We start from the raw sequence: 63,310 nt of genomic DNA, 5'->3' as shown, positions 1-63,310 counted from the left end.
CCATGTCTAACCTGTCCTAGACTGCCTTGATGATATTAGGAGATGGATTGCTATCAGTGGTACTGATTGTTGCTTTCTGCCTTGTATGAGAAAACAACGCTCACACATGTAGATGTGAAATTACTCTTAAATGTAACTGTTGAGAAAACAATAGAGGTAAAATACAGCTTTTCCATTTGCTAAAAATGAACCCTAACATGTCTTAAACCTGAAGATAATAATACATTTTAACAACCTTGTGCATTTATTGTTGTAATAGTATCGTTTGTAGAACTAAGCCCAGCTTTTATCACTCACAACTGGTGCACAATGCAGTTCATTCTGCTGTGGCACCACAAGGAACTTATCCCTCAAATTTTGACTCCCTTTTATTCGCCTCCAATTTGTTTCTGAATTTACATTTAAATTCCTTTGGTCTGCAGATCAGATGCAGCAAAGATGCACTGTTATGCAAGTTTTGCTGCTGCCGCTCCAATACTGTGGAATGCTCTGTCAGCACCTTTCTTTTCTTTTAGAAATCTTGCTAAAACACACACTTTTACTTACTGGCCCTTAACTCACTGTGAAACATTGAATATGACCTGTTTGTTCTTTCACCTGTGTTTGTCTTTTACAATTGGTTTTATGGTACTGCATTTTGGTCACCGTTGTCATTGTTTTTCAAGTGTTTATGTACGAAATAAAGTGATAGGGTATTACTGTTACCTAAACCTGCTTGATTGTACTATGTTGGGGATATTACAAAAGTTAGAAGATGAATGCACACAAATCGCTTTCCTTCCTCATGAGTGAGGACTTAGTAAGTCTTTTTGAAGCTAAAGACATATGAAATTCTGTTTCTTAATTCTAAATTACACCTAATCACAGAGCTTAATTTCACAACTATTTTTAAGATTCAAGCCAAATGTGTCATTTCAACAAAAGCATGTTAAATACAGTGCCTTGCAAAAAACAAACAAACAATAAAAAACAGCAAACTTGTTACATTTCAATTCAATTTGACTTTATTTAATTAGTAGAGCATCAAATCTGTGGAAGAAAACTAACACCTCACACCAATTCTTAGAAACCCACCAACTGTAAAATGTTGGGATGGCAGCAGTATGCTGTGGGAATGCTTCGCCTCAGCAAGGACAGCAAAAAAGGTGGAGGTTGATGGGAAGCTGGACGGAGCAAAATACAAGGCCATGTTGGAACTAAAGATTAAAAGCTCAATTCAGTTTGTGGCAAGACATATTTACCAGTGGCAGAGCCAGGATTTTTAATTTGGGGGCCAACATGGGGGCAAGGCCTGGATTTGTTAACTGTCAAAGATTATCAAACCAGATCCAATCAGGAAAACTACCAACTTCACCATCACCATCACAAGTACCCCTTTAAAACAAAGCACTTCATCAGCTAAAACAATTTCTCAACTGTACCCTTCTTTCCCTTTAGGAGGGCAAAAAGCAATAAAAATGCCCTTACCCCTTGACCATTAAGTCACATTTACTGCACAAAAAAGAGGAAAACTAAATTTAATTTTTTTGATAAATGGGCCTCTGCTTAAACTGAGGTGAGCCATCGTGCTCACAGTTCCACTCAGTCAGGTTTAGTACTCACAAGACCTTGAAGAGGGAAACAAAAAAAAAAGAAAAGAAATATTTCCGTCTTCAGTCCAAACTTCAACCATTATGTATTCCAAGTCAATAGGCCTACCTATTAATGCCTGTCCAAACTTATGCTGGTTTATGACAAGTTCTCAAACTTTCATTCTTTTTTTCAACCCTCTTCCCTGCTTCTGGGTGACTGATCTTATTGATCGTTTTAACTTGTTGAATTTCTATCGTCCTTTTCCTGACTTCACATTCCCCATATGGCACCAGAGTTACAGCATTTCCCTCTATCTTCACATTCTACAAATTTATGATCAGCACCACATTTGGGACACCTCTGGCTTCCATTTTAGGTGGCAGCTATGTGCTCATATCTTTGAAATCTTCAATTGTAGAAACACAGCATAATCGTTCTTCTTATTTGGATCACAAACTGCATTAGAGGTGTATATTGCCATATGGTTTTGTGTCTCAAGCAGATGTATGTATGTATGGAGGGAAATTTGTCTCTTTTATCATACAATGAAACAAAAAGTAATTTCAATCAAAATGTGTGATCAAAACAAAAATATATATATATTTGTAATCGAAATAGATAAAGAATTAAAACTATATTTTATCAAAATAGATATATGTGATTAAAACAATTGTCCCTCAATATATATGTATATACACATACTAGAAAAATCAGATTCTATTAATCCTTTTAATATTAATTTCTATGTTTGCTCTATAAGTTGACTTACAATGTGCCTATTATGTTAAATTTTAATCAATTATTTGCAAATTCTAGCCTTAATCATCTTTCCTGCTTATATTTCAGACATACCAATATAACAAGTTCTAATGTTTCACCCCCCATTCCCCCAGTGGTCAAAACTCCCTGTATTATACTTTTGTGTTTTAAAAAGTATAAATAAGTATAGTTATAATTACATCCAGTATCCTCAAATCTTTCCTCTGTTTCCTGCCTTTTTAAACTTATCAAACCATCTTCCCGTTTTTTCCACATCTGATCGTTTGTACAATTCTTTCTTCTGTTATTGATTGCTACTTTGTTTATTCTCTAATTTACTTTCGTGCACTGTAAAGCCCCCCCCCCCCCCCCCCCCCCCACACACACACACAGCAGATGTGCAAATCGGAGTGATGCATGCACCTAAAAAAAAGTTGCAGCTGCAGCACAAGGAATTCAATATAAGGGTATGTCTATGTTTATTTATATATATATATATATATATATATATATATATATATATATATTCTAGTATTGTGTTGTATTTATTAGGGAAAACTCGAATTTAACTCAGATAACATATCAACAGGGTGCACTGTAGTGAAATGCAGAGCGCAGGCTTGCACAATTTCAGATATGCAAAACATGCACTCCACCATAACAACGGAGCAGCACATTTTAGGATGCACGTCATCTTTCATACATGCGCTGTTTTATTATTATTATTATTCTAACCTCCCTCTGAGCGCGACCTCCGCTGGGTTTACTGCCATTAATTCTTTACGTGAACTCTGCGGTAAAATTTTTATTTTGAGGTGGAGGAGGGCAAGAGAGATGCGGGAAAGACCAAATTATTGCTATATTGGACCATCCACCGGTGCAGCTGGTCTATTTTTAGCCGGGGACTACATCAGCTATGACTGCAGACACTGAGTGGGGAAATCACCAGCCCTGCCGCTGTCTTCATCCAGCCGCTGACCCTTCACTGAGGCAAATCAAACAGCGCCAAGGGAGGCTCAGAAATATAATGCTGTAGAGGAGGCGAGGGTTATGGAAATGTGCCTTTTAAAATGATTTTTGTAAGGACGGGCGTTTTGCTGAGCTTTTTGGAGAGGCGTTTTGTTCATTAAGCCTGATTTGAGTCAACTCGGAGCGCAGGTGACCCCCATCTGAGGCACGGCAGGTGGTCTGCACGCGCCAAGAGTGAGAGAGAGAGAGAAGAAGAAGAGGGAAAGAGCGCGCGGCATAGTGGCTGGGCTGCACACCAATAACCATCAACCTGTAGATAGAGCGTGCACGGTGCGCCACTGCCATCCTCTCCTTCTCTGTCTCCAAGCCCGACATCCATCATCCATGACCCAGGAGAGGGTGCCAACTTCATCCTCCAGAGGAGGAGAGCAGCCGAAAAGTTGAGGGGTCGTGTGCCAAACCCCCTCCTCCTCCCTCCCACCTCAGCTTCATGAATGGCAGGACCATGGAGGAGATACCGTTCGAAAGAGTTAAGACGCGGCGGAGGAAGGGTCGCTGCCCTCCCGGTGCGCCGCTGGGAGCCATCGCCTGCGAGGACGAGTTCAACAGCCAGGAGCTTGAGGCTCTCTTCCAGAACTACAACCTGAAGCTGGAGCAGACCGCCACACTCAAGGCTCTGGCCGTGCTCATCGTGGCCGCGTCGTCGCTGTCTCTGGTGGAGCTGCTCTCCAGCCCGCGGCTCACCTTGTCCAAGGGCTCCAACCCGGTGCACTGCGTGGTGTTCCTGTCGCTCTTCATCGTCACCAACGTCAAGTACCTGCAGGTGACGCAGCTGCAGCAGATCGCCAAGCTCGCCCTGCTGTTCAGCTTCACCTTCGCGCTGCTCTGCTGCCCGTTCCCGCTGGCGCTCGGCACGCCGGAAACGGTGAGCGCCGCAGCCCCGGAGCAAGGTGTTTGGCAGCTCATGCTGGTCACCCTGGTGGCTTACGTGCTGCTGCCCGTGCGGACGCTGCTGGCCGTGCTGTTCGGGGCGATGCTGGCCGGGTCCCATTTCATTGTAATAGCCACATCGGTGACGGGGAGGAAGCAGAAACTGTGGAGACCGGTGAGTGCTTCACCTGTACCAAAATCTAACCAACACCCCGCAGTTTGGGGGGGAAATGTGAAAGTGATTGCACGCAGGATAGCATGAAGGCTCCGCATTCCAGTTGCCTCTGAGCTGTGGAAGGCGTTTGCTTTACTTCCCTCTGATAGTTGAGAGACAACATGTTTACGCATCGAACTTTCCCCGGAGAAGCGAAGGTTAATAAAACACTGTGCATCGATTTTAGCCGGAGGACCGTGAAGCTGCGTCTCCGCTGTTGTGCAGCAGCTGAAGCAGACGAGGAGCTCTCCGGCTCCGAGTGCTGAATCGGGATTCAGACACAACTGCTGAGTTTGATTTCAGACATCCAAAACACGTAGAGATACACATTAATGGGGTCCATGACTGTCCCACCATTTGCTTTTGTAATCCGTTTAAAGGACACAGCTACAACTGCAATCCCATGGTTAGAACATCATAGAAACCTTTCCCCCCAGTAATTCAATTAAGAAAGTTAAACTGGTATTATACTGTATAGATTCATTACACACATAGGGAGCGTTTGCTGCTTTTATTCTGGAAGATTATTGCTTACAACCATCCACTAATATCGACATTCTTTTAATCAGAACATTAGACCCATAAAATGTTTCTAATGCAACACATAGACAAAGTCTCCTTGTTTACTTTAAAGTATATGCACGCAACATTGTGTCAGGCCTTTATTTTGCATATTTAGCATCATTGCAGTGCAGCATGGAGAGGACCAGCCTGTGGCTCTTCTGAGGTGTTAAGGAAATCCAGGTTGCTTTTTTTTTTTAGTATTTTCAACTCCTCTGCGTTGTTGTGTCTCACCTCATCTGTCGTTCTCTCCATAAAATCCTAATGTTTCTCATGGGAATTTAGTTAGGCAAGTCAGTCAAGCTCAGCGATACCATAGTCATCAAAGAATAAAATAGAGTAGAATAGAATCTTTTTTTGTCATTGTTTCACGCAATGAAAAACAGTTCAGCAGCTGCAATTTGGCAGTGGGAGTGTTATGCGTGTGTTATGCACACACACACACACACACACACACACACACACACACACACACACACACACACACACACACACACACACACACACACACACACACACACACACACACATACATACATACATGCATACATATATACAAATAATACAATAGATAGTTCTCAACATAGCATGTATTGATTCTTTTGGCAGTCTGTGCCAAAAGGTATCTGTGCTTAGGTTCTGCATAAAAAAAAAAAAAATCAGCATCAGTATGAAGCTTATCAGTGGGAAGCAGGAGGTGCTCGAATTTTACTGGAAAATGGTTGCGCTGAATTGAGACTTTATGACATGGCTCCCCATATCATCAGTGACTGTGAAACTTCGCACTGGACCTCAACAAACTTGGATTATGCATCTCCACTCTACCTCCAGACTCTAGGAACTTGATTTCCAAATGGAATAGAATATTTATTTTCATCTGAGAAGATGACTAAATCATAGAGCAACAGCCCAGCCATGTTCCTTCTTACCATGAGTTGTTTAACACAAGGTATGTGGCAGTCGAAGCCAGTGTTCTGGACACATCTGTCTGTAGTGTCTCTTGAAGCACTGACTAAAACCACACCTTGTTAATATCCCCCAAATCGCTGAATAAGCCTAGCTTCACAATCCTCTCAAGACAATTATTATCACTGATCTGTGTCCACCTCGTTTTACTGTTCTTTATCCTTCTACTCAACTTTCTAGCCGTAAAGTTAGTTCTTCAAATTGCCTAGGCCATTACAAGGCTATTATGTCTTCATTAAAAACATTTTTTATTAGTCTTATGTCACATTCAAATTTTCTGAAAAAAATAGATTTATGGTTTTCATTAGATGGTTTTCATTCATTTAGCTGTAAGCCATACTCATAAAATTTTAATTAATGGAAATATGAGTGTTACTTTTTAAATGGATTTACAGAAATAAATTGACTATTCAATAACATGTTAATTTATTGTAATGCACCACTTCAACATAAAATATAAGGAAGGCACTAAAGTAATCCTAAACACCTGACTAAGGCTTTCTGTCAACAAACCAGAACGCTTTGTGGCAGAACTTTCTGGTTTGTGACACAGACTGAGCTAGAGAAGGGTTACATTTTTTCAGTTCCTATAACATTACCTTTGAGGTGCAAAAGTGCTTTTACAAGAAGTCACTGGCATTCAAACAATCTTCTTCAACTAAGGTGCTTCTGAATAAATGTATTTTACCAAGTTTCAATCAAGTATATTTGTATAGCCCTTTGCAATAGCCGAACGGTACCCAAAGTGCTTTACAATAGAGCCATAAAACAATACATAAGACATAGAGAAAATACAGATACAATAAAAAGGTGCTGTAGTGGTGCTGTGCTGCTGGACGTTAAAAGCCATTTAATATATATATATATATATATATATATATATATATATATATATATATATATATATATATATATCTATATATATATATATATATATATATATATATATATATATATATATATAGATATATATACACATAGATAGAAAGGAGCAGACAAAAGGAGGAACACCTAAGAGACCGTATTACCCCAGGTCAGAATAAAATGCAAATTTAAAAAATTGGGTCTTAAGCCGCAGTAGTGCTGCGGATGTCAGGGGGTAGTTGGTTCCACAGTCTGGGAGCAGTGACGGCAAAAGAACGATCGCCCCACTGTTTAAGTCTTGACCTAGGGACCACTAACAGAAGCTGACCCGAGGATGATTTTTAAATCATTCTCAGTTGTTTGTGTATTGAACCTTTGTTTATATAGTTTTCCCAAACAACTAATAGCTCTCAAGGAAATATAAAAAGGAACTATATCAAATCTAGGACAAAAAGTGATAGCTGTAAATGGTACCATAATATAATATGAATGAGAAATGAACATAATTTCAACAACAACAACGATAATAATAATAATAATAATAATAATAATAATAATAATAATAATAATAATAATAATAATAATGATGATGATGATAACTAAATAAATATCCCCTTAAGGAGCTTAACTTACCTAAACGTCTGCCATTAAATAAAACAATCCTCTGTGTGTTTAAATAGATATTTTAACTGTAACCTTTTTTTACATCTTCACTTCTTGTAATAATTTAACTTTCATATCAGCCAGAAACATCTGACTAATATCAAATGCATTTAATGATAGCTAATCATGTCTAATTAACCCCTACTGTTTTGGGTTGTGTAATTAGACCCAAGCAGCAAAAGTGCTGTGAAGGCCTATTGGAATTTATATTATTTCTTGTCCTACTACAAAATAAAATGGCTTTTGGGAGGCCCAAGTATCTATGACAAATCACCAAATTTGACACAAAATTGTCCCCCTAGTGAGAGTTTTGTATTTTAACTGAAATAAAAAGGGACATGACTAAACGGCTTTAGAGCGCCCCCTAAACTCAGCCAGTATAAAATGCCTGGTATACCTCTACCTGTATAACATTTGGTACACATAGAGAACCCACTGAAATGAATAAACAAATTAGCATGTCATAAAACCAACAGGAAGTCAGCCATTTTGGGTCAAATGTTCATTGTTGAGGGAACTTCGACTAACTCGGTTTAAGCTATTGGTAAAAATCTTGTCAAAAGCTTTTAGCTGCAACAAAGCATATGGATTTGGCCACGCCTCAAAATCCAATTTATTGTGATGAAAGACGAAAGTGTACAAACGTAGGTCTAGCTGTACCAAACTTTGCGTGAGTCATCGTAGACCAGCACTCAAGGCATTGCCATGGTCATTACTGACATCACTTTAGCCCTGCCCACTTAGAACAGGATGTAACATGTTTCACTGGCTGATGTTTTCAACTGGTGTGGGCGTGGCGAAGTGGCGCACCTCACCATTCGCACATGGCTAGCTCTAAATCACACAAGCAAGATCAGACTGACTCCAAACAGGAAGTGACTAATATTTCAAACAGAAAGATCCAATTATGGTCAAATTTTGAAGACTACTCACTGGAGCTGGGTTTAGGCTGACCGAACATCATATTGAGGCTTACTTATGGCACCGCCTAGTGGCGACTTGTGGAACTGAGCAGCAGGCTTGCTGAAGGTGTTAAGCTAGGTTTTTGACACATTGAATGGGGTGCCAAAAGAGACACCATCAGGCTGTCCCCGCCCCCGTGTGTGGGCCCCACATGCTGTCGCAGTGCGAGGTTCTTCATCTCTGAGTTTTTGTAACTTGGCACGTAAGCAGGTTTCATCCAAACCACGTGTGCATGTTTCATTCAAAATAGGGGAATTGAAAGGAGTCTTTGCCGAGCAAGTTTGCCTGTAATGACAGCAAACGGTACAGAAGTTTCAAGCAGCACAACTTTGTTAAATACAGGTTTTATTATCGTCAATTCCGTGATTGAAAACAGCATACACATATTATTGGCATACTTTCAGGGGTGGATTTATTAGCCAGGTTTGTGGGCACAAACAAGGACTTTGGCTTCTGTTTCCATCATTTGCAGTGTGAATCAAGTCTAAAACAACAGCCTACAGTATAAAAAGCAATCAGCTTTTATTCAGTAAAAACAATGTGTGTATTTTAAACCTTTTATTTCAAAAAGATCCCTGTGGGCATTACAGACAGGCTGTATTCCCCATCTTCACGTCTAAACATCTACAGAACTCCTATGGGCTTGCTCACAGTCCGCACAGCGTTGTGTGACACCCCAACTCAGCCTTTATGTGGCCATGCTGAATGATTGTGATTGCGATACAGTGTTTAGCAGTGCTGAGGTGCAAGGACCATACTAAATATCTCGCAGCTCTTGTTTTTAAATTTTGTGGCACTAGTGGTCCGGCAGGAAGGGGGCTAAACGAGAGGGGGGAGATATGCAGCAAAGGTCCACAGGCCCAAATCTAATCCAGGACAGCCATATCAAAGACTAAGGCCTCCGTATATGGGTTGTTTGTGTTACCCCCGGGCCACTGGCACACCCACTTCATGTAGCTTTAATCTTAATTGTAATGTCTGAGAAACCCAGCAGATAATTAAAGCATGATCTCAGAGTGATAAGAAAAAGGAGACCCCTCTACCTGGTGTAAAAAAACAGTACTTGGAAAGGTCTGATGATTATAGTACAAGTTGTTCTCGGCACCTCTTTGGTGAAACACAAATGTGCGTTTCTGTCACTGAGGTTAAAGCTTAACTCACCTCATGCAATACAGGATGTAATAATGAATGATGACAGAACTGTGTAAAAGTCTTAGGCCATCCCTTGTTTTTTTTGTTTATTGACGTTCCAAGCTTCCAGAGTTTCATCAAGCCTATTTAAGGTGGTCCTGTTCAACAATTTTAACGCTAATAAACCTCTTTCAGAGACTTTGACTGCTTTATTACTTATTTAGTGTTTACTGTAATACATAAATCACGTAACTCTGATCTGTGACTTTAATTCACAAAAAAGATCCAAAACACAACAAGCAAGCCAGTGTTGTGTCTGTAACAGCCATGTTAGCAAATAACCTACTTTAAAAAGCATCTTTAGACTCTGTGTTACAAATTTTCCCCAAATCTTTACACATAAACGAAAATTCCTGAAGATAGCACATTTTGACCAACGAAAAAGAACCATGGACATATTGCTGTTCACCAACAGAAGAATAATGCAATTTCTTAGCTTTTATTGCATTTTCTTTCTGCTGATTAAAGACATGACTTTCAGATAGGTTATATCTGCTCCAGGACTGCTCCTTATGTCCTCCACTTGTTCACATACATTCTTTTTTCACAGAAATTGGCCAATTAATTTTCTGAATTTTTTAGGGTCAATCCGTTGATTGATTTTAATTGATGATCGGGAGGTCAGTTACTAAAAAGTCTGAAATTCGTTCCCATTCATTAAACACTTAAAGCTAAGGACTTCTATCAGTATGGGGAAAGACTTTGATGCAGGAATTGGGATAATCTTGTGATTCTTTCTTTTATTAAATTAAATACTGCCACCTCTATCAATGAACTGCTGCACATTTCTGTGCTTTTTCATTTCCATTATAACAGGTCAAAGTCAGGATCAACATATTAGGCCTCAAAGAAAACCAGAAAAAGTCGGATTCCTGGTTTATGTGTTATTTTCTAGGCACACGCTGCATTAAAAGCTGTCATGCTCTGATTACAGAATGAACAGGAAATAAGTAAAGAAGCCAAGTCTCTTACAAGGACCCTGGAGAACTATTCAACAAGACTACTTTGACAGAATAACAGCAGTTTAAGCTGCTTGAAATAAATATGCTGTACTACCAATTAGAAAGAAATGGGACCCACATTTTTTTTAATTTGATTTAGAAAACTAATTGTCTTTATTTCACTCAGACTTGAACACTTTAATCATCCTGCTATTTTCTGGTATTACAGATACATCTCAAATAAATGGAATATCACTGAAAAAGTAATTATTTTAGTATTTCAATTTAAAGTGTGAAATTGGTTTGTTGTTTAACTTAATAAGCATCTATTTCTGATAACTTTGATGATAATGGCTTGCAGCTAATGAAAAATGAAATATCATGATTTAGAAACAAAACTGTGGACTCTCGAAGAATATTTGCTTATTTTACTATAGATTCTCTTTGGTTTTAGGTCAGACCAGTAACCTAAAACCACAAAACTAGTCAAGCAAATTGATGCCATGGCAGTTAAGCAGGTTTTGGTACTTTTGACAGTCCTGTTTGAATAAGAAAACCTTAAAGTCTGCCAACAGAGGGAAGCATGAAGTGCTCTAAAATGTCCTGGTTGATGACTGTGCTGGCTCTGGACTTGATATAACACCAACATTGGATCAGAACCAGCAGATGGCATGGCTAGACAAATCATGTTTCTGTGGAAACTTCGCACTGCAAACAAATTAGATTCTGTTCCTCTTCACCCTTCGTCCAGACTTTGGGACCATTATTTGTAAGTGAAAGCCAAAATTTATTTTCATCTGAAACGAGGACTTTGGAGCACTGAGCGACAGTCCTGGCTTTTTTTCTGCTTGGCCCAGAGAGCATGGTTCTGATGTTGCCTCTGGTTCAGGTGTGGCTTAACACAAGGAATGGAACCGTTGGAGCCCATGGATATATCTCTGTGCACTTCAAAGTGTTACCAAGGCTGCAGTTATATTCACTGTGTACTTTTTCCTTCCACTCAATTTTTCATTAAAGTGCTTGAAAATAAGCCTCAATGAACAGACAGCTTAATTAGCAATGACCTTTTGGGACTTAATTCCAATCTGTCTTTCCAATGAATGTCTACGTAGGTCACAGTATATAAAAAAATCTTCCTCTATATATATATTTTTTTTACAATATACACATTTTCTGATAAGCTAAATGTTGGCTTTTCATTAGCTATAAGCCATAATCATCAGAAATATGTTGCTCTATGAGTAGTTGTACTTTGTGAAATGACTGATATTCTGATTTATTGAGATGCACCTGTATGATTCTTAAATCGGTTTTGTATTAGTATGTTACTATCATCTCTCAGATCTATTTTGTTCAGATTGAAAGACACGAAGTATCACATTTGTTGATTAGTAATATTTTTTTGCCTTTCTGCCTTTCGTGTGTGTAGCATTTGGTCTTTCATGCCTATACCTGCTCTCAGTCCGTCTATACGGTTCTACCGAGGACTGTTGGCTCTATGCAGAAGCTCACATTTGCAGATGTGTGCAGCTTTGTTAGGCATGTCTGCTCTTGTTTGTGTGCAGCTGGTGGCCAACGCCGTGCTCTTCACCAGCGTCAACCTGTCGGGGGTGTTTGTGAGGATCCTCACCGAGCGCACCCAGAGGAAGGTCTTCCTGCAGGCTCGCAACTGCATCGAGGAGCGTTTGCGGCTGGAGGACGAAAATGAGAAGCAGGTGAGGAGTGAACTTCAAACTGCACAGCTTCTTCAGAAGTTCTTGAAAGCGTTCAGGTGCCAGCGTATTCCAACAACCTGCCCACAGGCATGCAGTAACTATGACAGCAGCTATTTAAGGAAAGAACAATTACTGAGGCACATGCTGCAGTGCCACATATTCCTCCCCCTCCATACGCACCTTCATGGAGGGATTTAACTAAGCAACGATCAGGCAACTTTAACCCGCAGAGATTCTCTATTCTGAGCCGCACCCGTCTTATCCGGCACTCACTGAGGAGAAAGTTAATTATTCAATGTTTTCAACACAAACAACAGACTCCATTTGTTTGACACAACGCTCACACACCTCACACCTGTTCTTTGTAGATTAGGAGAAGATATGCCGCGTTTTCCCCCAGCAGCATCGGACTCCCTTCTGACAGGCAATTATACAAGCAGATTGCTTCCATGGCCTCCCAACTCCAGGAAAGGTCATGGTTTATTTAGGAAAGAGAAACACACACACAGCTCTCTGATCACGATCTACCAGCAAACCTCTGCTGTGGTGATCATGACCACGGGTCTCAGAGATGATGATCCCCCATCAAACGGCTTGAAACACGGCCGTGTGTTTGATCCATAGGTCGTATTGATTCCCGAACAAGCAGGGGCTATATTCGGTACACCTTTGTGGGAAACCAGCTCTCCTGCTCAATTTTCTGAAACGGGAAGAAATCCAGAACTTCCTCTTCATTCATTAAATAAGGAAAAGGAGAAGATATGACTTTTATAACCTTTCCAAAAGAGGCAGTCTAACTCAAATGAGATTATCAACATCTCTGAGGCAGATTGATCAGGAATTGAAACTTGATCTGTTTCTTTTTGTCTCTGATTTTAAGAGAAGTTCATTAAGTCAACTGTGAATTGAATATTTAGGTAAATGCAGACTGGAGTTGAACTGCCTGGACTTCTCTGTTTGCTTTAATCAATTTATTCTGAATAACGAAGTGTGCAGACGTTTCTCAGAAGCAACTGAGGTGACATCGACTTGTTTACACGGCACCTTGCAAAGATATTCACACCCCTTGAAAATTTTGTCGCTTTACAATCACAAACTTTAATGTAATCTATTGGGATTTTATGTGACAGACCAAAGCTGTGCATAATTGTGAAGTGGGAGGAAAATTATATATGAGTTTTACAATTTCTTTACGATATACATCAGAAAAATTGGCATGCGTTTATATTCAACCCCCCGGTATAATAGTTTTAGAACCACATTTAACAGCTGCAAGGCTTTTGGGGTTGGTATCTGCCATCAACTCTGACCATGTTTCCCGGTCTCTTCTAAAATATACAACTCCACAGCATGATGGTACCACCACTATGTTTCACAGTGGGGATGGTGGGTTCAGAGCAGGTGCCTCATCACACATTGAGTTTTGCATACAAGCCAAAAGGTTCTTTTCTATTCAGTTGAATTGAATTTATATTTCAATTTTACTTTACTTTACTTTAACAATACTTTACTAAACCCAAATAAAGATTTTTCATCTTGTTGAAAGGGTGAGGACCAATGTTCCCCCTAATTTTTCATGTGTCTCAGCATTCACTGGACTCTGTGAGCAACATCACATGTGCTACACCAGTGTTACACCTGTCCAAAACCTGAGACTATAACAAGTTACATGGCTTACTAAAATGATAAAATTATAGCAATAATTTATTTTAGATCACGTAGTTTAGATACAACTGATTTAGCCCCTTACATGAAAAAGACTATTTGGGATTTTTTTTAATAAGCTGTAATATGTTTTATGCAGAGTATGTGTCCTGCTAAGGAAAAACTGAGAGACATGTACATCTTTCACAGTTAAAATTTTATTGCAATTAAATTATTTACATTTTGCACAATGAGACTTAACACAAGCATGTGGTACTGTGCAGCCTCCCTTCTATCTGTCTGCTCCAGGGAAGCTGTGGCTACTAACATAGCTCACTACCATCCGGGTGTGAATGTGTGCATGAATGGGTGAATGACTGACGGTAGTGTGAAGTGCTTTGGGGTCATCAGACTTGATTAAGCGTTATACAAGCACAAGCCAGTTGTATATACACTTGAAGTCCCTAACGGAAAAATAAAGTTACTTGAACTTGATATATTGCAATATTCCTCAGGCATGCACTCATAAAACAAGAAAAGAAGGCTGGTCAGAAACCAGCAGAAACCACGCATTGCAAAGGACTCCAACTGCAGCTCATAACCCCAGTGGAGCAACAGCGCTCCGGAAACAAACAGCAGGCGTAGCGCTCAAAAACCAACCAAATTGGTTGAAAAACGGCTCATAGGATCGTAGGTAAGCAGAACCCAAAATGACAGCCACACAAACAGCTGACATGGAGCAGGAGCTAACAAGACACACTGCCACCTGCTCAACTAGAAATGCATCTGTCCCACCAAACAGTGTGTTCCCATCAAAACTCTCCTTGAGTCCACTTGGTTTGACCCTGCTCCTAAGCAGGCCGGAGAAACCCAGGCTGGCCCTGGAAAAAAAACTGCTGCTGAAATGTTCGCAAGCGGACCAAGCCGAGAAGAGACAGCCAAACCAAGCCGGTGCAAAAGGAGCTAATGTAGGAGCTCTTGTAATCCCTCATTAATCATAGATGAATATCTATGGGTGGAATAATCTTCTGTAGTGCAAACTGTTCTGAGGAGGCGATGAAGTTAAGACTGTTGTGGAGTTATCGTGTCTGTGAGAAGGATGCTCAAGGTTGCCCATACTGATTTTTATTCTATTTCCTTCTTTCCATATTGAGCCCGGTAGATGCTCCAGACCAGTCTTCAGAACAAAACTGGGATTTTTTTAATAAGCATGTTTGACCTTTTGGAGTCAATTACTCTGATGCTGCTACTAGCGCCTTTCCTTTACATGTCTTGTTGTAAGCTAAAAAAAGATCACCTTCTATAGCTTTCTTTTGTACAACGACCTTTCTTGTTACCACTTTTCCATAAAGATCAGATTTGTAGAATGCATGGCTGCCAGTTGTCCCGCAAACAGATTCTCCTACCTGATCCGTAAGGAGGTGTCACAGGCCCCTGGAGTGCTGCTCTGTTAAATGCTCTCCTAGTCCAGGCTGTCAGTTTTCCATGCCCATGTCTTTGAAGGTTTGCAGCTGTGTCGTACTCTTTCCATTTTCAGATGATGGATTGTGAGATGTAGGATACAGTTTTACAAGCTTTGGTCTTTGTGATGCCACTAATGTTTACTGATGTTCTATAAATAACCTCTCATGGCATCACAGAACAACTGAGATATATATTGAGATTAAATTACACAGAGATTAACTCTATTTATTAATTAGATCTTTTGAAGAAGCTTGTATGCACTAGATTTAGCTTAAGGACACATGTTTAAAGGGTGCTGAAACCAAACGCACATGCATTTTTTTATTTTATCTATTAAAACTATATTGGCATATTTCTGATGAATATCACATCTAATTTTGTGTTGGTCTATCACATAAAATAGAAGTTATTTTATATTTTAATGTAATAAAATAACATTAAAATACATTGAAGTTTGTTGTTGCAGAATGGCAAAATGTGTAAAACTTCTAAGGGTATGAATACCTTTCCAAAGGCACTGTGAGTTGGAAACGACAAAAGAGCAGAGCAGAAAGAAGAAAAAGGTCAGCATGGTGTGAGTTGGGATTATTTTAACGAATGACTCTGTCCAAAGCAAGAAAAAAGTTTTCTAACCCCTTTGTGGCTAAGAGGTAATTGCAAGGCACTAATGGTTTATGAGAACATCCTCCAGAGCAAAGTATTTTTTAACATTCTCCTGGGAATAATCTAGGGCTCTGGGTTTGGTCACACTGCTGCTACAGCTCTCAGTTCAGACCAATCTAAAGACAGAACGAGGAAAAAAAGTAAAAATCTAATCTAGTTTTATTATTCGACTGACTGCAAATCAATTAGCATGACTGATTTGAGTTCTACATGAAAACAAACATGACCACTGTTCATTGGACTAGCCCGAGGACACTTGGCTGACATTTAAAAAAAGTTATTCATGCATGCAGACATTATTTACATTAGTTTCACCAAGCCACCCTGCAGAATAGAGCAAGTCAGACATTCCACTTCTGCCAGCCATTTTTAATTGCATGCTTACTATTGTGGTGTTTTTCCAACTTGCATTTTTGCCATTTTGTTTTAGTCTTCGGTCTTCATGTTTTCAGTTTTTGCTTCCTCAAAAATCGCAGCGACTCTCATAAGAGGTCTGTTGAGAATGTTCATCTAAACACTCCCGACGGCAAAGAGTGATGATTGTGTTTGTTTTGTCATTATCAAAGTTGTTAGAAAGAGCTACAATGATCCCCAGTGCTGGTCAGAAATGTACATACACTCATCATTGGGATAGGTGGCACATCAGTGTTGAGCTTTCTATTATTTATTCAAACCATTACTTTTAGAGGATGTAAAGGCAACGACTTCAGTGATTTTTATAAATCAAGGATTCTTTGTTAATTATTTTTATTTGCATGTCCATATGGCTGCATGTGTCACTTGAGCTTGCAGATGTCGACTCTGAACCAGGAGCTTCATTTTTGGCCAACCTTCTCTCAGCCAATGGAGTAAACTGTTTTCACAGCTAACAGCGACCCTGCCATTTGAGAAACTTCCGCTTTATGAGAAGATTCCTGGGTTGCTGTTGAACTTCCTAGTTTCCTTTGATCTGCAGCTGCAAATAGCTCAACTAGGACACAAACAGCTCAAAATTTGTTTTGAAATTTGTAATGCAGACTGACATTAGGTCTTGCAGAATATTGAATGGAAATGTTGAATTTCAACTCCAATAGCAATTTGCAGACTAAATTTAAAAGCTTGGATTGTTCAAGGAAACCAGCCGAAATCTGGCCAGGGAGTATGTAAGTATTTGAACCTGTAAATCTATTTTAAACAATAATACATTAGAGAAGGCCTACAACACAATCAACATTTGCTCTCAAAAATTATCTGGAGATGATCTATGCTATATCAGTTCATAACAAAAAAAAAAGATTATTGTTTGAAAGCATCACTAATAGATGTGCAAAAATAATATACTATTTATACCAAAGATGACTGCATGTACATTTCTGACTAGTATTGTAGATGGATTGATTCTATGCATTTCCCTTGGGATTTGTGTTTTTTTCCTTTAAAATTTCAAGACATTTGGCAAAAGCCAGCAAGTCCAAAGACTTGCAGTTCTATTAAAGCTCTTATAAATTGAGTTTACTCAGACTCAGACCCAGGGCTGATTTAGGTTTCTGAATATGTTCACTTTTTGTTTATACTTTTAAACAAAAATCATTAAGGGTGAAATTCTAAACACATACTATAAGACAGTATGGTCCATTACTAATTATCTTGTCACACACAGTCTCAGTGAAATAAAGCAGGAAAAGATGAGATGCATTTAAAATATTAATGCGCAATTATAAAAGTGTCAAGAAAAAAAGTGGAAGAAATTAATAAAACAGGTGACTTAATATTTTATACAAGTGGCCACAGCTCTACCCCTTAGGCTTTCACAATTTCCACACCTCAGCAAATAAATAAAATGCTTGTAATAAACTAAACTTGTTTTATCTTCAGTAGGTTTGACGGCTGCTGCCTTAATGTATTATTTTCTTTGTTCTCAAGTTTGTGAATGGAAATACAGCCCTGCCTCTCGACAGCTACTCAGCGCGGCCACTAGATGATTCATAGTGCGTTTACAATCATTTGACATCCTGTGAGAATTTGAAGTGTGCTTCATGCTGCTGCAACTGAGAGCCATTCAGATCCATGGGGATAGACTGCCTTCTAGGCTTTTTTTAATTTATTTTTTTTGCAGAATCAGCCAATGTTGTTTTTTAAGAGAATCATTTTATTTTGTAACTTCAGGAAAAACAGAAGAACCTAAATGTAAACTGCTGGCTCTAGAGGCAGCAGAGGTAATTGGACATGCTAAACAAGCATACAGGATTTTTCTTTTTCTCCCAATTAGACCTCAGAAGGTTTTCAGAGCAAATATTGTTCTCTCTTAAGCTGATAGAAAGAGTAGTGGCGGGTTTAATTCTTAAACAATTATTTTCCCCCTTATGCTGGAGGGTTTGATGTCGAAAAGAGTCAGTGACAAAGTGTAGCTGTAGACAATTACATAAAAACTGCTTCACTGTTGTTGTGGTTTCCAGCACAGAAAGCAAAAAGGCAAACCTACAGTGTAAACCAGTGCATCATTGCTCAAATCTACATAGATATGCTATGTAGATTATTATTGAAGTTTATTTCAGTAGCTCTGTTCACTAAGGGAAACACACTATATCAATTAATTACACACAGACTGATGTTTTCAAGCCTTTATTCCAGTTAATTATGATGATTTTCCGTTACAGTTGATGAATAAAAGACATTCCAGATTAGAATACCGCGTCAGACTAATACAAGACAAAACTTTATACATAATTTAAAAACATTTTCCTATTTAATACCTGCTCATATATATGTACAGACCTTTTACTAAAAAATTGAATATCATGGAAAATGTGTTTAATTTCCATAATTGCATTCAAAAAGCCAAACTCTCATAGATCATAGATTCATGGCCCACAATTGAAACTATTTAAAGTTTGTATGTGTTTATTTTTACATAAATAGGGCGTCGAGCTCATGAAAACCCACAAAAACAGGAATCCACAAAATAAGAATACTTTGAAGAAATCGGCCCAAATTTCGCAGAGCATTAATGTCTTAAACTGAGTGTCACAAACGAATCATCTACTAAACTCAAAGCACCTGTTCACTGAGTGAACAGTCAGCCTCCTTACCTCCAAGGTCCTCTTTTCTGATGAAAGTAAAGTGTGCCTTTCATTTGGGAATCAAGGTCCAAGGGTTTGGAGGAAGACGGTTGAGGAACAGAACCCACGCTGCTTGAGGTCCAGTGTGAAATATCCACAGTCAGTCATGATTTGGGGTGTAATGTTCAGTGCAGGTGTTGGTAAACTTTGCTTTCTTAAATCCAAGATCTCCGCAACAGTCAACCAGAATGTTTTAGAGGACTTCATGATTCCTTCTGCTGAGAATCTGTATGGAGATGCAGATTTCATCTTCCAGCAGGACCTGGTCCCTGCCCATACTGCCAGAAGCACCAAAACCTGGTTTGATGCCAATGCCATCACAGTGCTTGACTGGCCAGGCAACTCGCTGGACCAAAACCCCACTGAGAATCTATGGGGTATTCTCAAGAGGAAAATGAGGGGCAGACCCAACAACAAAGAACAGCTGACAGCAAGCATCAAGAAATCTGGGCTTCCATAACTCCCAGGCAATGCCACGTTGCATCGAGGCAGTGATTAAGGCAAAGGGATCCCCAATCAAGTATTGAAGATTGACAAATTGTTTTGAAACTACCATATTTTGACTTTTTTGTTTTTGTGGGTTTTATGAGCTGGGAGGAAATTATGTAAAAATAAACACAGAAAAACTTGAAATTATTTCAATTGTGGGTCTTGAATCTAAAATCTATAAATGTTTGACTTTTTTAATATAATTATGGAAATTAAACAACTCTACCATGATATTCTCTTTTTTGGAAAGGATCTATATATATATATATATATATATATATAGTTTTTCTCATTTTTTTTAACAGAGGATAATAAATATCTGGAAAAAACACAAAAGGTTTCTTAGTGGTAAATGGCCTGTACTTGAAATGCACTTTATCTAGTCCACCCCGAAACGCTGTACACTACTTTCAGTCATTCACCAATTCACACCCTGACGGTGGTGAGCTACATTGTAGCCACATCTGCCCTGGGGCAGACTGACAGGAGCGAGGCTGCCATACAACGGTGCCACCGGGCTCTCTGACCACTGGCAGCAGGCAATGCGGTTGAAGTGTCTTGTCCAGGGAGACAATGAATGAGACGGTCGGAGTGGGAGTTTGGACCGGCAACCTGCCTGCCTGTTACAGGTCAAACTCCCTATCTCCGGCCCTAATGTCAAGCACATTGGATTTTTCTTTTTTAAATCACAAACTATTCAATATTTTAAAGTGAATTTACTGCCATCAACGAAAATAAAAGAGTCACACAAGTGTTTACATTGCTAAACGTTAATGTGCTAAAATTATTCCCCAGGAGCTCAGCAGTTAACAGTTTTTTTCTTCTCCTTTCTAAAAATAAAACCCCATATCTTCAGCGAGAGAAGGAGCCAACTCTGGGTGACTTTGTTTAATGTAGTTAAAAGTCCTAACACTGCCTCCTTTTCTGCCTTCCCCCCCCACCCCTCCTCAGGAGCGTCTACTAATGAGCCTGCTGCCCAGAAATGTTGCCATGGAGATGAAGGAGGACTTCCTGAAGCCGCCGGAGAGAATTTTTCACAAGATCTACATTCAGCGGCATGACAATGTCAGGTATGGGGGTGTCATGACAACTCAGGAGGTGTGCACAGGGATTGTTTTCATTTCAGGTGTGATACTGCACTTTATTTACCTAAGAGGCAAATCAGGCTTATCATTTACATAGACTTACTCGTGTTGCCGCTATTAAGAAAAAATACCGCACACCCTGCATCTAAACTTTCTGACAGTTTCTTTTCATAAGTTTCTGCCTCACTGTGTTGGCTCCCAAATATCATGCCATAGCTGGATTTCAGTATGCATCTTGAACCAAGCAACCGCCAGCAGGCAGAAACAGTAAGAGACCAACTGGAAAGCACTTAGCAGCGATATAAGCAGATGTTTCTCCTGATGGGGCTGAACAGGTTCAGAACCAGAAAAAAAAGTTTTCAATTACCAAAAGAACATGAGCTGCAGAGAAAAAAAGGGCCAGTTTTCTCCCAAGTGAACCAAAGTTGGTCATTACGGATTTAATGATAGTAATTACACTATGGTGGTTTTCTCAAATATGCATAAACGTCATCATATTGGAGCATTAGTATGCACAGTTTGAGTCTTCAGAATTTGACATCCACTCATCTTGGGGATGAAAGTCGTGTTTATTCTGGGTTTTTAACAATTCAGTCGAGCTGTTCTTTATACTTTTTATTGGACGGAAAACTGGAATGTCTGAGAAAAAGGACAGGATATATCCAAAGTTCATCGAATTCATGCAACAAATTTCAGGCTTTGAATGTAAAACCAGCAAAAACAAAAAAAAGAGAACATGGATGGATGGGATTTTCTTATTTTAACTGTAAAGGGTTTTTTTGAAAAGGAAATCTTTAATAAAGCCATCACTCTGTTTTCACTGTCTGTGGATCTCAATACAGCAAATGATCAAAAAAAATATTTAAAAGAAACATTCACAGAGACAGACAATAAATGCTTGACTTCCCTTTTGTTTTTAATCAGATTTTTTCAGTGCTTCCTCTGCCTCACAGTTGGCGTAGAGCGTGAGAACCTGACCTGAGTCTGAGCTGATTACATTCCAGGAAGGCAGTAAAGAGAAGAGAATAGGTGTATTAGTGCTGCACAGTGTAGTAGTCGAGTGTTAGGTAGCATATCAACAGCACTTCTGTCAAGAGGGAGTCCTCCACTCTGTCTGTCTGCTTGTAGCATTTTAGCTCTGAGTGTACATCTCCTCCGCAATCACAAGGGAGCATCGCTGAGCGAGCGGCCTCGCCGCCACGCTGGCACCCGGCCAAATATCCTGTTATTTGTTCCAGTAAGCCAGCTCCAGCTCAACTCCAGGGTTCTGCTGGAAGCTGAGGGATCAAAACATGGCTTTTTTTTTTAAATATAAATATAAGAAAAAGAAAATATATGCTTTCTGTAGCTATGCGGGTGTTACACCCACGATCAAGCTTGCTTTTGATGTGGCCCCTAGAACGTTTGATCACATGTATTTAGCTGGGCCAACCCCTCGGCTCTCGCCTCACCCACAGCACGTCAGCAAGACCTGTGGCACAAAACCCATTCAATGAAAAATCTCACAACAAAGCTCTTCAGCTGAGTGGTGGTCGTGATCCCAGCTTTGAATACAGAAGGCTCCTGCAAGTAGCAAAAAGAGCCTGCCGACATAGTCACGATGCAGGAAAGGGAACAAAAAAAGGATCGTCCACATGAAAATGCAGCTGTAACCTTAATTCTCTGTGTAAGAATCAAAACAATTTGGCATCATTGGTCTGGATGGATATGAAGTCGTGGATAACTATGATTCAGATGTGTTTGGACAAGACAGTTTCTAAAAACCTTCCCCAAAACAAGTCTAGCAGTTATGAGGCTTCGGCAATGGATAGCTTAAAGCTTAATTGATTGTTTCCTTCTGAAAAATCCTTTCACTTTAAAATCAGGACATGGTAAGCTGACCTAACCCCACATTTACATGTGAATCATAACAACAGAACGTCATTATAGAAAGTATACAACATGTTTAGGAGCTCTGACTCCAGACTGCTTTAGACTAGCAAGATGCATCTTCTTTTTGATTTAAGCCTTTTTTTAAACACCAAATATCAGATGTCTTTGTTAAAACTGTTAGTTGTTTAATTGTATTTCGCTTAACAGTTCACATCCCAAGTTAAAATATCATTTTTTTAGTTACATAGAAATGAGCATATTAACACTTTCAAAGATTTGTTACTGTAAATTTGATATACATTCTGTACAATTCAACTAAAAAGCAAAGTTGGTGAAGAAAAACAAAGCACAGCAACTTTGGTGCATAGGTGAAAACAAGTTCAAACTAAGACTTTGTTGTAGTGACATAAAGCTATTTTCATGTTTATAGATTAGTCAGTCTAACAATATATCAAAAATCACACTGAATTACTCTTTTTTTTTTTTACTTTTCCAGGGCGTGATCTCTAATACATTAAAATTCAATTCAATTCAATTCAATTCAACAGGAGCAATTATTTTTGCAGGCAACAAGAACAAATGCAGAGGAAATACACAGAATAATAAAAAAAACAAAAAACAAAACACCCCCTAAAAAAAACAACAACAACAAAACATTCATGGTATGGTATTATGCCAGAAAAGGTTTTTTGACATATTTCTGGTTCTGAGTTCTAACTTCCATTTGGGAACGAGGTCATTTTCGAACTATTGAATTAGCATCAACATTAGGTAAAAAAGAGTGCTTAATTTTGGTCCCAACTGAACTGTTTCACTGCACAAGTCAAGAGTCAAGAGTCTTTTGTTGTCATTGCGTGTTACCGTTGCAAAATTTCTCTTTGGCACTCCGGTTCACATCACACATAATGAAGGCAAACTGACAAACAAACAGGCATTGAACAAGGGTTACAGTGATTTTTTTTTGTTTAGTTTTTTTGTGCTTGTTGTACAATGATGATTTGTTTACAGCAATGTGCATTTAGATATTCTGAGATGATGGTGTGTAAGTGGGTAATTACATTGAGGTGATTGTAAAGAATGACGGGCTAGTAGCAGTGGGGGTGATTTTAAAGCGTTGGACTGCAGTCTCCCATCAGGGGGCGATTGCCCTCACAGCTCTTGGGAAGAAGCTGTTTCTAAGCTTATTTGTTTTGGCTTTGAGGCTTCTGAAGCGTTTACTTGATGGGAGAGGGGCACACAGCGCATTGCCTAGGTGTGTGTGTGTGTGTGTGTGTGGGGGGGGGGGGATCAGTGGAGATGCGTCTGGCCCTTTTTTGGACTCTTTCTGCATAAATTGAGTCTAGATCCTGCAGACGGCATCCCACAATCCCCTGCGCTGTTCTCACGTTCCGTGCTAAGTCCTTCCTCTCCTGAACTGTGCAGCTCCCATACCGTACATAAAACACTCTCTATGGTAGCTCTATAGAATTTCTTTAGCCGTTTAGTGGGAAGTCCAGACCTTTTCAGTTTCTTGAGGAAGAAAAGCCGTTGTTGAGCCTTATTCACCAGATTGAAGGTGTTCGCAGTCCAGGAGAGGTCGGAGGAGATGTGAATGCCCAGGAAGCTAATGCTGTCCACACCCTCCACCACCTCCACCTGTATGTATAGAGGAGCTTGTTTAGTCCTCCTGGACCTACTGTAGTCTATCATTATCTCCTTGGTCTTACTGGTGTTAAGGTTCATGTTGTTCCGGGAGCATCACTGGGTGATATTGCTTACATCATCCCTGTAGTGGGAATTTTCACATTTTGTCAAAATTAGCTGGAGACAACTTCGGTACTGCACTTCATATAGATGTACAGACTGGCCCTCTGATCTTTTGGATATTTTTCAGAAAAGAAGTTAGCAAATTCATTGCATATCCTGGGTAGCAGGTCATTAAAACCAATTTAAAAATTTGATTTGCACTTAGGAAGCCAGTAAACATAGTTTGTACTGGGCTCTTTGCCTGGAGAGTCAAATATTGAAGAGCCAAATTCGCTCAGAAACATCTTTTTACATTTTAGTGAATCATTAAACAAAGTGGCCACTCCACCTTTCCTTTGCTGTCTGCTCTCACAAAGAAAATTGTAGTTTGAAGGTGTTGACTATCAGAATAGTTACCTCATTAAATTCATGTTACCATGTTTCTGTTAAAAACATATCAAGATTATTGTCAGTAGTCATTGAATCGTGAAGTCATTGATTAAAATGATTTCTAATAGAGTTATCACTTGGGCCCAGTGTGTATCACAGTGAAGTGATCTGAAGGTCACGAGTTCATCATCTTTGATATATGGAGGAAATAGATTAGGAGATTGTGTGGCTTTTGAAAAATGCCGGTTTATTACCAGTGTCTGGGCAGGAGGATGGTTGTGTGGAGAAGATGTAAGAATTACACAGGGTGTTAGTTGGATCCCAGTCTTAAAGACCTCTTTCATGTTGTTTGTGAAATCTAGGAAAGGGACATCTGGCCTAAGTGGGGAGAGAGAGGAGGTGGGTGCAGTCTGGGCTGGGATCTGGGGGGAGGGGGGTTTCTTTTCCCCCTGAAAATATAGAAGTTGTGACTGAAAGGTGACAGATCTTTTATTGCATATTTTTTGGTCAGTTGTTAAGCATCAGAGCTCTTGACAAAAATCTCATCTCCACAGTAAATGGGCATGATAGGTCCAGCCGAACCAAAATAAACATGGCAGCGCAGGAGGCTGCATGCTTGGCTGCTGCTATCCCATCTGTTTTGTCAAAATCCACAATTTCATCTTTGAAAGAAGAACAGCAAGAAGTGCCTTGACTTGCTTACCTTGTTGGGGTTCATCATGACGCCTGCTGCTTACATTTTAACCGGATACCGTGATTTACTGAAACCAGCCTTTGGAAGGTGGGCACTATGTGTCGCTTCCCCCAATCAGCTCGGAGAGCTCTGCTGAATGTCTCTCTTTGCAGGGGAGTTCATTCTCAAAAGACAGGCTCACATTCAAGTTTTACACATTAAATCAACTAATAATTCAGAGTAAAATGTGATATTTATTATTATTGGAGCAATAAGTGAAATTTCATTATTTTAGATAGAACTATAAGAACTAAATGTATCTTTTCAGATGGAGTATGGTATGACATCACACACCATCTCTCTCTGTTGTTCTCAAGTCTTGTTTACAAAGCCAAGCCGGCCACCCGTACATACATCCATGTAAATGTGAACAGCTGCCACTCAGGGCTTAGCCAACTCCCTGCCCATAAAATGCCACCGTCAGAGCAGTCTAGCGTATGAGTAAAATAGTAAAAAGCACGTCCAGCAGATCGAAACATTCTCTTGCTAACGGCATTAAAAAGTTATGAGTTACTTACTTCTTTACTAGCTGTGTTTCTCTGAAAGATAATGCTGTTTGGGTGTGTATTTAACCTTTGCAAATATGCACATACAAGGTGACAGGTAAGAAGCGCAGGGGAAAAGGGGCGTTGCAGCTTGAGTGGAGGCAGAGAGAGGCGTGGCTTGTCACACATCTTGTTTTGGTCTACAGACAGTGCTCAACAACCCACCTAGTGGGGAAAATCCACTTGATGCTCCTTTAAAGCTTTGTGGATGTATAAATAAAACAAAATTAGACTATTAACTTTAATATAAATTAAAATCTTTAATTTCTTTGGTTTTATGAGGAGGATTTCACACATGCTGGCAGCTATCATGTAAACATAGAGACGACAACAATGAGCAATGTTGTAAAAAAAATAAATAAAAATAAAAAAATAAGACTTACTAACACTGGGTTACATGATTATTTTGAATAAAGCTACAGACCCATTCAATAAATGTGTTCACTTTTAAAAAGTTAATTTATTACTCAAATCACTAAGCAAGACTGATGTTTCTGTCAATTATGACAATTCCACTTACAGTTAATGAAAACACATTTAAGAATAGATGTGGACTTAATTAAAAGTATGCTTAATACCTGCTTAAAGGTTGCTTTTTATAATGGACTGGCAAATAAGCTTAATCATGCGACATACTGGGATTTTTTTTATTTGAATTTATCCAACAAAGTGTTTCAAAAAGATCAAGAAAAAAATTGTCAAGTCTAAAATGTTTGTGTGCATTACAGTTTTAAAACAATGTTTGACTCAATTCTACTATTCGTTTTTATTTGTTGTCAGCAGTCACATCTGTACTTGGTAATATTTGCCCACTTTACCTTACAGCAGTATCAGATTGTGAGCACATGTCTTGTCCACAAGCCTCTTTAGGCAACCGCATGGATTTCCTGTCTGATTTAGGAATGCCAATATCAAAAGGTTAATTCTCTTTTGGTAAAGCCATTCTTTGTTGATTTTGGATTTATGCCCAAACTCAGTGCCATGCTAAACACAGAAACTCATCTTAATCTAAGTTTTTGGGTCAATGCCAACTGAGATTGGGCAGTGTGCATAATATCACCCCAGTTCTATCTGAAGAAATGTAACCCAACAGCACAGTGCTGCCACTACTCTCCATATTGTGGAAATTGTGTTCTTTTGTTTTTGCGAAAATCATTCCTTTTGTAATTGTGGCACAAAAATTCCAGTTCGGTTTGATCAGACATAACACACTCTTCAGCTAGGTTTGGGGAGATTCAAGCCAAATCTAGATGTTTTCTTTTGAAGCAAAAGCTCCTCAGTCTGGACGTGTGCATGTGGCAGTTTACTGTCTTTTCCACAACACAACCAGTACTTGTTTGAAATGATTTCTACAACGCACAAGACTAACATTGAACACTGTTTATTGTTTCTAATAAGTTACTTCATTAAAATGTACACAATAGCTTTCTGCAATTATCCTGTTAAAACCAGTGTTAGAAAAGGTTGTAAGGTCTCAAAATGGATCCATTAACTAAATTATGTCACACTGGTGATAAAAGAACACAAATGAAATATGAAATTAACCTACCACAGAGTCAAGTCAGCATGTGCACTTCATATGGATGACGTCAAGTACTTCTCTGTGTTTCTCTGGATCATGTGTCTCAGAACTTGAGAGTCAATTATCATGATTAAGCTAAATCCTGCTCAAGCTTTGATGCATGTTCCTCTGAGAGCAGTGAGTTTCCACCGAGTCAATAAGATCCATAACACCTTGTTTTGCTGCCATCTGGGCTGCCTCTGAGCAAATGAATGAGGAGCTAAGTGGTTTTCAACACCTTCCCCATGCACTACTTCAGTTAGCCAGCAGCAGGCAATTCAGTTCCGTAATTGATTTAGTAGCTGGCCTAAAAGACGCCTTCACTTATCAGGGATTGGATTATAGCACTTGCTGTTTGCTTCATTGCTGATCACTGTTAGCCAATTACTCTTCCCCTCCTTGGACTCAAACACACAATTATTTCTGAAGCAAAACACAGCACAGAAGCACATGGCTCTAACTGTATCTCTTTAGTATTTTTTTTAAATTAAAATAAGAGGCACATAAATTGGTTTGAAGCAACAGAAGAGAAGCGATCAATTCTTCACCGCAGATTAAAATGTCTTCTTGTTTATTCCCTCCAGCATCCTGTTTGCAGACATTGTGGGATTCACCAGCTTGGCTTCTCAGTGCACTGCTCAGGAGCTGGTCAAGCTGCTCAACGAACTCTTTGGGAAGTTTGATGAACTGGCGACGGTAAGTTTTCTTGACTATCCTACACGAATAAATCATCTGACTTCAAATGACAAAGAGAACACAAAGAAATTGGAACAAGTGGGAGAACAGATGCAACTATAACTGTCCCAGCCAAGTTTTTGTCTACATGAAACTGGGCATCCACACATAATGAGACAAAATCTGATACCCCAAAAAAGTTAATAAGTTTTATATCATTTTAATTTCACTGAAAAAGCATGCATACCCTTTAAATCTTTTTTACAGTTTTGGCACATTATCAAGACAAACATTATGGGTACTGATAGACCAGTATCTATCAGTAATTGGAAAGTAGAAGGGGGGAAAAATAGACGGTTTTCAACTATTTTTTTGCCAACTTTTCATAAAGCCAAGTGTATTACAAAGTACTTTACAGAGGTAAAAAAAACAACCAGAAAGACAGACTTAAAACCACTAGAGAAACATACTGTATCAATAATGACCCAATTAAGGAAACAGAGATAAACACAATTAACAGTACTGATAATAAAAATTGTAGGAGGAAGATAAATCAAACGATTGTAGTAACTGTGGTTTAGAGGAAGCAGAGAACCACTGAATTTATATTTATATTTATATATATATTTAAATATATATACATACATACATTTTCTGACCCGCTTAATCCCTCATAGGGCTGCGGGGGTTGCTGGTGCCCAGCGTTCACTGGGTGACAGTCAATAAAAACATAATATTGCATAATACTATCAATAAAATATAAATAAATAATGGAAAAGCCGCTTTATCTGTTAAGAACCAAGACTGAAATATTTCATTTAATGTTGCATAACAGTAATGTGAGCATGTACACATTACTAAGTAATGCTAATATGATTTGTTTACATCCCTTGATTGGCTAGTGTCCCACAAGATTTTTAAACACAGAATTAGAAATAACTTTTAGGATTCTGGTCACATGCTGTCTATGCTGATACATCAGTTTTAGAAAACATTAGTAAATATATATATATATATATATATATATATATATATATATATATATATATATATATATATATATATATATATATATATATATATATATATATATATAGATAGATAGATAGATAGATATAGATATATATAACTTCTAATTGCACAACCTAACTCAGATTCAGACAGTTTACCACTTCTACTTGTACTTTACCATGTGTTGCTCACACTCTAAACACTAGATGGTCTAAAAGCACTTCAAATAGTATCCCTAGTATGAGAGGCATACGTATCAACCAACATTTCTGGTATACATCACCTTGGCTGTGTTTAGACCGAACAGGTCTGGCTAATTAATGTCACTCGTCCATAAGCGGTAAAATAAAAATCCAGCCAATGCAGATACTTTAAAGTTGGTGGGATTTGAGCTTTCTTTATGTTCCTCATCAGCATTCCTGGCTACAGTGTTCCTTAGTTCCTTCAGGAAAACCAGGAAACAAGTTTAAAAACCTTAAACTTAAGTCTTTGCATAGGATACAAGAACATTTTCGTCATTGTGTTTGTCCACTTTTTAACACTGACTATAAGTGTTAAAAAAGTTTCTTCTCCAAGTTCTGTTAAGGAAATATGTCACTGAGCCATTCTGCTCAGCCCACAGCCATGGAGGCAGCTAGTGAGTTTGTGTTACAGTGAGCTCGTCATCTCCAAGAAAACTGAATGCATTATAGAGTACTGGAATTCACTTATTATACCAAGCCATATATGCATTGATCCAAATTATGAAAGTAAGACTAGAGAAGCTTGACTGACTCTGAGGAGGAGGAAGAGGAGGAAATGAACAAGGTCAAGAAGTGGAGACAAGAAGGCTGACTTTTAAACAGAGAAGAGAGGAGGGCTGTGGAGGTGGATTATTTAAGTGTGAGTCTGTGAATATGTCTGTGTGTGATAAGGCACAACTGAGGCTACGGTTAACGTGCATGAGAGCATGCGCTGTACATCAGTAAGCCAATGCATCGTTGTTCTCCGGGAAAGAAGATTAGGTGAGAGATAGGTTGTCTGCTGGCAGACCACTATAATCACATTAATTCTGCATGAGCCACACACATTCCTCTTTTGGTCACCTCAAAGGACATTTCATCGACTTACATACATTAAACCTCACAACGCCTTCTCAACTGATACCATCCATCCACATATTTTCTAAAGAAGCCTGGTCTTGGTCATATCCGCAGGCTGGAATCTATCCCTGCTGTGATTGGAGGCGGATTACTCTCTTGACAGGTCGCTAGTCCATTACAGGCTGCTACTATCCTTAAGCAAGTATTCACACAATTCCAATGAAATGACTCGAAACACATCTTTACCTGGGTTTGCTTTTGTCATTATGAAAGGACATTTTTTTCATTGACTTTGGTCCGGAGGAGAACATTTATGATAGACCTCAGTCTGAGAAGATACTGCGAGTCCCTTATAGATTGGTCCAGAAGTCCAGATCCTTGTGACTGTGTGGATTATATGAGCCTATTATGGATACATCGTCATAAAACTGTGACTAAAAAGGTGACAAAGACATGACAATCATGACTTTTGAACTGGAGAATTAAATGTTGTCAATACTTTTTGATAACCTTCAACGCTTCAGTTTAGTGCAGAAGCGAAGCTCCAAAAAAGATGCTAACTTTGTCGTTGATACTGGCTACCAGTTAGCAAATTGCAATGTTCTCGCAGTTCTTCCAGATTGTTTGCGTGATGTATGCCACTCTTTCGGTTTTCTACCAGGTACCCAAAATGGTACCAGACAAACAATGCGAACAAGGCGGAGGCAACCTAAGAACTACTTCCATTCTTACTTCAAAATAAGAGTCCCAAACATAGATGCAACAGTATGGTTTTAAATACCCTCATTAAATCTGCTGTAAGAGATTAGCTGAAATCTCTTACAAGTATGTGTAAGAAGAATGCGCTTCCCATGATCCCTCTTCATCTGCCATCATTCCTGCTGTGCAACAGGATTATTTTCATAAATACAAATCCTTCATTTTGTAACAGATTTACTGCAGTGAGTGCAATGTACAGCTGCAAACAGGTCTTCTGGCAAGTTATAGCCACAACTTGTTTACTTTGTTATCAGTGCATGACTATGCTAAATAGTCATGCACTGGTAACAAATATGCTAAAACATATTTCACCATGTCAAACTCAGACGAATCTGCATAGCCCGATCAATGATGTGTGGCTATGTTTAACCCTAATATAATTTTCACAACCATACCATTGGAAAGGTCTCTGGAGGGATATGACACAAATAATCAGAGTGTCTCATAACAGCACACAAAGCATATGGCAGATGCAGGTTACACAAGAAGAAAGAATAAACAAAACTCTACAGTTCTGAAATTCAACATCGGCTGCTTCCTTCTGTGCTCCATGCTCATCATGTTGTCATGAGCAGTAACGCTTGCAACCTATTTAACAGCAGGACTATTCTTCTGCTAATACCTATTGAACAGAGGGATGTTTTCTCAGTAGTGAAGATTACTGTTTGAGGTAAGAAAAACAATAAAAGTCGAGCATCAAAAGTGGCAGTAAAATGAAATAAAAAACGCCACCTGTGTTTACGAGAACACCAGAACTGGGTTGAGAAATTACAATCACAGCGATGAATTTAGTCTGTTACGGTGCTGGTTAGATATCTTTATGTTCTTTTTGGGTCATATTGTTTAAGCCCTTCCATTATGTTTTTTTTTTTTTTACGCCATAGTATTCGGTCATAGAGCTCTGTTTTACTAGCCTCGTGAGACCATCCTGATCTCGCGAGCTTTCAAGGTTTCACTCGCAGATCAGTCTGGCTACTCTCCGTTAAAGAAAATTTGGAGCCGTTCACCAAACGAACGTCCAATCAGCGTTGGCTTTGAGGCGGGTTGAGGTGTGACGCAACGAGAAACGCGACAGTTCAGTCTAAAGAACATGGCGGCTTCAGCCGATGAAACTAGCGTTAGCGCGGCTATCGAGCAAGTTTTATCGGCATTACAGAGTATTTCTTTGCTGAGCTAACGAGCCTTTACCTGCAGCAGCAAGAGTAGCTTGGCTTGTGGTTGTGTTTTCTGATTGGTTTATTTGGCCCGTCTATCACCAACATAGGCCAATCAGCTAACCAGTATTTTCGCCCCTTCCCAAAATTACTTCAACGGAAGGTTTCCAGATGGATATGCGGAGCAAATCTATCTGGCGGAGTCAGGTTACTGTTTTACTGAGATTGTGAATCCGCAGTTTTTATTTCTCAGGATTTTGTAGTCCAAGCTGAAGGATGTTGAATCTACAAGAGCATAATTGTTAGTCCCCCAGGATCCTACAGAAATGGACAAACAGGGTGGAAAATTAGTTGCTCTCAGACGCACCTCAAAACAGGGGTAAAAATGGAGAACTTGGGGGTAAATGAATGAGGAATACAGACCCAAGCATTGCAGTTCCACTTTATATTGAGTACACCTGGATGATTTCATTATGAAAAGGAAGAATGGATAAACATGATATGTCCCCTTTAAGTTGCACTACTTTCCACCTTTGGGGCTCTCTACCAATGTCATTTCCATCATTTAAAACCACATTCAAAACCTATATTTTTAGACTAGGGTATTCCTGTGTGACTCTGTTTCCTCTTTATTACATTTAGAAGTACATTGCTTTTTGGCTTTCTTTACAATTTACTAGTTTAATCTATATTTGCTCGGTGTACTGGTGCATGTGCTCAAATATTACTTTTGTTATACAGCTCAAGCGACATCATAAGCAAAAATGCTCACTGAGAACACTCCCCTCACCACTCAGTGTGCCACATGCGTGACCTCTCCTGCCACAAGGCCAGAAGATCTCATCAGACAGTTTACTCTGATTTTCTAACAGGCATGCACACGCACAAAGTCACATGATCAGCAGGATAATCCCCGTTGAGTTAATTCTCTATTGCCACAAACAGTCAAGGCTTAACGCTGGAAGATCGACTAAGGGGGCAGAAAGTGCAAAATATAAGGCTATGTGTGATTCACTATCACTGCTCTAATGCTCTGCAAGCCCATATTATGGACATCTTGTGATGAGGATATATTGCGACCATGTGTGCAGCAGCTGCATCCTAATTGAGATTTATACTCGGCCGCGTTAGCCAGAGAGAAATTTGCTTTGAAACCAGCTCTGTCACAGCTGCTGAGCCTGACTGGTGTACGCTACACGACACATTTGTTCCCTGAGGGGTTCAAACTAAACTTAACCAACGTCGATACAAACCTAAACAAAACCTTGAACCAGGTGACAGGCCTCTAAATCAGCTGGTTTAAACTCTCAAACTCCCCCCTGAAAGCAAACAATGATGCTGTTCTCCTGAGACGTATATCTTTCTGTCAGCTGATGATTCCGCTCTCGTTTCTTCTCACACAGATGCACAAATATGCACACACAAACACACACTTCTGTTCCTTGGGCAGGGATAATCATCCACGTTCTGAATTCTCATATCCTCCCACGCCAGAATCTTTCTGCTCCCGTGAGCAGAAAACCAGAGCACCCCATCTTTTCTCTTCTCATCTCTGCCTCTTTCCCTGCAGTTGTCATGAAACCTCCCTATCTCTGCGTGCATGTGGGTGTCTGTGTGCACGTGTGTGTGTGTGTGTTTGTCACTCACAGGCTGCCTGCAGGGCAAGCTTTGTAGGGTTTGCCATCATTATGTCTGATAACTGAGTGATACAGTTGCCAAAAGGAAACCCTCCGCGCACACAACCAAATTGAAGTACAGTGTGGTACAAGGCGTTCGCATGTAAGAATGCGGCAGTTCGTGTTTTCTTGACTGGTAATGTGCTGCTAAGGTGTGAGTTTATTTTTGTACGTGTTCCCACTCCAACAGCCCTGCACACAATGTGCACTGTGACAAATGGAAGGATCTGTCGGGGGAACGTGTGGGCGGGATTCTACTTCAAGAGCATGTCGGAGCAATTAGAGTTGGCCCCAACAACAAACGCGCAAATGGTTTCACAAGCAACATTTCTGATTTACATGATCAGGGGTGCAGCTGCAGCTCGCAGACTGCGTCAGTCAGGTGGCAGGAGTTAATGTTCGCTAGTGTTGAAGATTTATATGACAAATGGAGAAACCGTCACAAATCATTATAAATTTACCCGAATGGTTTTCTCACCAGAGTAACACACTTGAGCCATGCAGTTGTGATGTTAGTCAACTGTCTTTTTAGGAGCTTATTGGGTCAAAAAGAGATCTTTGTATTGTAATTTTTTTTTTATATCTAGAGCTTTGGTTCCCAAAGCTGGGACCTGGACTTGACCTATGGTCTTAAGATACTCTTTAGAACTTAAAGTAGATAAAATAAATGAAATTGGTACCGCATATGCAAATGAGAAAAAAACAAATATTGCAATATAGCTAATACATTGGCTACTGATGTAGTTTGTGATCGTACTGATTATCAATATCACTGACTAAATTAGCATTTAAGTAACTCCCACTACTCCTGTTGTTTGTAAAGCACTGTTTTGGGTACCCAGTAAGAAAAAAAATCTGAAATTAGGAAAAGACAGAAACCATTGTCACATGCTGCATCTGGCATTAGTATCTTAATTTTGCTGATTACTGTTAGTGAAATCTCAAATATTGGTCAAACTTGTGATTTATTAACACACCATTTTGGATAGGGGACATCTTTTTCATTTTTTTTCAGAAACAAAAATAAGTCCCATTTCTCTTTTTTTCTGGCATCAGCAACAACTTTGGTGGGGTCTTGCTCTACAACTGCTGTACTTAGAGTATCTGAAGTATTTTTACTATAAGTAGTGATGCAGTTTTTGATTCTTCAAATTACTAACATTTTGAAAACAAAGTATTTGGTGTTCTTAATTGTATTAAAAGTATCAGTAAAACTCAAAAAGCAATGCTTTTGAAATAATATAGAAACAACTCCTTTAGCATTACGTATTAAACATTTGTGCTGCAATGCCAAAAGCACTTATATATAAAAAATAATTGTTTTTTCTCCCTGATTTAGCCTCCATCACATAAATCCTACATAATGTACCTCTAATATGAGCAAAACATTTCAATTCCGTTTTCAGTTTTTGTCCCGTTAATTTCAGTTCACATGAGCGTTTATTCACTGATTAAAAAACCTAACAAAAATATACCTTCTCTCATTCTCCTGAAACCAGTATTTCAGGAGAATGAGAGAACAGCAGATAACCAATGCAATAATTACTAATTTACAATATTCACCTGCTTAAAGTACTGGACAGAAGTTTAAACTTATATTAACCCATCCTTTCTCCTGCAACAATACCCCTTAAACATAAAGAAAATAATACTTAATTTCTTATAAAATTTGTAATCTTAAACAAATATTTTAAAAAGTGAAGAGCAGTATCATATACTGTCTCATCTTGAGACCTAAGCATATCTTAATACCCAGAAAAGATCTGGGTTTATTCAAACTTCATTAGATTTGTCAACCAAATGAAAGCACGACACTGGGATGCTGATGAGACTGTAATGTTTAGGCTACACGTAGCTCTTTTAAGACTCAACTCAAATTTATAAAATCAATATGTAGCCTTGGATAAAATGGAAATATAGCAGTCTATCGTGAAGGCTTTGTGTGGTGCAAATGTTTTCATTCAAGTTTAGAGCTTATTTAGACAGGCAAAAACACCTATAGTCACTAAACATATAAAAATCTGTTAGAAGTCCAAAAGTTTTTTGCATGATTTATAATCCAAAGTCTATAAAACCTCCAGAAACTACAGGAAGCTTGAACTGCAGCTAAGACGCAGCACAATTTGTGATTTAAATATCAACTATTATCAACTTCCGTTTAGGTTAGTCAAACTGCAGTTACAGTTTTACTGTTTAAGTAAAAAAAATATTCCATTTGCTCATATAAGATGAAAAGACGGTAAAGAATAGTGATAAATAACCAGATATAATTATGTTTAAACCTTGTTTTTCCCTTCAGAAGTTCCTTGTACTCTGCAATAACGACAAAGCATCATAACTTAATTATAGTGTGTTTGCTTTATAGAAATAACAGCTAACTTCATCTGCGTTTTAAGGAAACAGCAAGCCACATGGGCTATGCATTGGCAACGACATGCCTCCTGGGTGTAATTAGAGATTAGTTGATGTTTTTGAAAGAAAATCACAATTGCTGAGTACCAATCATGATTCCAGCAGAAGTGTCGATGACCACAGTAAACAGGATGCAGCTGGCTTCAGTAACACAGTAATGAGGCTGTGCAGAGAAGATGTCTCTGGGACATTCGGAAAAACAGAGCTAAAATTGTACGATAACAGTAATTAAATGATAATATGTAACTACAACTGGTTCATGGAAATCTAGTGTAGTGGCATCATTTGATTTGTGCAACTTGGGTAACTCACCTTATAAGGAAGTTAGCTATGTTTTTCAGAGTTGATAAATTCGATCCTAATCTTAAAATGGCTTTTTGATGTCTTTTGGCTAAATTTGTCTGTTCCAACAGGTGAACTAAATGCAGCGTGTGGTTAACTTGTCACTTTTACTTTTCTTTGTTTGTTTTCAGGAGAATCATTGCAGGCGGATAAAAATTTTGGGGGACTGTTACTATTGTGTGTCGGGACTAACACAACCCAAGGCAGACCATGCCCACTGCTGTGTGGAGATGGGATTGGATATGATCGATACAATCGCGTAAGTAACTCACACGTACAAGTGGTGACAAACACTTCCCGCAAAGAGCCGCATAACAGCACAGCGGGTGTAATTTTAGGGATAATTATTAAATCTTCTTCGAAGTGAAACCATTTGTTGTACTTTTGACTTTTACTCTTATTTTTAATGGTTGAATTGTTTCAATTGAATCATTTCAACTCGTTTAATTTAATTTCTCCATTAGACACATTTACTGTTGTAGCTTGCTGCCAAAATTAGTTTTAATACAACATTACAGTAAAAAAACAGTCATATGTGGTGTGTGGATATAGCATCAAGTTTCATCAGAGATTTCCTTTCATCAGCCATCATGCACAGCAGAGTGACAACTCATGCTAACTGAAGGACAAGGGAGAGTGTCACCAAAACACAGAAACACTATAAAGCAGACGTTGAAGAAAGTAAATAAGTGGACATCAACCCACCTTCTCTTTCAAGCAGGGTGACACAAATAAACGGCACCTTTACCTCGATTTCTCAAGCGAACATTCACCTGACATGTTTTTCCCTGCTGCTTTGCAGGAATGGTTTATCTCGGAAGGCAGACTTTTTCTGTGCATAATCATCCATTAGTGTGTGTGTGTGTGTGTGTGTGTGTGTGTGTGTGTGTGTGTGTGTGTGTGTGTGTGTGTGTGTGTGTGTGTGTGTGTGGGTAAGACATCCCTCCTTCAACATGATCTGCACGTTTGCTTTTTTTATACCTTCTGCATACATATAGTCAAACCCACCATTTTTCAAGCCTTTGCTGCGCTTCAATTGCTTCGTCAGCTCAACATCGCATTAAAGTGACAGATCTCCAGCTGTCAAAGGAGAGCCTTGTGAGGTAGTTTACATGGAAAGAAAAGGCTTTGGCAGCTGGTTGGTGCTATTCTGTAAAAGAGTTGTTTGAATAAATCAAATGAAAGTCTCGATTTATTTAATAATAGTGCCGTTCTCAGAGAAACTAGGACATATGCATGCTGTGTTGTAGGATACCCCTCAGCATATGGGACTTTTCACCATGTTAAAATTTTTTGTTAATGTTAGTTTTTCCAATCTTATTTTAATTCATAAATAGTCATATGATATCTTATTTATTTATTTATTTAAGTTTTCAGTGGAAATTAAAATGACAGAAACTGTTTTATGTTTTATATGACCCCATATGTATGTATATATATATATATATATATATATATATATATATATATATATATATATATATATATATATATATATATATATATATATATAAAATTGTGCAATTTTCCTCTGCCCACAGGTCAGTGGTGGAAGCGACGGAGGTGGATCTGAACATGCGTGTTGGACTACATACAGGACGGGTTCTGTGTGGTGTGTTGGGCCTGAGGAAGTGGCAGTACGATGTCTGGTCAAATGATGTTACGCTGGCAAACGTGATGGAGGCTGGTGGGCTGCCTGGGTCAGTACCGACTGTCAGTACCTGTCAGACTGAACCAAAACAAAGCACTAACAGAGAAAAGAAAACCAAGCAAAACACTGTATTCAAAAAGCTTAATTGTTCAATGGCCAGCTCTGTTATGTTCCTTATGAAGAGGACTAGGGGATAAGTAAAAAAAATGCAACAACAGCTGGATGATCTTATTCATTACTGACTCAGCTGAGCACAGCTGGATTTTCCTAGTTATGGAAACAAAAAGCGGTGTCTTTAAAACTGACTACACCCTTGCTGCTTCATTTCCATTGGAGAAGGAAAGTAGCAGCCAGGTGCTGCAAACCAAATCCACTTAATTAAATCATCATCATCATCATCATCATCATCATCATCATCATCATCATCATCATCATCATCATCGTCATCATCGTCATCATCGTCATTGTAACCAGCTCTATAAAAGATAGATTCCCCTGGAAGAATATCAGCAATGACCTTAGATAAGCAACTGTTACTGTCCATCAATCTGGAAAGCATTAAAAAGCCATTTACAAGCAATTTGAATTCTATTCTTTTACAGATGGGTAGACAATTGTCAATTGGAAAACAGTTAAGACAACGGCTAATCCTCCTAGAAGCTTAGACCGTACCAGGCTTCAAAAAATTACAAAACATCCAAAGCTTCATCTCAGATTCTATTGGCTTAAGTTTGCTCTTTGAAAGTTGAAGTTTATCACAAGGCAATTCAAAAAAAAAAAAAAAAAAACACGGGTATGGCTCATTCATGAGAATTGAAAGAGAAAATATTTTCTCTCTCTAAAATGAATGTGGCAGCATGACACTGGTTTGTAAAGTAACATTTAAACGAAGGAGGGCAAGCGATTGTCGCCTCATTACACGTTCCATAGGAAATAAATGGAGAGGGAGTGACGTTGCTCCTCATGCCCATAAGAGCTGCTATGCACAGACAAATCCCACACATGGGCAACAAATTCCTTGTATCCAGCCATTCCTGAACCACAAGCTCCTGGTCAGAATCTGCTGGTGTTGGTCCACTGTGTTTTTTATAGTCCACATTTAATGCAGCCATATACAGGAACATTTTAGAGCACTTCACAATTCCTTTGGCTAACAAACCTTATGCAAATGCACATTTTAATTTTCCATTAGCATTTGGCTCATGCCCACACATTCAAGGGTAGGTGACCAAATGCTGGTTCAATGACCATGGTGTTACTGCACTTGATTGGCCAGCAAACGGGCCTGAACTGAACGACAAACAGAATCTATGGAGTATTGTCTCGAGGAAGTTGAGAGACACCAGATCGAACAATGTGGATGACCTTAAGTTAGCTATCAACACAACCTGGGCTTTCATTGCACCTACGCTGTGGCACAGGCAGATTGTCTGTATGCCACAGCACAACGATACAGTAATTGATGCAAAAGGAGGCCCCGCAAGATATTGAGCACACAGGCATCAACATAGTGTTCAGAAGCCTGACATTTCAGCTTGAAATATGTTTTTATTGATTTGATTTAATGTTACATTTTCATGACCTGTAATCCATAATCATCAAAATCACAAGAAATAAAGGCTTTAAATATTTCACTCTATATGTAGTCAATCTATATAAGATATAACCTAAAATAATATAAGTAACAGGTTTACCCCCAGGGATCAACTCTGAGACCTTTTTGCCTTGGGAAAAGAATCAAAAGGACTCTTCCAGCAATATTAAATCAACTTATATACATGTCAAAATAGATTATTATTCTTTTTGAAATTCACCTTATACATAATGTTCTGAACTTATTTAAACCCGTTGTGGTGTTTGTCTTTAAAAAGACAGCATCAACAGTCAGAAACAGGGCTACGGCACTGGTATTGAATTTCCATGTACTAAAACCCATGTACAGTAACAAGCAGAGTTGCATTTAAAACTGTGGAATAGGGTAATCTCTTTGGCCCAGTTTAGTCCCCTTTCATGTAAAGTAATACGATTTTACCTCTACACAGAAGATTAAAGTCATTAGGATGAATATTTCCTTACGCTGAAGAGTTTTGATCAAACCAAGGGGTTATTAGTCCATTAAAAATAATGAGGGAGCTAATGATTTAAGACCTCAGGAACTTACTTTTAACATTAACCGCTTTCATCTTCATACTCTCAGTAAGGTGCACATCACAAGGACCACCCTGGAGTGTTTGAACGGAGACTATGAGGTGGAACCAGGCTTTGGCCATGAGAGGCACGCCTTCCTGCAGAAGCACCACATCGAGACATTCTTCATCGTGCCTTCACACAGACGTAAAGTACGGGACATCGCCTCTTTCATGCTTTTTTTATTTTCCCTCTCCCAGCAACAAACAACTTGAGAAGTGTCACAGCTGTCAGTGTCATACCGTAATAAATAATCCTCTGAGGCGGAGGGAGAGGCAAAGCATGTGCTAAGCTGGCGTACACATGGGTAGTAAAACTATCTCGCTCACGCTGCACATGTGCACCATCAACGGGTGTGTGTGTGTGTGTGTCATAGCATTTTAAATCCTCTATAAAATCCACAAACATGTGCAGACAAGTGAAAGCTTTATATGTCGATATGTTGAGGTTTTATAGCTTCAAATTACTTTTGATTTTATTGCAAACAGCAATTTGATATTGTACTTTTCAATGTTATTTTAAAACTGCTTATTTATTTATGAAAGTTGAGTCTTCTAAGCCACAAAAAAAGACAAAACCACAATTTAAAACTCCGTTGCTTATTTTGTTACATTTTACTTCCAGGAATATGGATTTCAGACTGATAGGTTGTTTGAATCTAAAAAAAATACCAGTATTAGAACCTGACTACATAGTAGTAAAAACAGACAATAGTGGTTCAGTTTACTGCTGTTTTTAACACCATGTTTTTTTCTCAACCTTCAGATTTTTCCTGGTATTATCCTATCAGACATCAAACCAGCCAAGAGGATGAAGTTCAAGACAGTGTGCTACCTGCTAGTGCAGCTCATGCACTGTAGGAAGATGTTTAAGGCTGAGATCCCCTTTTCTAACGTCATGACCTGCGAGGACGATGACAAGGTTTGTGATATGCTTAACAAGCGTTTTGATGTCTTTCTTTTTCTTCATCCTGCAGTTCTTGAATCTCTAATCTGTTAACAAGCTCAAGTATTATGATCCAGATTTATGGATATTTTAGCATCATCATTACAACATGACTAGATGTAACAAGAGACCATTTTTTCACATCACTTTAGGCAAGTCTGTGCAGAAATTACTGCTGTTTCATAAATATTTTCACAGAAATATCTATGAAACAGTTTACTGAAACGCTCCTATATAATTTATTATTTTATTCTATTTTTAGTGCTAAAGGTTGTGTAAGATTTTTGCACTGATAATGGTGTGTTTGCTATTCTGCAAATATAGTGATCACAGTGGATCTCCTTTGGGATCCTATATGTCCCGTGGACATTATTCGCAATTCTTGAGGTTCATTCAGATGCAGCTTTGTAAATCTGAGCTGTACTATAATTTTCTCTTTAGAGAGAACATGTTCTCTCCTTCAAACTGTGCTTATTCACTCTCTCCTTTGGTAATTGTCCTGTCATGGTCTTCAGCATTTAAAATGCCAGCTGAGGCCTGCTGACTGAGATTGAGGGTAACCACTAGAGTTTGTTTTATTTTTTCTGACCACTCATAAATAATCTTCTTCACTGTAAACAAATAGATGTTTACAAAATATAATTAGCAAAGAAAAGAAAATTAAGGAAATATTGGCTTTTTAAAATGTTTGTTGAAACAATGCTTTTGGCAAAAGTTCTTTTGAGACGTGTAAGGAAAATGCATTTTTGGGTTAAGCAGCAGAGATTAATTTGTGGGCCATGTTCATGAAACAATTGCTAAATCTTGTGTACCAAACAGCCTTTGATAGAGGCTGTGTGATGGTGTGGGGTGGAATATCCTTAACTGGAAAAAAAAAAAAAGGCTTTCCATCATTGGAGGCCATGTCAGTTTAGAGATATTGAGATGAGATTCTGCAACCAGTGGCAGTCCAATGTACAGGTGTGTTCACATTGGCAACACAATGTCGCCACTTTTGCTTGCTGTCGTTCGCCTGACATTATCGCCGGCAGTTCGCACAGCAAGTGAGAGCAATTGCACAGTGGGCGACAAGCCAGAAATACAGCAATACAATGGCGCTATCGAGTGACACACTTAACTGCCACTCCAGCTTCCTCACTCTTCTCCAGGCTTGCTCCTTTCTGGACTTGTCTTGCTAGTAATAATTAGTTGACTTATGCAACACAGGCTGACTGCAGGCCGACCGTAAGTCGCCGTTATCAGTTTTTCTTCCATGTTGAATGAAAACGGCGTTGTCTCCGCGGCAGTCCTTCACCTCATGTCTAAGTCACATCTAGTTCCTGAAAGGGTGTCGCTACGCTACAAGACACAAAAATTCTGCTTTTCAACTCCAATAACTGTCCCTTCGCATCCATTACAGATTTCGTGTCGCTCTGGTTTCGATTTAATCATCCAAAGCTCGCATTTTGCATCACTAGAATTGCCTCTGTGGCCTCGCTTAGCATCACATTGCTCTGGTGTTGCACCTGTGCACAGGGATATTCCTTTTTCCTGCATTGTGATCAATCAAGAGCCCATTACTGAGCTGTACCATTTCTCTGGCTTGTTTAAATTAAATGTATTAAAGTAGTTCTGTTTCAAGAGCCCTTTCTTACTAAAGAAGTTATTAATAAAAGAAGACCACTCCTCCAGGGTAAAAGGATTGTGAAGACCGCCGACAGGGAAAGGTAATCATAAACACCAATATCTCCACACTTAGGGGCTAATTGGTAAACTCCAAGAAAACAATGCTCACACTTATAGAGGATTATATTTCACAGGTTACCTCCAGAATTTCAAAGTGGAGAGGACTTGTCGGCCGTCCTGACCTCAACCCCACATTTAAGGCGTCTTTAATGGACCCCATTTGTTAAATGAATAAATTGTTATATGTAAAGTATTTCTTTAATCATCCAATCCAAAAGAAAACACATTCTTCTTTACTGCTAAAACCACAAATGAGTTTTCCTTACAAATTATCAAAATTAAAGGGAAATGAATAATCTTTCCAACATTATAGGATTTATTGCTAATAACGAATGTTACAACAAAGTTATAATCTACAAACACAAAATTCTTCACTTTTTGCACTGATTTATTTTGGAAATGACCTATTAACCCATATGGCCTTCAATGGTTGCTTCTTTAAGATCATTGCATCATCTGCATCTTAAAGCGTGGCAAACTGCCAACATTTTAGCTTTCTTTTTAATTAACCTTACAGTAATTACAATAGCACCACCTTGTTGCTGATTTACCATTTCAAACCTATGCAAGCAGGAACAATGCACTATTTGAAATTCAGTAAATATTGACAGTGTAATCTGCTGTGTGTTTGTGTGCTTTTGAGTTTAAATTTAGAATAGTAAACCTGCTAAAGATCAGATCATTCTTTGTTCTTAGAGCCTCTTAATCAATACCATGCAAAAGAAAGTGGGGTGCAAGTAAACCTCAGGATTTCAGACGTGTTTATATTACTTCAATAGTGTGTAAATCAATGTAAACAGTTTTGACATTCTGAGTTTGTGACCAGTGCAAGATCCGTTAGTGTTTTCCTATTGGAGGGACATAAACTAGAGACAATGATGATACTTTTTTGGTCTTGCTAAAGTATGTGGCAGGGTCTCCTTTCTAGACTTCAGTGCAGCTTTTTATCTAAAAATGGAGCACATTCTGATTTAGTGACTGGCTTACATTAATATTCATGGGCTATAATTGTTTGGATAGGGATTTTATTGTCACCCTCAAAGAATTTCAAGCACAAACAGCACTCAGTGTGATTACCTTTGCCCCAGAAGAAATATATTTGTTTAGTTATGAGAAAACCCTCCAAGCCCCTCGCTTACAAAACTCTAAATCTGTATGCCCTACCGTCAGAGGGGAAGCCTCCCCATGCAGAGACTGATGGCGCTGTCTTTTCCTGTCTGACAGCGGAGAGCCCTGCGGACCGCATCGGAGAAGCTGAAGAGCCGGACATCCTTCTCAGCTACCGCTGTGCAGCACTCCCCGGCTACAAGAGTCAACCGCTACATCGGTCGGCTCATTGAAGCGCGGCAGACCGAGTCTGGGACATCGGACCTGAACCAATTCACCCTGTTTTACAGGAGCAGAGACAGGGAGCGCAGGGTAAGGCCTGGCACACACCTGCAGAGAAACATCTAGTTTACAGTTACAACAGAACACAGTCATACATCAAATACGAACTTTCCCTCATTACACGCGAGGCAAACTGCTTCGTGACTGCAGGATCTGCCTCCCTCTGTTTCAACACGCCCCTACACAGTTGATAATTCTGTTGTTTGCATTTGTGCGAGTGTGTTTGTATGGGGAATCCGCCCACCCTCTCAGGAGGGGTTGCAGATAATGATTTGGGAACACTGAGCGGCGCACGTGATATCCTTCTCATATGTATGTGTGGGCAGAGTTATAACGGAGACACTGACTGGGTTGTCTGTATGTGAAACTACGTACGGAGAAATTAAAATGTTCAAGTAGATCAAAATTAAAGCTGAACTTTCAAAAAAAAAAGTTATACTTTGGGAAATGAATGAAGCAGGGAGAACACAGAGACACAAATTAGTGGAATGAGTTTGTTCACTCCCACACAACACATTTTCTTTTACAGAGTTCAGGCCTTCATCGCTGCTGAACAAATTTAGATCTAACAGCATTGGAGCTTTAAAAGTTAACTTACATGCAACTAATTAAATTGGTTTTAAAGCCAGCTATTTAGAAACAAGTTATATCCCATATTTTTTAGAATATATATACTTTTATTATATTTAGTGATGTTTTCAAGCTTGTGATTTCTTGGTAAAGATTTACCTTCCTTAAACGGAATGATGGGCAGGATGGTGGAGCAGACCGGTCTGAGCCGACAGCCTTTTGCTAAGGGGTTAGCCACCCGAATCAATCAGTGTTACAGAAAGTTTGTAAATTAGTCAGTGAGTTGGTGAGTTCATGAGTGCTTTGAGCAGAATTCTTGATAATTGAGATTGTGTGGAGCAGTTTGGCAGTGAATATGTTAGTGTCCCTTTGGGAAAAGATGGCGACAGGAAGGTGTGATAATTTAGCTCCTTAATGTCAAAGTCAAAACCCAATTTAAACATGTGTATGGGTATTTAATTGTACCATGAAAGTTGTGTGATATACTGTGCCTATAGCAAAAGCATCCATACCCTATCAGCTTGAATGTCATATTTTGCTGTGCTGCAATCTTAATCATAAAGTATGGTTTTATTTATCAGGCTTTCACATGACAGACTAGCACAAAGCATAGCTGAATTTCAAAGTGTCAGGTAAATAAGTTTTTGTTAAAATAGTCTGACATGTAAGGCATGCATCTTTATTCCTCCTCCAGCTTAGTCAATACTTTGAACCATCTGTACTTGTTATTAGAGCTGTAAGTAATATGGGTTTTGTCTCTACAAGTTTTCCTTATGCAGAAACTGAAATTTCTCCTCACTTGAACTGGATGAAGAGCATGGCTGAACATGTATTTTAAGCAAGAAATATATTCTCATGGATATATAGATTTTGACTTTTCCTGGGTAGTCTTTCCGCTGGTAGCTGCTCTTTTGCAGACTCTCACTAGTTTTCTTCCAGGGTTTCTCTGTTTTTAGCTCCATTTGTTGTCCCATCAGCTCTGAGCAGCTTCCTTGTCTCTGCTGGCGAAAGTCTTCCCCAACAGCATGATGATGCCACCACTATGTTCCATAGTGGGGATGTTGTGTAGTCTTAGTTCTCTACCATCCATACCATTTTGGTGGAGACAAAAATATTCTCCTTCCACATTTGTTGGATACCCTACATTCTCATGGTAAACTGTCAATGGGACTAATGGCTTCCTTCTTGCCACTGTTCCACAAAGATGTATCTTGTTTTCTGCTTGGCCATGGTCATCCTGTCAACAGAATATCCCACGTGAGCTTTGGATATCCACAGCTCCTTCAGACTTACCATTATAAATATCTTGGTTTTATTCTAGATAATGAACTTTCTTTTAAAAATCATATTGCAAATCTATTACGAACATTGAAAATGAAGATTGGGTTTTATTATCGAAATGGACCGTGTTTCTCACTCAAAGCTAGAAGTAAATTGGTTGCAGCAACATTCCTGCCACTTCTGGATTATGGAGATGTTTTATATATGAATGCTTCAACCAAATGTCTGAAATCTTTGAATACTGTTTATCATTGTGCTTTAAGGTTTATAACTGGGAGTAGACGTTTGACACATCATTGTGATTTGTATGCAAAAGCTGATTGGCCTCCTTTAAGTGTTCGGAGAAACAATCATTTGATGATCCTGATCTATAAATCTCTACTTGGACTAACACCAACTTACTTAAGCTCTCTTTTGCATAGATCTAGTAGTTCACATGCTTTACGCTCAAATGACTTTATCCTTCTACATGTTCCTCGTGTTCGAACTGATAAAGGAAAGAAAGCATTCAGTGTGTTGGCTCCTATAGCGTGGAATCAGCTCCAGTCTGAGCTCAAGATGTCAGAAACTATTTCATTGGACTTATTTCGAGCGGTTCTTAAAGATAGACAACAAGCTTGTATGAAACAGTGTCACTGCTTTTAAATTGTTTTTATTGTTTTATATTTGTGCATATGTATTAATTGGTTTTATTTTTGTAACCAGGTTGTAGTGTTTTTGCAGATTTCTGCCCAGGTCCCCCTTGAAAATGAGATCCAGATCTCAACGGGGTTTACCTGGTTAAATAAAGGAAATAAAAAAAAAAAAAAAAAAAAAAAAAAAAATGGGCCTCCTGGCTGATTCTTGGATTAACTGCTCTGCTTACTGGTTGTGTCAGTTCAGATGAACGACCTTGTCTTGGTAGGGTTGCTGTTGTGCCATACTCTTTCAGTTTTTGAATGATGGGTTGATCAGTGCTCTTCTGAGATATCATTAGATTGCTTTGTAACCTAAACCAGCTTTAAACATCTCTAGGTCTTTACCCCAGCATGTCTGCTGAGTTCCTTGGTGTCTCTGATGCTATTTGTTCACTAACGTTCTCTACCAAACCCCTGAGGCCTTTACAGAACAACAGAATGTAAACTGAGATTAATTTACATAAAAAGTGCAACTCTGTTTACTATTTAGGTGACTTTTAAATGTAATTGGTTGCACCAGATTATGTTTTGAAGTATTTGAGTAAAGGGGGGTGATTATAAATAATGTGTTTTGCTTCTAAAGATTTTATTTTTCGTACTATGCTTGGTGTTGTTCTATCATAAAACAAAATACGTTGTAATTTTAGGGGTTTAATATAACAAAATGGATATGAATATTTTGGATTAAAGAGTAAATCCACCACTGTTTTATGCTGGTTAATGCCTGAAGTCTTGCCACTGTGAGCTGAGCTATTGCGCAACATATATTGAGTCTGAAAATAACCGATAACAAAGTTTATCAGATTATTTAACTTATTTCGGGGCATTTTGCAGTTTAATGAAAGAAAAGAGAGAACAGTTGCATGGCTCCAAAAAATAAAGTTTGTGACTTTTGATTTCAGCCTAATCCTACCCTGGATTTAAAAAGCAAAAAGAATGTGTTCAAACTGCAGATTGATTTGGATTGGGAAGCGCCCGTACCAACAAGCACGCTGTAGTGTAAGAGAAAGCTAATGTTGCCCCATGATGACAGACTTTCTACAGCGGTCCATGTTGACTCAACCAGAGCATTTTTAATGCTCTGGTTGAGTCTAAGCAGTGATTTTCTGACCACAAAGCTGAGAAATATACCTAGAATTCTTTGTTATCAGTTCCACCCTTAGTTGAAAAAAACCTAAAGCAGTGAAGAGTATATATAACATTGTATATATATAATTTATCCTTATCATGGTTTTCTTTACAATTTTTTTTAAATAACTTCAGTGTTAAACAGCAGATATCCCTGTCCAAACACACTTTCTGATAAAAATTATAAAGAGTCAGAGAGAGTCAGAAGCAGAGAGGCAGAGACGAGCCATTTATCCTGCAAGCTTCTGGCCTCTCAGCAGACGAAGCTTGCAGGGGCTTCCCGGGGTCCGAGCTCCGTATGGTGGGCACTGAGTTAAAATTTACAGCTTCAGGTGGGATCCTTTTACCTCAGCCATGGCCGGAAAAAGGAGAACATGTTAATAGCTTAAAAGATTTTTATCCACAGTGACATTATTTTTATTAGTTTGATTTTGCGCTGACTCCTCAACTGCCCAGTTGAGAGAGCTTTCAGACCGTGCCTAGTTCAAGCTTCCTGTAACGGCCGACTGCTGCTCCCGCCGGCTATTTTCAATCACAGAGTTCAGATTTACAGCATTGTGAGATCACGGCTAAGGCGGGAGAGAGGATAACACATCAATAGTTTAAAACGTTTTCAACTTCACTGAAATCATTTTTATTGGTTTGGTTTCACGCTGACTGCCAGGCTGTGGGAAACAGAGAGCGATTCGGGCTTTTACCGAGCACGAGCTGCTTTCAGCATCCACCTCTGCAAAAGCACCCCGCTGCTCCCCCCGGGTGCTCTAAGTCTGAAAGGCAGACAGCCGCTGCCTTCTACCGGATGAGTTGGATGAATGGACACCTCAGAGTTAAAACTTAACAGCTTTCTGGGTGTAAAATCGAGAGAAAGCCTTAATAAATCACCAGATCTGACACAGCACATCTTGATATAGAAAGCTGAAATGTCCTTTCTTTTTCCTTCAGGCGTGGTTTGTGGTTTGTAAATGATGAAATTATATTTCGGTTTTACCCACTCTGTTCATAATGGTTCTTAAAAGAGCACTAAGTAAGATATTTACTTTAAAATCAACTTAAAGCATTCTCATTTCTTACCCTGGATGGAAGCAACAATACCTATAAACAATCGGTCCTCTCCATCAACAATGTCTTAGTCCAGTTTTTCTGCTGTCAAACCTGGAGGTACGGTCTGGAACTACTTTGGTGTAGTGTGTAGCCTGTGTTTACTTCCTGGTTCCTTAGCCAATCATATGAAAGTTGCCAGAGTTTCTAAAACAGAGCACAGCATTTGGTCTTTTATTTTAGGAAAAGAGCAGCAGCCTGCAAACATGAAAACTAGTAAGGGAAGCGGACCAGAAGTAGAAGAGAATAAAAAAATCATATATCTGTCCTGTGGAAGTAAAAATTCAGTGATGTTTCACAGCAACAACGCACCGTTGAGTAAATGGCTGGTCTCTGTGAAAGGCATTGTGTATGTCACGTATTACTATGTGTCTTACTACTTATTGCTCCTTTAATATTAATATCTTCGCTCTTCAATTTTTCTGGGCTTCCTCAGAGAAAAACCTTCTAATTTCTCATGACCCGGCCGCGCATGATTTATGGCAGCACTGCTTCTGTCAGTCTGCCCTAGGACAGCTGTGGCTACAATGACTGATTGTATTGCAAAGTGCTTTGGAGTCCTCAGACTTGATAAAAGTATTATACAAGTGTAGGCCATTATAATACTTGCTGATTGTTATTTGATTTGTTGATCTTTCACAATTATTATGGGAAACGTGTCAACAGTTTTATCAATTTCTTCTGTTGATCTTTGACTGTTTTTAGAAAAAAAGCAACATACTATAACAGTTAAATAATAAAAATGTGAAAAAACAGCAACGAGTCATTTTACTGTTGAAACGTCTGTAAAAACACTTTTTTTGTGTTTTTCAACAAAATTTGACTAAACTGTAATAATACCTATACCAAGATAAAAACCTTCAACAGATTTTCATATTATTGACTTTAGACTTTGCTAGGTCCCCAAAGGCAATTTGTTTGCAGCAAGTAATAGTAGTAGCATCCGGTATAGTATTATTATTTGTTGCTACTTATTGCTAGTGTGGATGCTTGGAAGGTGAACACATACCAAACTCAGCATTTACAAAAGATAAATCCATGTACAGCATTTAACCTGGATACCCAAATCCTGGATACACAAATGCAGGCCCTGACGAATGAATGCTAAAAATATCTTACAGCGTTCTCTGTTTTCCCTAGTATCACCAGGTTTATGACGACCATTTCATCAGTGCGGTGGTTCTCTCTCTGATCCTGGGTGCCCTGTTTGGCCTTATCTATCTACTAATGATCCCACAGTACGAACACCCCTTACACAGTCACACACACATCATTCTGTATTAATCCATGGAGAAACTTCAGGATGTGCTTTCTATCCTTGGTGTTTCTTTCTTAGGGGGATGCTGGTGTTGCTGCTGCTGGTGCTGTGTGTGTGTTTCCACGTGGCCTGTGTGATGTACCTGCATCTCACCAGAGTTCAGGTAGGACCTTCTGTCTTCTCCGAAGAGCCACTGGTCTTCAGAGGGTCTTTTTTTATTTACATTTTGTGATACTTTGTGAATCAAATAAATCCTTCTGTCACTTATATCCAAATTAATAGCTGTGTGGTCATTTGTCTTCATTACAAAATTTGTTATAGTTGTTTTATGTCCTTATTTCTACTCCATGCCTCAACAAGTGATGGTGATTCTGTATGTTCTTTGTGGCGTTTGAGATTTGTTATGGTTTTGAATCTACAGTTATGACTTTTTTAGCAAAGGTTTTTCAAAAATGAAGACATTTTAGTATCAGAGTATTTTTTTCGTAGTCAGTTGGGAATAACAAAGCTTCAAGGGGAAGGTCAGGTCTTCTGCATTTTTTAATACTTTAAAATCTCTATAGTCAATTTTTCTCAAATTTCATAGAACTGCTGGAGGTTTTTCCTTCCGGCTAATGGGTGGTTTTTCTTTCCACTGTCGCTTCATGCTTGCTCAGTATGACGGATTGCTTCAAAGCAGTGGACAATGCAGACGACTCTCCCTGTAGATCTACGCTTCTCCAGGAGTGAATGCTGCTTGTCGGGACTTTGAAGCAATCAACTGGTTCCCTTATATAGGAAATTTTTGACCAATCTGTATAATATGATTAATTTTGACTTTGTAAAGTGCCTCGAGATGACATGTTTCATGAATTGGCAATATATAAATAAAACTGAATTGAAAATTGAATTAAAAAAAACTACTAATTATAATATTATATATATATATATATATATATATATATATATATATATATATATATATATATATATATACATACATACATACATACATACATACATACATATATATATATATATATATATATATATATATATATATAATTTTACATTTTGGAAATTTTACATATTTAATTAATGTATTCTGTTTTATGACTATTTTATGACATCATTGTATTTAATGTTTTAACTAGTGTAATCTGTTATTTTCTGGCTTTAAAAATTACATTATGATCTTGGTTTATTTATTCATCTGGTAATTGTATATTATTTTAAGTTTGTCTCTATTTCATCTGACTATTTTTACAGTTTTTATGAGATTGCAGTTTACATTTTTGCCAATAAAACTAAACTAAGCACTAGAAAATCAAGCCAGACAATATGTTGCGTTTAAAGGGCAAATTTAAGCCAGAAAGCTAGACGCAGTCAGTGAACCTCTGCAGGAGCGGGCTGGTTTCTACCTGGCAGTGGTGAGAGCAAGCTTCACTCACTGCAGAGGCGTCAGACAGAATGGCAGCGATCAGTCCGTAATCCAAAGGGCAGGGGACGGTCATACACAGATAATCAGAGGTTGGCAGGCAAATCCAAAACATTAGGCAAGCTCATATGTCAGCAAAGAGAAAACAGGTCTTTGTCCAGATAACAGACGCTTGGTATAAAGTTCAATAAGGGCAAGGCAGGGAAATCCAGGACATGGAATCAAGGTCGAAAAGTAGTGATCAGACATGGAGAGCACCCTGGAGATCTACTGGCAAGCACTTTTGACACATCTTGTGTTTTTTTATCGCGTTTTTTTTTTTTTGTGACAAACAACTTTACGGTGTATTACCACCACCTTCTAAATTGAAGTATGGGTCAGAAGTTATCCAACCATGATTGTTCTATTTTTACAATAGCATAACAGGAATAACAACAGCGGGGCAAATCAGAAAGTTATCTAATCCTATTTCAGCACGTTCAAGCCTATATACGAGAATATTGTGATCAACTATCAAATGCAGTGTTGCGATCTAACAGGACCAATACAGACACAGGTGGATAGAAGTGGCCCTGACAAAGTGGCTGTGGAGTGCTTAAGTAGTGCAGGAAGCACGTGTGAGACATGAGGTTTATTATAGCCGAGCAGGTGGGCAAGGTTGCCTGTAAAACGCAGACATGTTTGTTTGTTGTGGTTAGGGACCTTTTGATAGCATAATACTATTATTTTCCTCAATATTGAGTTTGCACCATTATTATGGGATTTTTTTTTAGATTTCTATGTCTCACTTCTGTCTATGTTTGACTTTTCAATGGAATATTATTATGCCTTTCTTAATTTGCTGACCGTTAATCTTCAGCCTCTCACTCCATCAGTTTTTTTTTTTTTTTTTTATAGTGCCAACCAGGCTGTCTGACCATCCAGATCCGAACAGTCCTCTGCATCTTCTTGGTTCTGCTCACCTACTCTGTTACACAAGCCTGTGTGGTATGTCTTTGTGCTGGACACCAGTGGATCTTTGTAATTATTAGCACCTATTCATCCTATGTTGCAGTAGCATAATCATAAACAAACCTTTTTTTATATACGTTACATCACAAAATAACCATTGTCACACTTATCAGCACCCCTTACAGTTCTTATAAAATACATGTAATATATTTGTTATTTATACTTTGTTTTTAAAATGATCAGGGCTTGATTAGTTATTACTGACTTCCTATTCTCCTTGTTGTATAACTAACATAAAAGCAAAATTCTCTGATCTACACTTCAAAATCAAAAAGATGTCAATCAAGTAAGATATAATTGCATAAAGCTTCCATAGCAACTAATATACTGCATATGCATGACAGGGAGTTATGTAGGCATGCAGGGCATGCAGAAAAAAATTATTGCAAAGCAAGTTTATTTCGTACCATACCATTCCAATTTTATTTATAAAGGACACCCACAGGACCAAAGTGCTATACACAATCGTAGAATACAAATGATCAACCATAAAACAATAAGCAGAATGGCACATAAAAGTAGTAATAAAATTAGAGAAAGTAATACACAGTAAAACCATGTCAACATCTCAAATTGTGTCAAAGCCAAGGAAAAGAGAGGATTTAAAATCAGAAAGTGAAGAGACCTGTCTAATGCCCGAGGGAAGGTAATTAGAGCAGTTGGACTCGGATCATGCGATGATTGCATCATCGCACAATAGTAGCGTACTTAGGTTTTAAATAAATTTAAAATCATCGTCCATGGAGTCAAGTATGAAGTAAGATCCGCTGTGGCTTTCCCTTTTTCTGGTGCGCTTTATGCTACCACACTTCTTCCTTCCACACAACATTCTATTAATATGCTTGGATATAGAACTCTGAACAACCAGCTCCTTCAGCATTGACCATTTTGGGGTTTACCATCCTTGTGAAGGATGTCACTGAAATGACATCTGTCAATAAAAAGTCTTCCCCATGATTGTATTGCCTTATGACCCAAAGTGAGAGACTGATTAATGTCTCAGGAAACCTTTGCAGGTGCATTGAGTTGATTAGTTGATGTTAGTGTGACACTGTGAATTTCCAATATACATTTTTTTTACAGTATTCTAGTTTTCTAAGACACTGAATTTGATGTTCTCATGATATAAAAGCTATGATCATCAAAATTACAAGAAACAATGGCTTGGAATATATCTATAATTTTCACTTTCTAACGTGACTGGCGAATAATATTGCAATTTTACCCAATATATATATATATATATATATATATATATATATATATATATATATATATATATATATATATATATATATATATATATAGATAGATATATATAGATATATATTAGATGTACCTGTACATCTGAACTCCAGTCACTGAAAGTCCAATATAGACAACTTAACTGGCTATACAGGAAAACTGGCCTCACTATTCACAAAGAAATGTATAATATCCACCTACTGCGCTACAAGGACTCAATTGCCAAATCAAAAGCCACCCACTGCTCTGGTCTAATCTGTCTCAGCAAAGATAATACCAAGTCAGTCTTTTCACTTGTCAGCAAAATTCTTCAATCCCCCTCCGTCCCTCCCCACCCCTTTATGCACTCAGCTGACTCATGCAATTCCCTAATTTTATTTTAATGAAAGTAATCACAAAATTCCTAGTCTCCTCAGTTTAGACACTTCAGTTGTCTCCTCCATGGACTTTTTAAATTATTGCCAGCCCTTGTCATTACTTGAACATGAATTGCAGACCTTATCTCTCAATCCAAGTCATCCACCTGTCCTCTTGATCCCCTCCCTACAATTTTGTTAAAATCTTGCATTTCCTCTCCGCTTCCTCTCGTTTATGCCATCATCGACTTCTGGAGTTTTTCCCTGCCATTTCAAATTTGTAGCTGTTGTTCAAATACTGAAAAAAAAACTGGTTTCGATCCTAACAACTACAATAACCTGTGCCCCATTGCTAACTTACTTTTTATTTCGAAAATTCTAGAAAAAAAATGCATACCCACTCAACTTTGTGTCCATTTAACCCAAAAATCTCTTCATGAACATGGTTTTTGCCCCACCGCAGCACTGAAACTGCCCTCCAAAAAAATCATAGATGACCTCTTCATGACACCTGACTCTGATCTTCTTCATCCTTCTCATTCTATCTGCTACCTTTCATATGGTGTCTCACACTATTTCTTTTCTCAGTAGACCGTCTTCCATTGGCACTACCCACACCCCACTCGAGTGGTTTAATTCTTATCTGTCAGGCTACACTCAGTTCGTCCAACTCAAGTCCTTTAGATTGAAACCCCTCTCCTGTTACACAAGGTGTGCACCAGGAATGAGCCTTTAGGGTCTCTTCTCATCATCGTTTGTCTCCATCCTCTTGGCAATATGTTCGGAAAATTCATCATCCATATCCACTGCTATGCAGATGACACCCAGATCTACGTTTCCACCACACCCAATTCCACACTCCCTTCTTCCCTCTTCCTCCACTGCTTATCTGAAACAAAATCTTGGTTCACAACTGGTTTCCTCCAATTAAACGGTGACTATTATAATAATAATAATAATAATAATAATAATAATAATAATAATAATAATAATAATAATAATAATAATAATAATAATAATAATGTTATCTGGGCTAAAGAAAAAAAGAACTGGACTGTTGCACAGTGGTCCAAAGTCCCCTTTTCAGATGAAAGTAAAGTTTACATTTCATCCAGACCTCAGTCTTGCTAAAGCATGTAGAAGCACATAATCCACATTGCTCAAGGTCCAGTGTGAAGTTTCCACGGTCAGCAATGATTTAGGGCCATGTCATCTGCTGCACCCAGTTTCACAAAGCCGGGGTAGTGGCTATCCAGAGTAATTTCTGGGGTAAATTCCTGCATACCCTGGATTTTCCATTTCAGAAACTTAGGAAGCCATTACCCTGAGTCAAATAATGACAACAAATTACTCAGTGAAACAACCTTGCTCGGTAGCAGGGTTGTCTGGACTAACTCAGTTTTTCCTACTTTTTAGCCGAGATCTGGACTAGGACGTGTTGGAAAAGGCAAAAATACTCCACAGTAACTGCCCATTACTAAGGGGTGGACCTGTTTCGGTTGAATTTGCATGTTATCTAAGCCATTACAAGGCCTTTGTTTGGTAATGGTATAAAGCTTGGTACTGCTCATTACTCCAGACTTTTTGAATTCAGAAAGCTTCCTGGAGAGGAAGTGAAACGTCTTCAACTACGGAAAACAAGTCCAGTTGTTTTGTTTTTAACTTTTTTTGTAATAGTTAATATAAAATCAGGTTGGCACAAATTGTACACCAATAAGAAAATCAGTGTCAACTAATTCTTTTAGAAGGATGTGTGAAGCCAAATGCTGGCAAAAAAGATGAATGAAAATCATTTAACTTCAATAACTCACACCATCCCATCATTAATTGCATATGTTGAACACCGGCAATTGATGCTTTAGTTGATTAAGGTTAAACATAAGAATAACTTATAACTGGACATTACCTGATTAAACTGTATTGTCAAACTTCATCTTGCTTTGCTGCCACATCCTTTTTATGCCTGTCAGGTTTACCTAGAAACGTAATCTAGGTACAACTCTAGGTAACCCGCATCCAAAAGAAAAAAAAAGAGGAGAAAGGACAGGGTGCATTAAACACGTGTCTAGGTGACACCCGACAAGTTAGTAAGAGAACGTGGCAGCAAATCAAGATGACGTATGAAAATACAATCTTAGGTCCAGTTATAGGTTATTCTTATGTTTAACACAATAATTGGCTATAATCAACATTTGCAAATAATGATAGGATGGTGTGAGTTATTGAAATAACTCACACAATACAATATAATGCTTATTCATCTTTTTGCCAAAATTTGGCTTCATCCTTCCTTCCAAAAATGAGTTGATGCTGATTTCCTTGTAGGTGTATCTTTTGAGCCAACCTATATTGATTATATAGGCTATATATATATTTAAGTTGAAATAAAACTGGTGCTATATAAGTGAAGAAATGGGCCATAGCCCTAACAGTGTTGGTGGGGAAAATATATGAATGGAAGTTAAAATATATGAATGGAAAATTAAAGCTGGAAGTCTCAAAATTTGATACAGAATAAATTATTCCTTTCATTCTGTGTAGTTCTTTTATTAAATCTTAATTCTTTTTTTTCTGCTGCATTTACCGTGATCATTTGTTTAAAATGCTGCTAAAAGCTCACTTGAGTCTACACCCCTTTAGAAACGTAACCTTGCTTTATTTAATGTTTTCTCATTTTTTTTACTTAATTTCGTTTCACTAATTGGTCTGTCTTTTTATATAAAAGCAAAACGACACAATGGAGGATTTAGCCTAGTTTCATTAGTTTGTGGAGGTGAATATAAATCTGTGGAGGAAAGAGGCACAATCATAGATTTAGCTTCCTAATTTTAGCAACCAGTGATGTTTTCAACAAGAACCTGAAACCTAAAACACCTACGAGGAAGGCAGTACAATTGCAGTCAAATAAACACAAACTTCTGATCTACTTTCATTCAATTAGTGCCATTTCCTACATGATCACGAAGTAACAACTTTTTTTTGTCAGACTGCTGAAACAAATCTGTACTTGTATCCCATGAAGGCTGAGTGGAAGGTCTCTGTTACATGACCACATGTGATTCTTTCCAGGCAGCTTGTGTACCGTGGGGTAACGTCGAGAGGAACTCTAGCCATTTTGTGGAAGACATCCCTGCCGACGCCCTCGGGGTCGGACCTGCCAACAGCACCGCAGTGGACAGGACGGGTCCCGGCATGGCCTACGCTCTGCTGTCCTGTGTGGCCGGGACTCTCACTGTGGTCCCTTACCTCCGTGTTTCATCGCTCCCGAAGATCCTGCTGCTCCTCCTCCTCTCCCTCACATACACGGCGGTTATGGAAAGCAGTGGCTACCGTCAGGCTGTGGGGTGAGGCCTTCCTGCTTTAGCCTGGATCTGGTTTACAAAACGAAGATTAGATCCAAAGTAGTAATATCCCTGTTAAAATCTGATCCTTTGTGATAAAGATGCTTTGCTACTGAAGGATGATGACTCGAACAGAAGCTCATATGATGGCTGACACACTAATAACTCTGAAATTTCACTTTAGTAAAGAACTGAATACCTCATCCTTATCAGCATTTATAGACAATTCCTAAATTAATCTTATTGTTATGTTATGGGGGCTCTTAACAACATTAAAAAATAAAACATTTCTGTGTGTTCTGTGTGTTTACATCATGATCCAGTGGTGGCTTTCTGCACACTCGAGGCTACGATCCCGTGTTGGCCGTCTTGCTATTTTCTGGAGCTCTGGCTCTTCATTCCAGGCAGCTGGATTTCAAGCTGAGGCTCGATTATCTTTGGGCAACTCAGGTGAGATTGCATCCAAGCATATTGAAATCTATCTTTTCTCATGAACCTTTGGAGGTGGAAAAAGACTGAACCGGATCCTGGGCCTTTACAAGATCCAAGGGTTTTCATTCACACCACTCCTGACTTATTTTAACTTTCCTTCTAAATGTCAGTCTTTGGTATGGACTTTCTAATGTGGTCTTAATGAATACTTTTCCAGGCCTCAAAGTTTGTCTTTGGACTTTGGCTCCTTTGTGAATAATATCTAGTCCCTTTGCTGTGTCTGACTTTGTGAGCATATCGCAACTGCTCATAAAAATAGTTACGGTTCTAAGATGCATCTTAAAAACTATATCAAGTCCACTTTCTACAATAACTTGAATTAAAGAAACTATACATATTCAGATTTTTAAAACCTTTTAAAAACATTTGCAGAAATGTCCATTAAAATGTTTAACATCTTTATATGTATGTATTTTAAGAATACAGCTGGAGAACCTGATATTCTGCCGGACCCAGAGCTTCACTTTAAAAAAAAAAATCATTGCAGAATATGAATAATGGCAGATGAGGCAGGCAGTAATGGGCAGGAGACCAGAGGATGCAGGTGGGGTGACTGGCAAAACCACACTTCAACATGCGTAGCAGGCAGTGACAGACTTGAATCTGAGATGAAGACAGAAGCTGACCAGAACGGGCAATGCAGACCGAGGAACCACCACAACGGGCAGAGCAAGTGGCTCAAACTCACAGGGAGACAGAGCAGACTTGTGCACTACACAGACACTGACAGCATACAACAGTGAGGGCTGAACACAAATGAAACAGAAGAGTCCAGCTTGCTGGACACACAAAAACTGGTAGAGACACAGCGGCATAATTATATGAAGCAAGATGAGACGATCTGGCAGAGAGTGGATGACTGAGGCAGGTATAAGTAGGCATGAACAGGTGAGCAGAGTGGACTCTAATTAGAGCAGCAGGTGGATCTGATCAAGAGCAGAGCTGTGGCTAAAGGAGACTGAGCTGATTGGATGAAAACTGGTGGCCGAGGAGTGGACAGAGCTGATAGGATGGTGGCTGAGAGGTGAAAGGGCAGATTCAAGAAAAGTCTGGAAAAGTCCAAAACAAACAAACAAAAACCTAAATCATGACAGTATATATATATGTGTGTGTGTGTGTGTGTGTGTGTGTAAACAAATAAGAAGTTATGCGTATATACTTAATAGTCATATAGTTAGTTGCCATTTGTAAGATTAGAATAAAAAACAAATCTTAAAAGTTATAATATTTTCATGTTACTTTGACTTCTAACTTACACTGTGAGGTATTTTAAAATTGTTTTAAGCTGGTGTTGTCCAAAAATCATGCCATGCGGCCAGAGCTTGGTGTGCAACAAGTTGCCAAACGTGTAATTTTTACTCTGAGGGGAAGGTTTCTGGACAATCCTCCAGCAAGAAACCAACTCTGTTTGTCCACCACAGATTAACAGCTTTCCCTTCTTCCTTGTGCTCGCTTTTTCTCAGTTTAGATACGTTAACTTTCCCACAAGCTAACCAATTGGTTCTTTAATAACGAAAAATGGTATTTTGGAACAAGGAGAAGGTGTCCCCACTTGGCATTAAACTAACGTCATAAGAATCAATGCATCATCAGTTTGAGCATGTGCTTTAGTAATTTTTAAAATGCAATGCATATTTATGAGCTCTACAATGAGTCTGTCAAAGCAAAGAAAGAATGGGCTGAAGAGTGTAACGCACTGTATTTTTTTTTTTTTGCACACTGATAAATAGAATGAAGTCTTTATATTGTGATATTATATCACAGTTTGATTTTACTCGGCTGATTTAGGTAAAAGCGGATGGCGCACTGGTTGGTGACTAGTCACCACTCAACACAAATCATGCCAGGAATGATTAAAAAAATGTAGATTAATGACGTTCAGATACTACACACAGGATGTTTTTCTGTTGTACCGAATAGGAAATACATTTTGAATAAAAAGTCAATAGAAATTAAATGAATACATTTGGTTGAATACAGTTATAAAACTGGGAAAATGTTTGGGTGTAGATTCAAACAGAAAGATGTTCAATTGGAGCAGACAATTGGAAATCCTGTCTTTTCAGAATGTATTGCTTGATAACTTTTTTAATCTGGGCTTAAATCAAATTTGTCAAACCATTAGACCTTGGTTGACTTTAGATTGTTCTTACAAATTCTTATTATTATTTACAATAATTATGTATTTAAGCTGCAGTTTTCTTGTGTGTGGTCTGTGGAATAAAAGCCTGATTGTTGCGGTTTTAAGATAAGCTCCATCTTTGTCTTGTTTGCAAATCATTATCTCCCTCTAGTGATAAGCACTTGCCATTACATCTCTATTTGGAGCACATTCTTCTAGCGAATTTCACTGTTAAAAGCACCGTCCTTTATCTGTGTTTCCAGGCAGAGGAAGAGAGGGACGACATGGAGAAGGTGAAGCTGGACAACAAGAGGATCCTGTTCAACCTGCTGCCAGCTCATGTGGCTCAGCATTTCCTCATGTCAAACCCCAGAAACATGGTGAGGCATCATCAGTGATACAGACTGTGTTCCGAAGTGATTAAAATCACTTCAGAAAGAAAGAAATAGCCTCAAAAAGCTGGTCACCTGTTGAATAGAAGTCAAAAACCTTAAGAGCAGAAACATCAGGTTTAAAGAGATCAGGTTAAGCTAAATCTACGCAGAGCTGTTTCTTCTTCCTATTCATAGAAGTGGAATACAGGTCAAATGTAGAATTTTACACCTGTAGCTTTAAAATGAATAAACCACAACAGTTATTTCTAATTTGATCACAACCCTTTGGATTCAATTTCTGAAACTGCGGGGACTTGAAATGTGAGGGTAGTTAAAACGCCCTAAACCTATAAACTGTGGTCCAGCAGCTGCTCTGTGAGCTTTTCGCAACTATAAATGGGTGAAAATCGTCAATAATCGTACTCCCATCCATTTATTTTGCCCTGATATGACGTAGAGAGCCAATGTTTAATCCCGTTACAGGGCCTGATAAAGTTTGTGCACCAGAGCACCATATGACAGAAATAAAAGTTGACCCTCAGCTGCTGTTCTGAAATATAACATTAAAATATTATAAAATCTGTGTTTGAAGCTACCTTTTCTTTAAAGGTTTTTGCTTCAGCAATCATGTGTTTTATGGTGTTTATTGTTTTGAAATTACTTCTGATAGTTCCTCCTGTTGGTGTCATATGTTGTTCTCCAGGTTGCAGGCATAACTGAATTAAAGAACAAAAAATATAATAAAATAAACTCATGATCTATGACCCAATGCTTTAAGGGTACTTTCTGAAAGATTGTTTTACAGGAACGATAATGAATCTAACTAAAGTAAATGAACCCAGCTGTCAAAACATAAATGTGTCATTAGAACTGCAGTAATGTTTTGCTGATGAGCTTCTTCAGTTTTTTTTGGAAATGCTTAAAACCATTCCAAGAAAATGGGACTAATTACAAAATCATGCTCCGCTGTGGAACTAAAGGGGGACTGTGAGCCGATGTCTCCAAACTCGGAAGGATAAACATACCCTGCACTGATTGTTGCTCTTCTCTTCCTTAAAAATAGGACAGGTACTGGGATTTTCCATGAAAAATGCAGAGCTGTATGCATAGTGTGGTGAAAAAGTATTTGCCCCTTTGAAGATTTCTTCTGTTCACACTTAGATGTTTTAGATCTGAAAACAAACCGTGTCGTCAAATAAAGATCACTTGGGTCAGTAATAATTATGCTGTTTTTCAAATTATGATTTTATTTCGCAAGGAGTAAAAGCAGTCTAATCCAATCAGGCACTCTTTGAAAGACAACTCCCCTCTGTTAAATGGCGAATTAAGTGTGATTAACTACATGTATTGCCTTGATTCCACTAGAAATCTATAAAAGGGAACAATTCACAGCGATATGTCGGGTATTTTAGGTATTTAACAAAGTATGTTCAAAATAAACTATTATTATAAAATGGATATAAATTTAAAGCCAAAAGTCTTTCACGGTTGTATTTAAAGGAAATATTACCCACAGGTGCTTAGTATTCAAATCTGTTTTGCAGCAGCTTAAAAGGTGGACAGATGTCGGCTATTTCCTAATCATCACCTCATCACTTTAACGAGTAACTGTGCATGAGCTGAATTTATATGTGCAGTTTTGAATTAAATTTGTGGAGTCAAGAACGTTGTGAATGCGGGTAACGAAATCTCTTTTGAAAACAATCCTCTCGGGCCTTCAACAATAATCCATATAAATCAGGGGGACATCAGGAAATTTTGTTGCAGTAAAGCAGAATATGCTCTGTATTCTAAAAATGTGAAGGGAACTTAACAGAAATAAAGCGTCAGTGCAAATTACATCTTTGTTTAATTTGTCAGATGCAACCTCTGACCAGGACATTTTAAGCACATTAAAGACCTGAAATGAATCAAGATAAAGATTTAGTTTTTTTCTGTTAATCGGTCTTTACCACTCTACACAAAACAATGAGATAGCAATGTATCCATTTCATGCATGCACAGTGTAGTTTAAATAGCACAAAGCAATACACCTGGGTCATTTTAGCAGCTGTAGAAGAATTTTCATTCAGACATATAGATATCATACTATATTATCATAACAGCTTTTTGAAGTGCACACTTACATTGCTGGCCTACTGGAATTTACAATCTAAAATAGAAACAAAACAGTAGTTTTTCCTTCAACAATCAGCGGGGCAATGCATCAGACATTGCGGATCAGCCAGGATGTTTGTTTCCAGGACGCCGCTGACCCTCACAGAGATGCAGCGTTCAGAAAGACTTCCTCTGTTTCCTGTGGGCTAAGTTCAGCCATAAACTGCATTCAGAACACGGGATTTATAGTTTCACTTC

General features: G+C 38.6%; 1 protein-coding gene across 1 annotated transcript; it reads left to right on the top strand.

Moving 5' to 3' along the window:
- Positions 1-2,905: 2,905 nt before the first annotated feature.
- adcy1a (adenylate cyclase 1a) lies at positions 2,906-60,951 on the top strand (the record flags this gene model as incomplete). The annotated part of the gene is given in 15 exon segments (XM_036134261.1): positions 2,906-4,405; positions 12,159-12,308; positions 20,618-20,736; positions 28,162-28,273; positions 36,820-36,947; positions 38,230-38,388; positions 40,537-40,678; positions 41,292-41,447; positions 44,421-44,615; positions 50,480-50,577; positions 50,676-50,760; positions 52,912-53,001; positions 57,696-57,970; positions 58,291-58,417; positions 60,845-60,951. Coding segments are annotated over 15 exon segments (2,558 nt in total), but the record flags the coding sequence as incomplete, so codon positions are not given.
- Positions 60,952-63,310: the final 2,359 nt, after the last annotated feature.

The sequence above is a fragment of the Fundulus heteroclitus genome, unplaced genomic scaffold, assembly GCF_011125445.2.
Source record: "Fundulus heteroclitus isolate FHET01 unplaced genomic scaffold, MU-UCD_Fhet_4.1 scaffold_78, whole genome shotgun sequence".
Taxonomy (NCBI): Eukaryota; Metazoa; Chordata; class Actinopteri; order Cyprinodontiformes; family Fundulidae; genus Fundulus; species Fundulus heteroclitus.
This window is presented reverse-complemented; position numbering and strand designations above follow the sequence as displayed.